The following is a 72,089-nucleotide window of genomic DNA, read 5'->3' as shown; positions in this document are numbered from 1 at the left end:
ACGATGAGTGCTCATGCTCAGAGCTTTGCTTTTGTGTTCCATCTGAAACCAATCAGTGAGCGAAAGCACAGAAAGCTCTCTTGGCATCTATTCCACAATGATAGTGGGGGAAGGGAAGAGGATTTATACATGGAGACCCCCATTAACACTAATGAAAAGTAGGCGGGTAAATCCCATGTGCATGAGGAGCAAACACTGCTCTTTGTGTGGGAGTAATTAAGAGCTAAAGAAAGCTTGCAGTTGCTCAGAACAGCACGCATGCTCATGGTGAAAGCCCCTTCCCAGCTGCCTTGCAATGGCTTTTTTCAGTTTCAATGGCTGGAACCTAATAGTTGTTAACCACCCCTTGCCCTAGTTCCCCCTTAAAGGAATGAAAGGGAATGATGCATTGGAAATAACATTATTTGACACTATTGGCAGAGGGGCTTTCAAGAAGAAAGTACATGCAAACAAGGGGAGAAACTCAAAAGGAATCTCAAATTAAGCAGAATAGAATAGTAAGTGGATCAAGGGGAATAACCCCACACCCATAATGTCCTTGCCAGCACCTAGTCCACTGAAACTATGGCAGAAAGAGAAACCATGTATGGACCAAGAATATTAAATACTAGTGAGTATGGTTCCTGAGGTCCAAAGCCATAAATCCAGGAAGAAATTGTTGTAATGATTGCAGGAATGGAGAAGTAAAAGCAAGCATTACCAAGCCATCCCCTTCTTACTCTCTGCTTGAGGCCTGGCAAGACATTTCTATACATTCATTCTGAGTTCCAGAAATACCTGTGGGCAATAAAAGTATATATATCTTCCCAGGACATGTCTGAGCCTCTAATCCAACCCTTGAGTTTAACTCAACAGGTTGGACCTACTTAAGCAAACAACATAATGAAATTCTACAGACATAAAAAGCATGCAAAGTCTGTTCTTTATTAATTTCACTGACACAGTACGGGACAGTTCTGACTGAGAAACAGGTTATGAAGACATGCTTTTATTGACTGCAAATTCAATAAGAATTCAGAGCATATTCACCTTTGATTACTCCAGCTACCTGCCCAAAGCCTATTTTATAATATAATCTCAACCTAATGATTGACTAACTTCATAAATAAATGAGGTTGTTAAATAAGCTAATTCACAACTGAACTGCCTTCTTGAGAGGAATTAATCTGCTCTATGCTTCTCAGTTCACAACTAGAATAGGCTTTTCCATTCTAAGCAACAAAATCACATTTGATAAAGAATGACTCCCGGAAGGTGAGATGTCTATGAACAGATATGGAATCCAGTTGAAGGAACTGAAGAATAATGTCTAGAGTAGAACACACTTAAGACAAACAGTACAGCAGTTTTTGTGTATTGAAGGGTTGCTAAAGATAACAAAGACTTTCTGTGGATGAGATAGTTACCTTGTTCGCATATAGTTTTAGCTGATCTAACAGAGACTCAAAATAACAAAATGTGAACTCAGTATTTTAGGGCTGATGTGGCACCATTACCTTTTGGGGGAATCCAGGCTCTTTTTAATTTGCTTCCCCATATGCCAGAGAATGTCTCTATTTCTCTTTCTAAAATTACTCTCCAGCTCCCACCTTTGCTACACTACACTCCAGTCAGTAGAAGGCAAGGAAACAGGGAGTGAAAAGCATACTCCTTCTTTCTTAAGAGTAAGACCTAAAAGTTTCAAACATTTCCACTCATTTCCATTTTCTAAGACTTAGATAAATGGCCATGATAAACTGCAAGGAAGGAGAAGGGTAGAATTAGGCCTTTATGACTATGGAAAAAAAGAATAGATAATAGGAGAAAACTGGCTATTTCTTCCAGTCACATGTTCAGTATGAACATGGATCCTTACTTGGAAGTTTATGGGGATGGGTTCAGGTAGGTGGACAGGTTGCTTAACATCTCTATTTTGAGTAATTTTGAGAACGAATTTCTAGCAACTGGACACAGTATGTTATATAAAATAAAATATGTGTGTTCCATATACGATGGAACATAAAATGTTCCATATAATGTATATAGCATATGATAAATATTACACTATATGTAGATGTAATATAGAGAACATGTGACATTTATCTATATATTATACATGTTAAGTACATGATAATCAGAATAATGAAAAAATAACAGAATATCTTAGCTCTTTCTTTCATATTTACACCTATATAATCTGATACCACAAAAGTCCTGCTCAGATATAAGTCTTCTCCTTCCTGATTTTAAAGAAACTGCCCTCTTAGTGTTGCCAGGTAGACCCACCTCCCTCTTCTCACCACATTATACTCAGACTACAAGAGAAAAACTCGCTAGTAAGTGTACTTGAGCAGTTTAGGTCTGAGAGAATGGCTTCAAGATTATTATCATCAATAAAATGGAAATAACAAAGATGCCCCTCTTTCTCTTGTAGGGTTGATGCAAGGAGGAGCAGAACTGTTGTGGTATCAGATTAGTTAAGTATGAACGTGAAAGTAAGAGCCAAGAATTCTCATGTTATATTTAATATATTTGTATATCATATATTTATTATGCTATTGCACATGTCATTATGAAATACACATATTTTATATATAATACAGACATTAATATTATATGTTATAGAACATATGATATCTACATTAAGTAGTTATTAAAATGTAGGTGCAATTTTAAATATACTACTTTCTGAAATATATTCTAAGTAGAACAGATCAATGAGTTCAGCCAATAAGCCCATGAGAACATGTTAAACAACATTACTTATCAGGAAAGTGTATAACAAAATCGTAATAAGATACCACTTTATATTCATTAAGAGCTATAATAAGAGAGGATAACAAGTGTTGATGAAGAGAAGGAGAAAATTGAATTGCTCATACATCGTTAGTAAGAATGTAAAATGGTCCAACCACTTTTGAAAACAGTATAGTGGCTCCTCAAAAAATTTATCAGAATTACCATGTGATTCAAGAAGTAGATAAATATATACTCCTTGGTATTTTCCCAAAAGAAATGTAAATATGCTTCTATACAAGTACTTGAACATTAACGTTCACAGTAATATTATTCAAAAGAGCCAGAACACAACTAAAATGCCCAACTGATTATACAACCAAATCATGAATGGTAATGAAACATGAAGCATTCATAACATGAAATATTATTTAGTGATAAAAAAGTAGACTAGTGTTTTTTTAAAGATTTTTATTTATTCATGAGAGACAGAGAGATAGAGAGAGAGAGAGATTGAGGCGGAGACACAGGCAGAGGGAGAAGCAGGCTCCATGCAGGACTGGACATGGGACTGGATCTCGGGGCTCCAGGATCACAACCTAGGCTGAAGACAGGTGCTAAACCGCTGAGCCACCCAGGGATCCCCTAGACTAGTGTTTACATCAATTATATGGAGGACTCAGAGGGAAATGGAGTGAATGAAACTGTTCTCAAATGGATTATGGTGATGTACAAGTCTTTAAATATACCAAAATCTACTGAATTTTACACTTTAAATGAGTGGATGTGTGGAATATGAATTTATTTAAAAAAAAAACTATTTTTAGCAAAAAATAAAAGAAAATGCTAATGTCCTAGAGTAGGAGCCTGCTACTGTCAGCATATGGTCTGAAACTGTGTGGACTATATCTGAACCTTGCATGCAGATAAATGTTTTTAATTAATTAGCTTACACACACGAACCATCTGTTTATAAGAAATATGAGAGACTTGGCTGAAACATGGAGAATCTGAGTTCATTTGCCACAAATTGACACTTGAAATGAAAGGTGTATATGGATACGGGGGAGGGGGGTAAGAAATACACAGAAAAAGTATACTATGCCAAGTTTCCATTTATTTATCAATTCAATTATCATAAAACCAGCCATTTGAGGGGACAAGCACCAAAAGTATACAAAAAATTTCAAAATATTTTCCTATTTAACCTTTACAGCAATCTCTTGAGATGACAGATTTGAAGATTAAAGATGTTATTTCTTGCACAAAGTCCTTTAGGTAGCAGATTATACACCTGGGCTTAAACCCAGATTCACTGAGGTTTTTTGTTTGTTTTGTTTTCAGATTCTCTGAGTTTAAATTTTGATCAACTTAAAATATCATCTTATCCAACTTCCATTTTGCAGAGTGGCCAGTAGTCAAGAAATTGTCCTTAAGTATATTACCTCCTCCCTCACTCTGCCCCTGACCCAACATCCTGTACCAGAGTATTACATTTGTTAGTATCGATGAATCAACATCATCATTATCAACCAATATCCACAGTTTACATTAGAGTCACTCTTTGTGCCACATATCTTCTGAGTAATGGCAAATATGCAAGGACATGAAACCACCATTATATAAAACAGCTTCAATACCCTACAAATCCTCTGTGATCCACCCTATTTTTCCCTCCCTGTCTCCCACCCCATCCATGTAAACTCCTGATCTTTTTACTGTCTCCATAGTTTTACCATTTCCAAAATCTCATATTTGGAATCATATAATGTCTAGTCTTTTCTGATTGGTTGTTTTTACTTTGCAATATACATTTAAGTTTCTTCCATGGCTTTTCTTGGCTTAATAGTTCTTTTTTTTTTTTTTTTTTTTTTTTTTTTTTTAGTGCTGAATAATATTTCAACATCTGGAAGTAGCACTATTTATCCATACACCTGAGATGGACATCCTGGTTGCTTCCAAATCTTGACAGTTATGCATAAAGCTGTTATACACATCTGTGTACAGGTTTTGGTAGGGACGTACATTCTCACTCATTTGAGTAAATACCAAGGAATGTGATTAGGTAGGTAAGAGTATGTTTAGCTTAGTTTTTTAAAAAAGATTTTATTTATTTATTCATGAGAGACACAGAGAGATAGACAAAGACATAGGCAGAGGGAGAAGCAGGCTCCATGCAGGGAGCCCCATGTGGTACTCGTCCCAGAACACCAGGATCATGCCCTGAGTCGAAGGCAGATGCCTAACCACTGAGCCACCCAGGCATCCCAAGTATGTTTAGTTTTATAAGAAATTGTCAAACTATTTTCCAAAAAGGCTCTACCATTTCGCATCCCCCCAGGTAATGAACGAGCCTTCCTGCTGTCCACATCCTCATTAGCAATTGATATTGTTAGTGCTTTGAATTTTCACCATTCTAATGGTGTTTAGTGGTTTCTCATTTTTGTTCTAATTTGAAATTCTCAATGGCATATGACAGTGTGTATGTTTTCATATGCTTATTTGCCTTTTGTATCTTCTTTGGTGAGATGTCTGTACAGACATTTTGCTCATTTTTAATTGGATTGTTTTTCTCAAACTTTTTGTATTTAAATGAGAAGCACAATTTGTTAGACTCTCTTCTTTGATTCATGAGATCTTGGATTAAACAAGAGACTTAATAATATTCATTCCTATAAAACAACTAGGCCATTTGAGATTTTTTAAATAGAAATTATATTGCTTATGTGGATTGACAAAGTGGCAAAAAGAGACTATAGTGATTTAATTTTCTTTGGCAAATGCCCAGACTTAACAGAGTAGCAGATTTAAAAGTGGGCCAATTATCATAAACTTGCCTTATCAAAATAACTTTGTCATGAGGAATTAATTAAATTTAAGCTGTGGTCACCACAAAAATATAGTGTCCCTTGAATTTCAATAGTAATCAAGGACCTTTTCTATTCTTAGGATGAGCTCTTAAGGGCTCAGAACACACCCCTTTTCTTTGGCCATGGAAACCATTTTAAAAAGCTTATGTAATCATCTGTTCTATTCCAAGGACTTCATGCAGGTCTTGTCTTTCTTCCCTGTCCTGTACATTCATAGTAATTAATTTGAAACAGCCCATTTTGCACTATTTAGATTTTATAAATAATTTTCAGAAAATTTACCTCAGCAATACTGACTTGGAAGCCCTTCATAGAATTTTGTCATTTTTAATTGTTTCTAAGTCATGCCATGAGAAGTTCAACTCTAAATGATGCCCATCTTAAATTATAGGACATGGGTACCATTGTTGGGTCCAGCAGCTTCCAGTTCCTGATTAAAAATAAATCAGTGAAGAATATAAGTCATGGCTAATAGTACTAAGTCATAGTATTATTCATACTATGAATTTTTTTAATACTTTATTTTTAAGTAATTTCTACCTCTAACCCAGGGCTTAAATTTACAATCCCAAGATCAAGAAGACTTGCATGCTCTTCTGACTGAGCCAGCCAGGCGCCCCCATGCTATTAGCTTTTGATAACCAGAGTTCACTTTTGGAGAGTAAGTTACCTTTTTAGGAATTCCTAGAGTTGAGCCACCATTAGTCACACCATCCTGAGAGTCAGAGTTTAGTTATGGTCTAATAGGAAGAATTCACTATTTTTAGAATAGTTCTGATACTCAAATACTGATATTATCATCAACTTGATTAAAACTGACCAAAGATTAATGCTAGGTCTATTATTATTATTGTTATGAATATACATTTTGTGTCTCCCTCCTGAGTCTACTCACAATTTCCTACAGGAAACTCCAGCTTTTTAATAACTAAAAGCTGTACTCTATTATCAACAAAGGTTTATGTTCTTGTACCTCTATTAAAGTGCAGTACTTTAGTGCAATGTAAAGGGTCCCATCACGGAGCCTTTGCTCCATTTGCCCCTGGTGGCAACGCAAGCCTGAATCATTACCATCTGCTAAACACTACTGACTTTCTACTACTCAAAACTCATAAAGTTAGATATAAAAAGCTTGCATGTCCAAAATTTTGGTAGTCTTTGTCCTAATACAAAGCAAAATGTATCAAGTATAAGATGATGATACTTGTTTTCTTACCTGCATCTGATTTAAGGACTCTAGTAGAGGAATGTATAAGGAATCTCCTGAATAATTGTTCTAAATTTCCTGTTACTATTTCCTGAAGTTTTCATCCTTTTTCTTCCTTAGTTTTAATCCCACTTGTCTTTAAAATGGGTTGAAACCTTTAATATTTGTATTTTTTCCACAGCTATAGTTCCCCAAGCAATGCTTTCTCAGATAAAAATGCATATTACAGAAAGTAGTTATTCAAAACACAATACCTTGGAACAAGTGAGAAACTCATTTAATGACTTATCTTCTATGAAGTGTCTGTCTAATGTGTTACCCTTAGGTCTTCCAGATATTTCACAATCAGACATGCCTCTAACACTGAACAATCTCTCTTGACTTTTTCCTACATCTGTTCTGTGCAACCCGTTTCTCTAAATGCTTCTGTTAGCTCTTCTGACAAAAACTTCTGTGGTTAATTATTAGAGCAAATATTAAAAATCATCATAGATCTTGGTGGTTCTGTTATTAGGCAAATCTCTGACCAGCTCCTCTCATCATAATTTCATTCACATTTCAACAGATTAATTTTGTGTCTGCCATACCAGCTCATTTGAGGTCTATTTCTTGAATCAATATCAATCATTTAAATGTAGTGTGGTCCTGTGGGATTCAAATTAGTCCAAATGGTAATTGAGCTGCTTTATTCCCAGAATTTGGTACCCACAAATTTGCCTTTCCTCATCAGAGCAGAGACACAGCAATATCAGTGATAAAGAGCAATGACTATCCATGCAGGCAGTTATAGGCCAATAGTGGTAAAGTGATACTATATTTTCACAAATGTTTTCCAATAATTACTTGCTGGCTTATCAAGTTAGGCAATAATTACTGGTAACAGGAAGCATGCTTGGATTCAAACCTTTATTAAATAAGAATTTGTTTTCCTTTCTCCCCTAGGACAAATTATCCTATTTATATCTACTTAAATATTTCTTTTGTTCTAGACTTCTTTTTAGAGACATATGAACATTTACTAACAGACAAACAATAGCAAATTTTTCCTTTATATTGAAAAGAAAGACCGTAACTCTTGACAAGGAAAAAATGTATTCACGAAAATAATTTTGTGTATGGCACTTATGTATCATGAGCACTTATAAATTTTCTGAGAATTGTCTGGTCCATGTTTTCATACACATGGAAAAATACATTAATAATTGCCTAGGATTGCTGTAGGAAATACCTCTGTCCCCTCATGACCAACAGTAACATTCATTTGATGGTGTTGTGGTGGTGACAGGAGTTATAAGTTGTCCCATAACAAGATAATGTGAGCACCGTCCCAGAGACTAGCATTTTCCTACAATCTTGTGTTTGCTGAAGTTGTGACATTTAATAGGCTACTGTCCCAAGTTTTAAAGCCATATTCTAATTAACTCACATTTCCCCAGTGATTCTATCATGACAGGGAGAAGTCAGATTTCAGGTACTAATTTCCAACTCTGCAGCCAGAGGTTGAGAAATCTAGACTGTGCATCAAAACTTCAGTTCACTATTCATGCAGCTACTAAGATGCTAAGGCAGATGGTGAAAAGATGTGAGATTTCTTGACTGCTCAGCTACCAGCATGTTCCATTGCATGGTGTTTCTTTTCCCATTCCTTGGGGAAATAAATGAACTGATTTGAATCAATTGGACTTTTAGAACTATAAGAGACCTCATAATAATTTAATTTACCCTTCACATTAGGAAGCAGGCTTATGTAATGGATACTGGGAAGATTAAATGAGATAGTATATATAAAATACTAAGAAAAATGCAGATCCAGTATAAACTCTCTGTAAGAAAAGCTCTTTGTGTTTTGTTGTGTTGTTGCCCTTATTGTTTTTATAGATGAGGAAACAAATCCGAATATTTTATTGTTTTCCCAAGGTTACAGAAGTTAGTTATCGAAATCACCAAACCCAGAACTCAGGTTCCTATCATTGTAAATGTTCTTTCCACCACACCATAGAGTAATAATACAGAGATTCTTATACTTAGTTCCATATATAATAAAACAAAAATACTTCCTGAAAAAGCTATTGGTATAGATTCCTTTGAATTATATTAGCTTAATATAGTTAGAATGAATCCAATTAGTCTGACAAGTCATTTGATCTTAGATTAAAAATTAAATCTTATAAACTCTTCAGATTCCATCATTATGATACCCATATTTCAGCTTTCTCATATATTTTTAAAGAAATCATGTATCCTTATTTCTAAAGCAAATAGCATTTTATTGATTATAATTATTTACAACTTTAATTTAGTATATATTTAAATAAAGTAATCAGCCAGTATTTCAGAACTCAAAATGTACACTCATCAATCAATCTCCAGATATTTACTGAGTGGCCTCTCAGGCACCATAAGAGCTTGGAGGTTCTCTCTTGCTAAATTAGGGGGATTTGGTATCTAAGGCAAAATGAGTAGGTGGTCAGTTAATAAAGTGTAGGATTCATAATAGTTTCTGGGCTCAAAAACAGAGTTCAAAAACCACCATTTGTACTTATAACCAAAATCTCTAGTTTTATTTTTCTAAAAGATTTTATTTATTCATGAGAGGCACACAGAGAGAGGCAGAGACATAAGCAGAAGGAGAAGCAGGCTCCTCACAGGGAGCCCAATGTGGAACTCGATCCCAGGACCCCAGGATCATGCTCTGAGCCAAAGGCAGGCATTCAATCGCTGAGCCACCCAGGCACCCAAATCTCTAGTTTTAGCCACCTCCATAGTCATCACTGAATCTTCATCAAAATAATTCACATAGTACCCTATGCTTCGTAAGACACATGATGTGAGTGGATCATTTTCACAATAAAAGCCCCAACTCAATACTCAACACTAAGATCACAACACTCTGTGGTTGTTTCGAAGACAAGGGTGGATTTCTTATAACCCTCCTTTTAACATCTGCATGCTACCTTTAACACAATCTGGAAAATTCTACAGAACAAGCCCTAGACACCACCATATCTCTGGGCCCCTCAGCTGACCTTTCAATGGATTATACTGTCCCACAGTTTACTCTAAATTTTCTTTCTCTTTTTAAAGATTTTATTTATTTATTAATGAGAGACAGAGAGAGAGGCAGAGACACAGGCAGAGGGAGAAGCAGGCTCCCTACGGGGACCTCGATGTGGGACTCGATCCCGGAATCCCAGGATCATGCCCTGAGCCGAAGGCATACACTCAACCACTGAGCCACACAGGAGTCCCTTAACTCTAAATTTTCTCATCCAGTTGTTAGCAAAGTGATGGGCCTACCTGGGGCACTCCCAAAAAGCCATTGCTTAGTATAAAATAAATTACCTCCAACATAAATAGAATATTGTGACAATGACTTGTTAGGTACATTTTACTCCAACATTGACTATGATCTGGCTCTCCAGTTCCCTCTGATCTTGCGGCCCACTAATCTCTCTATTGTTCACACTCCTCCAGCCTCACAGATCTTCTCATGTTTCTTGATCATGCCAGGTACAAGGATGTACACTTCTCTGTCTTTCTTTTTTTTTTTTTTTTTCTTTCCTGCTTGGAACTTCTTGCCCAAAATATCCATGTGGCTACATCTTCAGACCTTTGTTTAAATGTCACCTATTCAATAAAATCTTTCCCGATTACCTGTTTTGAAATGATACCTCCACCATTCCTGCATTACCACCTCCCTCTCTGCTTCATTTCCCTTCAGAGCACTTACCTTCAACTAACATATTCCATATTTTACTTATGTGTTTCATTAATCTATCATCCCACACACATCCTATGTCCAGAGAGTAAACTCCAGGAGGTTCGATTTTTGTTTTGTTTCGTTTTATCACTGCTAAGCTCTAAAAAGTTTATATGGCACACACTAGACATTCAATACATTTTTAAAAGAAATGCCTCTTCTTCTAGGCTTCTTATTTCTGTACTGTTTCCCAAGTTGAGATTCAGATCAGCAGATGAAATTTCCTGTTGACTCCAACTCATAAGTAAACTTCTCTAATCACTAAAGCACTCTCTATCCCAATCCCATTTATCATGCTCAGACCCAAGGTTGCCAATAATGTGAAAATAAGAACTACAACATTTTCATGCTTAGCATAACACAGGCCCGAGAGTTGTTATTTTTCATGTGCTTTAGTTATCTATCTATCATCTATCTATCTATCTATCTATCTATCTATCTATCTATCTATCTATTGTCAGTTCCTGGGCCACTTCCCCACCCATCCTTAAAAATACACATTAGGATTGAAATTTATTGAGAATGGGCATGTAGCTTGTTTTGTTTACCAATGAATGAATTTTCAGTAAAGTGCATAGATGTGCTATCTTTTTAAGGGACCTAGGCTGATCTTTCCAGAATCTAGAGAGAGGTATGGATAGGCTCTAGGAGGTGAGATTCTGGGAGTAGATCTGTCATTTTGTGCCATTATTTCTCTGCAAAAATTCTATGCTCTGAACAAGTTGACCTTTTCTGAACATAATCTATAATTTTCACTCTGGTGATTTTGCTTATGCCATTCGGCTTTCCTGAGGAATTACAACCTGACCTTGTATTAGCTTATGACAGTATTTCATATACTTACTAATCATCTCTCCGATGTGGATCTTTTTTTTTTTTTTTTTTTTTTTTTTTTTTTTTGGATCTTTTTTTTTAATCACCTCCTCATTCAGCATCCCAGTGACCTTTTTACTATGAAAACAAGTAGTGCTTAAGTGACTCAGTGCTTTAAAACGGAATATGGGAGGTGGTGTTGGTACAAAAGTATGAAAAATATGGTCACAGCAAAGAAAACATGTGCCCTGTTCATTAACTGATCTCAAGAAGTTTACAGCCTGTCATTACAGTCTGATGTGTGCATGTTTATAAGAACAACTGGTATGTATTGACAATATATTTGTCAAAATGAAAACTTTTAAATAGCACAGTCATCAAATAAATGGACTCATAGAGGAACAGGAGCCAGCTGGTGGCTCCTTCTCACATGGTAGAGGGAAGATTCCTCCTGGAACACATGCCAGGGTTCCTTGTAACAAACTATACCTTGGTACTTTCATTTTAATTTTTTTCCTGCTTTCAGCACACATTGTAAATATGTCACAAATTATATATATATATATATATATATATATATAAAACGTCCCAACAATCTGCGTGCATTGTCTTTCTCCAGAATGGATTCTATTCCAAAAGCCTACAAGTTGCTGCTTTATAGTCCTACAGAAAGATAGGGACTCCAGGAATCCAGTGAAGATTTCATAATGGCCCATCATGGAGAATATTTAAAATACATGATTCCAGAATAACAGAATTCCTTGATGCATATGACAAAAAAAAAAAAAAGATGAAGAATTCAAAAGGCCGTAAGGATATAGATATCTTTAGTTCTACCCTGAACAAAATAACCAAACCTAAGATGTAGGAAAATGCACAAGACTGCTTTAAAAACAGAATAAATTTACATGTATTTGGGCAGCCTGGATGGCTCAGCGGTTTAGTGCTGCCTTCAGCCCAGGGCGTGATCCTGGAATCCCGGGATCGGGTCCCACGTCAGGTTCCCTGCATGGAGCCTGCTTCTCCCTCTGCCTGTGTCTCTACCTCTCTCTCTCTATGTATGGCTCTCATGGATAAATAAATAAAATCTTAAAAAAAATTTGCATGTATTCTCACTTTGGTAGGGAGACCCAATAGCTTAATCCATGGCTCCATTATTCTTCACAACTGTGTGTATAATATGAAACGTTCATTTAATTGTGTAGATATATGTCTACTCCACTCTGTAGGAGGATGAAAAGATCACACACTAATGTATTTGTTGTACATATATATATACCCACAAAAATACTAATAATACTACGTAGTCAATTCTAATTGTTTATGGCTTCATACTCTGATTAATTCTCTACATACACTAGCTTAAAATTTCTTCGTGAGTATAACAGTGTTTTACACTCCTTCGATTTCCTTGCTGAAATTAGAAGTTTTGGTAGGTAGAATATACTTCCATAAATGGAGGTTGGGTCAGGGGGGCAAGTTGAGCAAAGCAGAAATAAAAGGTGAAAGTAAGGGAGGAAAGAAAGCCTTTGGAATTTGACATTCACAACTATGTTTGCAAATTTTTCTTGTGCCTTGTAGCTTTATTCAGGAGGGGTCAGTGAATTATTTTCAGATTCTGCTTTTCCTTTCCAATTAACTCTCTTATTTTTCATTTAAATTAGAGAAATGTTACTCTCTCAATGAGCACCACGATGAAATTATGAGGATAATGTAAATCTAAAGAGAAGAATTCAGAGAAAATAAAATTTGGATCACATGCATTTGTGGAGTACAACAGCCACTTTGACAAATTAGTATTTTTCAAGTTCAATCCAGGAGTCCTCGGGCTGTTGATCATACAATGAAATCCTCTACCCTAAGAGGAATGTTATATTGTACACATATGTAATACCCTCAAAGGGCTTCAGCTAAGTGACATTTCTAATATAAGCCACAGGCAACATCTAGCACTGTGTATGGAATTGCTTTGTGTCTAGAATTTCAGGAAAATCAAATGAGTTAACATTCTTTGACCATAGAAATCTCATCAGTTTTGCTTTCTGCTATTTCTCTACTCCATTTTTCAATTAAGTACAATTCAAGGCTGAACTAAAGTAGCCAGCAGTTATTCAGGACTTCGAAGTTTCTTAGAAACCCTTAGGAAAGACATGGACCCAAGATAATTTGACACCATACTTGTATATTTAGAGACAGCTCCTACTTTGTACTTTCAATTTATTATCTGCCATAGTAAATGATTTTGCTCTGTAGCAAACAAACCCAAACCAAGGAAAGAGAAGAGTTCTAAGAGAATCAAGCTGAATTAACTTTCAGGCAAGAGTAGTTCTTCAAGATTTCCATTTGCACGTGGATGGCACTATGGTAATGAGTCTGGAAACATGTCTCATTTTAAAATGCATCTATGGGCAATTGGTGCAGCAGGTAGTATCTTCTAAATGACATGATCACACCCCAATTGTATGGACTAGGGGTCAGTTGCTTTTATAGCACTCTTTTAAAATTAAAAAGACACTGCTATTTAGCTTTGATCCATAATTTCAGTTTCACAAGAGTGAAGATTGAAGAGCTATAATACCTAACAAGAATACAATCACTCCATGAGTTTATTTTTGGCATTAAGTGAAAACAGATTTTGGTTTTGTTTAAGCCTTTCAACAACATCCCAGAAACTCAATGGTTTTGTGCTCATGCTAAAACATTAGAAGATTAAAATTTAAAAGTAATAAAGTAAAAGACTAACCTCACTGAAAAAGACCTGAGTATTTTTTTGACCAGACTATAAGAAATGCCAAGAATTGGCATGATGAAGGAAAAAAAAAGTAAAAAAATGAATTATTTGATTCTGTTCAGGATTGAGGAACATAAACAACTGTTGGTAGCAAAGTGAGAAGATAAGACAATGTTCCTATAAGATCCTTTGCCTAGCACCCACCCTCTAAGGAGGTCATGATCATGGACACTGGTTCCCATTTTTAGAACCCTAGAAGAATTGAAAACAGGAAGAAGTAAATAAATTCTTGAAAATATTAGTAAGTTTAAAGTTTATAGTTACAGTTGTTTTTTATATAACTGTAGAATGCAATCAAAAGAATTATTTAGGGAACATTAACTTTTATCCAATAGCTGGGAAATCAAAATATATATTCAATTGGTTTCAACACATGCATGAGATGACTGATCAAAGAATTTTTTCTTTTCAGTGAACTATTTGCATCTACAAGAATAAAATGCAGTATTCAAAATGGAGTGAATTTTCAGTTACATGCATTATACAAGATACTATACTGCTTATAAATAGTTTCATCTTCTTTTTTCACCCACCCAGACTTGTGTTTAGGAAACAAAAACATTATAAGCCTAAACCAAATGCTATTAAGAAGTTAAATTAGCTGAGATAAGCATTTAAAACAAAATATTTTAAAAAAAATTTTCTGCAATGGATATTAACAAATTGATACTATTGCTGCTTCCTCCCCTCATTAACATAAACGTCTGAAATTTGATCCTATTATGTTGTTCTAGATATATAGAAACTTTGCATTATATTTCTTCATATGACATCTTCAACCAGATGTCAGTTGAAGTCATCCTACCCTTGATACTTGTACAAAACTGACTTGAGTACTTTGACCCATATCCCTTGTCACACCCCATGTCCTTCACAAAGTAACATGTGATCCACTGTTTTGCATTTCTCTTTACTCTACTCTACACCAAGCCATTTGAGCAGCTCAGCCTTACTCTTTGATGTTTCTCAAAAGTAAAATATTTGTGTGTTTAACAGTCTTGTTTAAAGTTTACAACCATATCAAGGTATGTAATCACAAAGCTCAAATAAATTAAATAACAGCTATCTTGATTCTGAAATGGCTTTGGCCACCTATCTAAATTGCCTGGACTCTTCTCTTTGAGAATCCTGTACCCCTGCTCCTCCTTCTTTCATTTCTCTAGCTAGTTAGCTTTCTTGCTTAGGCTTCTGAGTCTACCTTTCCCATTCCCCCGTGCTTTGAATAAAACTCTTTTTTTTTTTTTTTTTTTTTTTTTAGTCTGAGTACTTAACAGTACTAAAGAATGAGCCTTTTCTTTCAACTATTCACCAATATCTTTATACAAAATAATATCAAATTCTTTTCCAATGAAAGAAATTTGCTACCTCCTTCTCTCCTAGTAAAAGGCAGAAAATGTCACAGGGAGTTTTAAGTGAAAATGAATTGCATTCTGTTACACATATATTCAGAGACAATTGAAGGACATTTAAAATTTGTAGGATTAGTTGCAGTCAACGAAGATGGCTGACAGGATTCAGAACATAAGGAAATATGTTGGATCATAGTCTTTTATCCCACTGATACACTACTCATTTTACCATAAAGTGCCCTATTTGTGATTAGAAATCCCCCCATGTTCACTCCAACTAGTCCTAAAATCCTTCATATATTAAAATTTATTACAGCCGTCTCTTCTTGCAGGGGACATTCTTTATTTCCAAGTCTGGATTAACTGTTCCCCTTTGAGACTTCTTTATTCTGTGCATATTTCTCTGTTGACCTTTGTCACAACTTATTTTAATTACTCTGTTTACTTATTGTTTGTCACCTCTCTTTAAAATTAGATATTGCCTGGCACATAAAGGATATTCAAAATAGTGTTGCATGAATAAGTGAATAATAAAGATACAGAATAAGGATGTCAGAATGATACAGTAAGTCTTGTAATATATAAGATAAGAAGAAGAAAATGTACATTAATCATTATTAATTATCTATCTTAAGAATTCAAGTAATCATTGACCATTTCCCTAAATAGCTTGCCTCATTCTTCTGTCTTTCAAAAAATATATCACTCCACTGTTCACACTCTTTTTTAAGTAGTTGAATTAGAAGTAGACAGAGAGAATGGAAACCTTGTTTGTTTTAACTAGAATATCCATATCAAGTAACTTCAACCAGCTTCATCTCTCCATAACATCTTTATATACTAAATAACTGAAAATCTTGTCTATCTTCTGATAGATTCTATCATGAGGCTATTAAATTGTTCTACAAGGATATTTTTAAGTAACTTTCTGAAAAATATTCATTTACAGAAACTTAATGGTCAAGACCATCTGAAATATGTCCAAAGAATACAAAGAAAAAAGTATATAATTGAGAAAAACATTGCAGTGATATATTAAGGTCTGCCAAGTTTCCCATTATAGGACCAGGTGAAATGCTCCCTTGGGCATCACTTGGAATGAAAGAAATCAAACAAGAAGGGAAGCTAAACATTAAAATGGGTTCATGGTTTTATGAGTTAGAGAAAGAAATTAAAAGAAAAAAGATATGGAAATTTGTCATTTTTTCTTGTTTAAATCAAACTCCTATTATTTCAAAGAGTTTATTTTGACACAAGACATAAATCCAATCTATTGTCTGACATCATAAGATTGTGTACAATTCAACATGTTGAGTGAAAATAAAACCAGAGACTTGAATAGTTTGGTTTTTGAGACCACCATGACTTAAGTACTACGAAGCCACGTGGGAAAATCAACCAAAGCTTTTCAAAATATTTGTGCGACAGAATTAAGTTTAGGGAAAGCAATAAAATAAAAGACATGTTTCACAAACACACACCTGACAATATGTGATTTATAGATTACTTTGAACCAAATGCAGAATTGAACATGAACTAGTGAATTATTTGAAGACTTGCTCTCATTTTGGAACTAAAATCACAATTCTAGTTGTCAAAAGTAAATGCAGCAGAAGTACTTTGACAAAATTGCCATCTATCCAATTCATTGAAAGCAGCAACAGTCATGTCTATTCTCTTGAGATTACTGACACTGTTTTCTGTGCTTTAGGGTTTCAACATTTAAATGAAACATTTTCTTTTATTTTACTTTTAAGTTTTCACAATCTCTTTTGCATATTTTGTTAGCATTGTTGGTATAATTTTGAATTCATCTAACTTCCTTGGTTTGGTTCTATGGATTTCTCTGCTTATTTCTCACTTCTAGTAGTTTGACTTCATTCTCCCTCTTCTGGTTTCTGAAGCAAATATTATCAGAAAAATAAAAGTGCCATAAACTAAAATATATGCAGTATTACTTTTTAATCATATTGGTCAAATTCTTCAAATCATACAGGGAATATATTGGCAAGCTAAACATTTACATATAAATAATGTATTGGCTAAATACTAAGTGGAAAGATAACAAAATCTAAAAACTGTTTCACATCCTAGTTCCATCACTGAATTTATCATTGAGGGGCATGGAATATAGTTATATCATCTGTCTCAGTTTTCTACCTACAATTCAGTTTATTTTGTAAGGCCTACTTCTTCATTACTGGCTGTTTAGAAGGAGAAAATACACCCTCCCTTTGAACTGTATGTGCTTCAGGACACACAGATGATAGCCCAAATTAAATATTAAGTCTTCTTTCTATCTGACTTATTTTTGCAGACAACCAATGGCAGCATGACACTAACACCTGCTAGCTGAGAATCTGGAGAATTCTGAATTCTGAAACATAACAAACTTTCAACTCATCGAAATAAAAACAACACCCATTTTGTTTGGGGTTGTGAAGAATGGATGAATTATCTTTATTCCTTTTCTCACTGGGCCTTGTCTATCAGCACATGTTTGTTTTTGTGTTTTGTTTTGTTTTGTTTTGTTTTGTTTTGTTTTTCAGGCTCTGACTATCAGATCGGACAAGAGGAGGAAGGCAATCTCCAGATGCGGAAATGTAAAGAAATATTTTTTTTTTCAGATGGCTTTCCACAATTGTGTGAACTCTGAGAGTCAGGAAGAAGGTCATCACAGTAAGAATTCTGATTTAAGAATTGCAATTAGCACCAGATGCAAAGTAATGAGGAAGAACACGTCTTGACAGAGAAATAAAGAAAGAAACTACCTATAGCCTGTTATGCTAATATGTACCTAGCACTCTGGGTTGGTCAAATCTCACAAAATCCAGACTCACAAGGTGGGCATCTTTTATTCTCATTTTGAAGGTTGGAGAGTTTCAACATTTATGCCATGTCACATGGTCAGTATCAAAGCAGGTTAGAGAGTTAGAGGTCTTTCTGATCAGAAAACCTTCCTTTATTCAAGTCTACCATTTCTATATTCCTGTAAGGCTTTCATATTTGTGTTGAGCTTTCATTAATAATTCGTTTAAATCAACTGTGTCTAATGCATGTATTGAGCAATGTTCCACCTAGGTGCTTGGGGAAGCAATACAAATAAAGCCCCATCCTCAATGAGCTTATATTCCAATGGGTAAAGAAAGATACTACACACATTACAAAATAAATAAGACTATATTTCATTTTCTCCCCATGTTTTAACAATGAAATTGGGATGGCTTCTTTCAATTATGGCAGCCCAGGTGGCAGTGGTAATGCATTGTCATTGTCTATGCCTGGGCAAAACTGGCTGTTATTCCTAATGGCATTGAAGGACAATCTTGGCTATGGATTGCAATCCATGGATCATCAAAGATCATATAAAGAAAGAATAGGAATCCTATTGGTGCTTTAAAGGCTTTTATTGACACCTTTTGAGAAGATTTTAGAAACACCATTATCAATACAGTACTAAGGCTTTGAAAAAAATCCCAGAGACAAGGGTAAAACATTTCTTGTTTCTTTTAAGAAATAAATGATGTGATCTAATAGCATGGAGAGAATGATATTGTTTGGAAAAGGAGAGACCTATATTTATTTTTACCTATAAAATATCACATTGGAAAGGTTTTTAAAATAAATACTAAAAAAATTCAATACAACAATATACTTGGTAATTTTTAGTGTACACACAATAATGAACTGTCTCATAATTGACAATGTCACAGATTCAATGAAATATTTCAAACAATTTCAGTTGGTGATAAGTGCACTGATGATGAAATAACAGGTCAGGGGAAGAGTAGAGATGAGGCTGTGCCAGGGAGGGGAATTATTCCTGCTTGAATAGGCTATAGTTGTAGGAGTCTCCTTGTTACATCTAGAGAAACCTCCCTAAAATGTCACTAATTGGCCCTGAACAGAAATCAGGTGAGCTACAGCATGCCAATGACACTATTTGTGTTATGTTTGAGACTCCGGTTGCTATGACTTATGTCCTCATATCTCATATTCTTTGGTGGGGTTGCAAGTGTTAAAACCCAGTATTTGGTCACAAGGCAATGGAAGGAGTGTTTTTACTGGGCAGTGGAGGTGGAAACAAAACAAAACTGTTACACAGGAACAACTACTTGATAATATATAATTCCAGATTTGTCTCCTTATAGAAATTATATGACCAAAAACAGAAATACCAAGTCAAAATAGCTCTCTCACCGACACTCTCTGGTGCATTACCATTGTGCCTTGTTTTCCTCCATGTGAAGTGCTAGAAGAGATGTCTGCATATTTGATCACCAATAACTTCTTAAGGAATAGCATTTTTATATTCTTGTATGGAGAATATACACACAGTGGATACACTACACAGTGGTCTGAGCATAAGAGTGTTATGATAGCTATTATACATGCAATTTAAAGGGTTTTTCTCTCATTTTAGGGACAGAAATTCTTTAAGCTCTCTAGTCAAGCCACTTCCTACACAACTTCTTCCTTTCTACATCAGTCTCAACATTTAGGAGAAGTACTGTGACATACAGGGAAAATTATGGACATCTAGGTCAAATCCCAGCACTGACTGCCATAAGCTAAGAATTTTGGTAAACACTAGAGGCACAGCAAATATGGAAGTGGTTACTAGTGTGCGTAGACTATAATAGATACTCAATATAGATTTCTTAGTAGTAACAACAAGAAACCAATAACTATTTTAAGAAAACAAAGACAAACATGGAGGTCATTACATTTTCAAAACTCTTTTAGAATGATGATTTCATCAGATCCTTAGAGTAAATGTGCTGTTATCAGAACGAATGCTATTGCTTCTACTTAACAGAAGAAAACTGAAGTACAAGCAGAAGGAGTACAACTCAGAGAGATGTTTCTACCAAGTGGCAGAGTAAAGACCACTTATTGCATTATTTCCTTAAAGGAAGTTCCCAATGTGTGGTTTCTGGATTCCCGAAACCCATTTATGGGGTTCACAATGTCAAAAACAATTTTGTAAAAGTATGAAAATGTCATCTGCCTTTTTCACTATGTTATTTGTGCTTGTGTCATAGAAACAATGGTGGATGCAAATGTCAACATCTTGACAATAATTAAAGCTATGGCCTCACACTGTATTTGCAGTCATTGTATTCTTCTCCACTACACAGATGGGGCAAAAAATAAAAATGAATATAAACTTTACTTTAAAATACCTTCCATGGGGCAGCCCTAATGGCCCAGCTATTTAGCGCTGCCTTCAGCCCAGGGCGTGATCCTGGAGACCCAGGATCGAGTCCCATGTTGGGCTCCCGGTGCATGGAGCCTGCTTCTCCCTCTGCCTGTGTCTCTGCCTCTCTCTTTCTCTGTGCCTCTCATGAATAAATAAATAAAATCTTAAAAAAAAAATACCTTCCATGAATCAGTAAAACTTGTTACTTGAACTTTCCTCTCACGTCTTTTTTATATTCTGTGTGACGAAATGGGACGTGTGATTACAGCACTTTATTCACATACACAGGTGTGATGGTTATCTGAAGAAGGAATATTTATGTAATTCTTTGAATTTCCAGCTGAACTAGCCTCTTCTTCAATGGTATGTAATTTTCATTTAAAAATTGATTGACAAAGTATGCTTATTCAGAGTTAGGTATTAGGCAGATATTTTCTCAAAAATGCATGAAGCTTCATGCTGTCATGAAGGATAATAATTCACAGTATATGTTGTCAATGATAAAATTTGAGTTTTAACTGAAAATTATTACAAGTTCTGAAAATGTGTATCAGTCACCAGGAGCTTGACATCTTATGATAAGACTGAAGGTGATAGTAAATAGTATCTGAGCATTATTGTACAATGAGATGTATCAAAATTTGTAATATCTGCATAATTCAGTGAATCAGTACCTTCCAATGAATAACGCATGACATTGAAGCAAAAAATCACACATAAGTGAAAAACTATTCAAAATGCAAGATAGGTCAATGGATTAAAATCCAAAAGAGTAAAAATATTTATTAATATGCTATAAGATTGCATATTGTAATTAATTTATAAGAAACAACCAGCTAAAGGCACCTGGGTTAAGCATCCGACTCTTGGTTTCAGCTCAGGTCATGTTCTCAGGGACGTGAGGTCAAGCCCTGCATTAGGCTCCAAGCTCAATGCAGAGTCTGCTTGAGATTCTCTCTCTTTCCCTCTGCCCCTTCTCCCCCTTGTATGCTCTCTCTTTCTCTCTCTAAAATAAATCAACAGAATCTTTCAAAGAGAGAGAGAGAGAGAGAGAGAGAGAAATAACCAGGTATTGAATTTTAGTATAATTTCAAATAAGTATATCCACAATTTCTGAAAGGGTTATTAAAGTACTTAAAAAAAATAAAGTACTTCTAACTTTGTCCGACTACATATTTGTGAGAGGGCAGATGTTTTTCAAATATCTCAACCAAAACAACATATTATAAGACATTCAATACAAAAGCAGATATGAGAATACAGCTGTCTTCTATTAAGCTGGATGTTAAAGATTAAAATCTTCAATATCACTTTCAAAAGTAAAAAAAATAGTCACTTTTCTTACACTTTTTGAAAATCTAGTTATTTTTCATGAAAATATTTATATGAACCTGGCATGGGTTTGTCATTGCTATTTTCAGGGCTGGCTTCATAGGTGTGTGGCCTGAGCAGTGGCACAGAGTCATGCAATTCAGAAGGGTTCCAGGCTTTATTTAATGCTCTGCTGTTCCCATCTTAAAATCATTAATTGGGTCACAAATCGGGTCTGAACCGATACCAAAAGATTGGGATTGTCCCCTGCATATTCTCGGACCATAATTTTATATTTGAAGTCCCACGGGACAACAGAGGATGTGCTTGAGCAGAAGAGATACCTGTCATATCTATGGCCACCATTCCTCACCACCCCATGAGTATAGAGTAATCACCATACCACCTAGGCACAGAAGTCTCGTGGGTGCACAGTGCCTGGGAGTTCAACAAGATTCAAAGCAAGCACGAGGTAAACACGTTACATCTAAGACTGAGGTACAGGGAGTTTATCATCTGACAGCTGACAGCCCTGAGAAGATACGCTTCCTCTTTGAACTCGAATTTGTTTTAAATGCAGGCAAAAGGCAATGGCATTTTAAGAAACACTAACAACCAAAGAATTCCATCATATCTTGACACAGAAGGAAAGGGAAAGCTGAAGAGACACACAGTTTTGTTTTGTTTCCTTTTGATCCTCCCTTACAAATCAGTAAGGCAAAGGTAGAATGAGTGTTGGTTGAATGTGTGCACATCAAAAGGTGAAATAAAAACAGTTGAGTTAATTTTGTGCTGTTTCCACTATTCTGACAAGAACGAAATACATATGCACATTTGAGCTATGAGATACAAACTGCATAATTTTAGTTACTCCACATAGGAACTAAATGCTCTTCTATTTACATTTAAACCCAACATTGCACATTATAAAGATGAACAGTCAATTCATACTAGTAATTAAAATTTTAAATTCTCCTTTACTTTTAATGATATTAAATGACAAATAAGAAAGGGCAAGAGGATTACTAGATAAAGTAAGTGACATATATATGTGACATATATAACATACATATGTAAGTGATATATATATGACATATATATGTATGTGACATATATGACATATATATACATATATATGTCAGTGATAAAAAAGAAAGAGGGAACCCTGGGTGGCGCAGCGGTTTAGCGCCTGCCTTTGGCCCAGGGCGCGATCCTGGAGACCTGGGATCGAATCCCACGTCGGGCTCCCGGTGCATGGAGCCTGCTTCTCCCTCTGCCTGTGTCTCTGCCTCTCTCTCTCTCTCTCTGTGTGTGTGTGACTATCATAAATAAATAAAAATTTAAAAAATTAAAAAGAAAGAAATCTGGGATGCCTGTGTGGCTCAGATAGTTAAGCAGCTGCTGTTGGCTCAGGTCATGATCCCAGGTCTTGGGATCAAGCCCCACATTGGTCTCCCAGCTGGATGGGCAGCCTGCTTCCCCTTCTCCAACACTTGTGCTCTCCCACTCTCTCCCAATCTCTCTCTTTCTCTCTCTCTCTCAAAAGTATAAATAGAATCTTAAGAAAAAATCCTCTCATGTTCAACAACACGGATAAACCCTGAAGGCATTATGCTCCATTTATGACAACATAATGATTCTGGAAGACATTATGCTAAGTGAAATAAGCCATATATATAGAGATGAATTCTGTATGATGTCACTTATATATGGAATCCAAAAAAGTCGAATTCATAGAAACAGAGTAGAAGACTGGTTACCAGGGGTTGGGATAGGAGAAATGAAGAGATATTGATCAAAGGATACTTCTAGTTATAGGAAAAATAAGTTCTGGAGACCAAATGTACAGAATAGTACTACAGTTACCAATACTGTTTGTATATTTAAAAGTTTCTAAGAGAGCAGATCTAAAATGTTCACAATACATACACACAAGGTAACTATGTTAAATGATGGAAAAGTGTTAATTAAACTTACTGTGGTAATTATTTTGCAATATGTACATATGCCAAATCATCACACTGTACACCTCAAACTCACAAAATGTTGTATGTCAGCTGTATCCCCATAAAGCTGGCAGGTGGGGGGGGGTGAAAATGACAAGCCTACAAAAGAAAAGATAAACATTTTATTTCAATAACTTCACCACAAATATTTTTCCTCCTTTTTGTTTTTATCTTTTTTTAAAAAAGATTGTATTTATTTATTCATGAGAGACACACAGAGAGAGGCAGAGACATAGGCAGAGGGAGAATCAGGGAGCCTGATGTGGGACTCGATCCCAGGATCCCAGGATCATGACCTGAGCTGAAGGCAGATGCTCAACAGCAATTATGTCAGATTTATCAGTCACTTATTTATTCCTTCAGATTCTCAGACATGGAGCATTTCGGGGTGAAATAGGAAAACTGTTACTTTCTTTTTATTTCAGTATGTAATTCCCAATGTATGCCCTCTGCTACTCCCTAACACATGTGCACCACACACCCACACACACACACACACACACACACGTACATGCATATTTTCCTTCCTAAAAATGCCCTTACCAGCAGGTAAGACAGCATATCTTTACTGCATGATAGAGGAGAGCAAGATGAGGAAAATGGGCAAAAAGTTTCCTTATAAAGTGACACATAAATACTGAGTGATCCCTACCTTTTCAGCCTCTAACACCTGCGTCATTCACATACAATACCTCCAGACTGAATAGCAGGTCATAAACTGTAATGTGAACTCAATGCAAGAGCCATTTTGTCAAAGCTTCACAATGAATGTCTAAACATAATGACTTCTTTTGCTGCTCACTGTAATAATATTAATCACACAGATCCTTTTCATTTTTACAGCTTTGCTTTGAAATTAATGACCAAATTTGGTACCATTCCTGGTCAAAAATGGAGGCCCTGCATGTTTTTATTAATGCACTTACGCCATAGAGATGATGTCAGAGCCCCACAGAATCCTCTCTCCATGCACATCTGTAAAATGTAAAAATCCGTGTAATCTATACACTTTAAAAAAAATAGATGAAAATTGGGGGAAATGTACCATGGTTTTCAATTGCTTTCAATTACCATTAAACCTTTCGGAGAACGATTTGCATAATGTTTCATAAACATGTAGGCAGATTAACCTTTTTTAGTTAATTTATTCATTAGCAGTAAAAATTCAAAGCACCTCTTATGAGAAAATAATGTCTTGCTGTTAAATTACATGGAAACAAAGCAATTGGGACATACTTGCCTAAGTTCGCACTGTGTCAGAGCACAAAAAAAAGTGGAGAGAGAAAAAAAAAAAAAAAAACTTTGCCTGTTAGCAGAGTGTTGATTAAATTGCTGGTTTGTGAACAATTAGTGGTATTACTGGAAGATTAGGTGAAGTATTAATTAGAGTTAGGCCAAATGGCTTCTAAGGAGTCAAGATACCTTCTACATCTGCACTGAAGGTAATGCAAGGTGGCAGTGGAGCACAGAGCCTATTCTAGAGCCCTCTCATGTGTAGGCATTGGGACTGCTGGACCCCAGCTCAAGGCTTGCGTCAGGGTATATATATTTATGCTTTTTGAAAAGCTGGGTTTTTTGGTCATTATTCCTCAAAAATCACAAAAGCATTTTATGCAGTTTGATCAATTAGAAGTCAGGACTCAGCCCTGGAACTGATTAAACTTGGAATTAAAACTGTACCAAGCATACCTGTGTTTCAAGAAAGGTGTAGGGGGCCAATGGGAGTCCTAAGGGTTGTTTGCCAAAACAATGTTAAAAGGAAAGAAAAAAAAAAAAGAAAAAATAAATTGCCCTTATGGCATGGGATGCCACTATGAACAATCCATTGACCACAGAAAGGTAAAAGCAGGACAAAGCAAGGGGAATGTGCTTCCTACCAAGGGAATGGAGACTAAGGTCTCTCTCAGAGGAGAGCTGGGTATAGGATTCTGGACTTGGAGGTTTCATGTTCTAGATCCACAGGGACCTGCTGTTTCTAGAATGAATTCTTACTTGAAATAAAAAAAGTCAGGGGTGCCTGAGTGGCTTATTTGGTTAAGCATCTGAATCTCAGTTTCAGCTCAGCTCTTGTTTTTGGGGTCCTCGGATTCAGCCCCTTATACGGCTCTGAGCTTGGCATGGAGTCTGCTTCAGATTCTGTCTCCTTCTCCCTCCTGCTCTCCCTCTCTCTCTCTTTCTCAAATTAAGTAAATTGTTATGCAACTTGATGTTTGTATTTTGTTCAAAGAACATCTTAATAACTTGGATTGCATGCCAGCAAACTCCCTGAGGAAAGTATAAGTTCCTGGAAGACTGAGTTGTTTTATTCAACTTGGTGTCTTTATATGTCAGTTGAGGTTATTTCATACAGTTCTGTTTAATATATGCTGCTTTTTTAAAAAATATATTTTATTTATTTATTCATGAGAGACACAGAGAGGGAGAGGCAGAGACACACAGGCAGAGGGAGAAGCAGGCTCCATGCAGGGAGCCGGACGTAGGCCTCGATCCTGGGTCTCCAGGATGACACCCTGGGCTGAAGGCGGCGCTAAACCGCTGAGCCACCCAGGTTGTCCTATATGCTGCTTTTAAAAAAATATATTTTATTTATTTATTCATGAAAGACACACAGAGAGAGGCAGAGACACAGGCAGAGGGAGAAGCAGGCTCCCTGCAGGGGGAGCTCGATGAAGGACTTGATCTCAAGACCCCAGGATCACGACCTGAACCCAAGGCAGATGCTCAACCTCTGAGCCACCCGAGTGCCCCAATATATGCTTCTTAAAGTAAAATTTAGAAAAAAACCTAAAGCTCAAAAATTATCTATCCTGTATCTGTTGAGAGAGGAAAATTAACTTCAGCAAAAAAGCATTGTTTTTAAATAAATCTGTCACTCAATCCAGCTAAAGTAAAATAGCTACAGTACTGGGCCAGCCCAGACGTTTCTTTAGAAACCTTCTTTATTTTAGTTAGGGCAGCCAGTAATTTGGTGTGCGTATATACACATACATATAAGGTGTATATATGGTATATGTATAAATATATATATACACACATATATATATTTCCTTGTTACAAAGACACAGACATTCACTGAAGGTGAAACTGAAATAGGATATGAATAAAATAAAGATATTCCATAAATCAAAGTGATTCAAGAAACAGTTGACTATAAAGTTATTCCGAAATGTAAAGGTAAATATGGGTAAATTACAGAGTTGAGCCATGAGTTAAAGGTGTGTTTGGTGAGGTAATAACAAACCCATAGAGAGACACAACACACTCTAGGCTATAATAGAAAGATATTTCCATGTATCTTAGATATGCATTTTTAAGTTAGTTATAAGCTAACTTATAGAAGCTTTAAAATTAATTCTGAGTAGGGTTTTGGCAGTTTCTGGAGAAGGGGGTGTCTATGACCCTAAATCATGGATAGCTCAAGAATGTATATATTGGATGTACTTTAAAGACCAGACAGCTGGTGTTGCCTGCATCATAGCCAACTCTCTGCTTTTACTCAGAAAATGTATATATAGAGATATAGATAGAGATAGATATTGCTACATCTATAGCTATCTCTATGTCCATATATTTCTATATTATATATGTATATATGAAGGTATTTCTATATATACATATATATGCAAATGGTTGTCTGTGTGTATATATATATGTATATATATATGCAAATGGATGGATATGGGAATCTGATGAAAATCATAAATCATGAGATGTGAGATGGCTAGCCAACAGCCTTGAAGGAGACCCAGTAACCTTTGGAATGGAACCATCAAACCCAGAATACAAAAATGATGAACTCCAATTAGGATATGGTTAGACTCTATGAACACTCAAAGTTTAGCCTTCCACAGATATTGACATCACCTCTTAGGTGGCTTTCTGGATATTCTAAATTCAGCACTTGTCCTAAAAAAAAAGGAAGAGACTTTAAAATTGGACACTGTAAGGATATTAGGAAAGGTCGCTTATCTGGGCACCCTTCTTTTAAAAAAATATGAAAGAAATATGTATCATTCCCCACAGCTGGATTTTAAACCCCCGAGGCAATTTTCTCTTAGACATATCTACATGAATTCATTACACATGCCCGAAAATTCACCCATTTACTCAGTCATGTCTTATTTTGTCAACTTAGAACCAAATATTAGATACAAAAAAACCTTTGTAACTCCTGATTAATACATTTGACTGTATGCTAATTAATATCTTGGCTTACATATATTAATATCTTTATTTTATAGATGAAGGGACAAAAGCAAACAGAGATTAGGTAAATTTCACATGACCACAATGCTAATAACAGCACAGACAGTATTTGAACCCAGGCCATCTGGCTCAAAAAGCCCACATCATAAAGCATTATAAAACACACCACCTTTAGTCATCTTAGAGAGGCAGCCTTGCTGGAACATCTCCAGGAGTCTGAATCTCAATTGTACCACTATGTGACATTGGACAAATTAATTATTCACTTGCTCTCTGCCTTAGTTTCCTCATCTCTGAACTGGCAATTATAATATTAAAAAAAATTCATAGAATTGTTTTGAGAAGTAAATAATTAAAGCTTTGTAAAGTGCTTAGAAGAGCTCCTGGCACATGATAAATCTATATAATAATCTTATTAAATAAATATAGAGTCTGACCACATGAAAAGCACTTAGCAGTTAAAGTGACTGCTTCAATACAATGGCTGAGTTCTTTATTTTATTTTTTATTTTTTATTTTTTTGGATGAGTTCTTAAAAAAAAAAAAAAAACAACAACAAAAAAAAAAGACGACTGACTGAACATCGTATTCTTACATAGTTACAGCCTAACAGATCATGTTATGCCTGTTTGGTAAGTGAATCCCATTGAATGTGCTCTCCAAATGACAGGTCGGTGTGTTAAAAAACTTGAGTGTGTCACTAGTGTTTCTCAGATTTTCCCTAAGACATTTCAAGTTGTACCAGTTCAAGTGGTACTGTTTTGGTTACAAGCTTTACTGTCTTGGGAGAAATATATTTCATCAACAATGGGTTAAATGAAAGTGACTTCAGTTTATATGAACAGAACGATTGAAGTCATTTGTAAGTGAGAGACAGCAAACCACATAAAACTCAGCATCCACTTTTCTAAGGAATGCTGCAATATCTTTACACACCTACTGCATCTTATATTAGCTCACAAACTTTAGGCTACATTTTAACAAATTAGGCATGTGTTAAGGACAGAAGAGTAATTTACCTTCCAGAACAAGTGTCACTCAGTGTGGAGACATGTAAGGGCATAAATGCTGATGGTTCGGAGGTAATTTCATGTCTTAAAGACAATTCAGTGAAAGCAATCATGCATTTTAAGATAGTTTTAAGTGTGGCATTAGAACTATTTGTTCAAAAAACTTTCTTAAGTAAGAGATAGTCTGATAATGACAAGGGAGGGGGGCCAGAAAAAGTCAAAACTTGCTGTAAGTGGTGTACAGGGGGTTTCACAGATGGTAGATATAGATGGATAGATGATAGATGATAGATTAGATAGATAGATAGATAGATAGATAGATAGATAGATAGATAGATAGATAGATGATAGATATAGATAGATGATAGATCTGACTCTACATTAATACACACACATATAAAACAAAATTTAAAGCAGAAATAAAGAATACACAAGACTCCTACTCAAGTAGCTTCAGTTTATTTTTGCCTTAATGAAGGAAAGCACTTAAACATTCGTTCTTCTAGCCCGAAATTTAAAACTATGACATTGAAAAATGTCACCTGATTACTTGACTAGAGAAAAAAAAAATGGCTAGATTTTCATTTGAGTGCAGGTTCTGAGGTTCTGGGAGGATTGTGAGCAGCAGATTTAAAATTAGCTTGCCTCATTTTTGCATTTTTGAAGATTAGATATATTTAAAGCAGCTCCCAACCTTAAACTATGGTGTCTCAAATCAAAATACAAAAATATGTACAACTTCTTTTTTTTTGTACAACTTCTTATGATTGAAAATAAATTGCAAATTGTGCTCATTGAAAAAGACTTAATGAGGTAAAGTCCTATTTGGACACTTCAAGTAGGTTGCATCTCCCACCAACTCCCCATTCCCAGGAGGAGGTAATTTTTTATTCTATTCATTACAATCAATCAGCTATCCCCACTGTGTCCCTCCACCTCCACTTCATAGCAACACATTTCAAAATATTTTTTCATCATCTCCAATGCATCACCTCCTGCACTCTCAATAATATTCAATTAGGTTTTCATCCCCCCCCCCTTTTTTTTTTTTTTGGTTTAATTTCAGTCAGTCACTGGTGCTATCCAAATTGTTCATTTTTGGAGTTTCCAGCTCTCACATCATCCTGTCCATCAGCCGTGTAATAGTCTGTCATCTACTTCTTTTTAAAATGCTTTCTCCACCCAAATTCTTGAACACCATTCATTCCTAGTTCTCTGAATTCTCTCATCTTCTATCTCCTTTGCTAGAGTCAATAATTTCTTGATGTCTAAATGTTAACATGACTCAGAACTGTGTCCTGAGAATATAACTCTTTTGTACTGACTTCCGGGGTAATCTCACACAGTCTTGTGGCTCTAAAGGCCATCAATATCATTGCTTTTAAAATTTTATTTATTTATCTGAGAGCAAGACCGAGAGAGCAGAAGTAGGGGAAAGAGGCAGAGGGTGAAGGAGAAGTAGGCTCCTCACTGAGCAGGGATCATGACCTGAGCCAAAGTCAGACACTAAACTGACTGAGCCTCCCAAGGCGCCTCAATGCCATCAATGCCTTGATGACTTCTGAATATTTACCTTCCTCCCAGGCCTCTCCTCTGAACATTGGCTTATACTCTTCTGTCTCCATGATATCTTTATTTGAACGTCCAGATGCCATCTCAAACTGATTCTGAGATTCTGGGAGGTCTGAACAAGTCCTGCATGCTTTTTTTTTTTTTTTTTTTTTTTAGTTTTTATTTAAATTCTAGTTAGTTAATATATATAGTAAAACTGGTTTCAGGTTTAAAATTCAGTGTTATCAGTATAACACAGTATAATTCAGTGCATATGCATAACACCCAGCCTTCACACAACTCTTGATTCCCCTTCCAGTTGTGTACTCCTATCTGTTGCCTCTTTAAACAAAGGGTACTTCTGTTCACTCATCTATCTGTTTGGGCCCTAACACGTGGGACCCTCCATGCCTCATCCCTTCCTTTCTTTCACATCTATATTCAATACATAGCAAATATTGTTGGTCAAAACCCCAAAATATATATTGCAGTTGTATCTACCTGCAGAGGATACGTTCCAAGACCCCAGTGGATACCTGAAACTGCAGATAATACAGAACCTGGCATATACTATGTTTTCTCCTATACGTACATAGTGATGATCAAGTTTAATTTATAAATTAGGCACAGAAAAAGATTAACCATAGCTAATAATAAAATAGAATAATTATAACAAAATACTGTAATAAAAGTTACCATTGATCTTAGCTATCTCGGCCTATGATATTTTTCTTTCTTTTCTTAATAATTTGAGAAGTTTCACTTTTTCACTTTAAGGAAGAACTTTAGGGCTTTTTTGTGGCATATCCTAATTGCCAGCATCATTACTCTTCCATTTTGGGGCCTTTATGAAGTAAAATAAGGGTTACTTGAACACAAGCACTGAGATTCTGTGACAGTTGATCCAATAATCAAGAAAGACAACTAAGTTACTAGCTGGTCAGCTGGATGATTCATGCTTTGGGCAGGACAGAAATTCATCATGCTACTCAAAGTAATGCACGAATTAAAATGTATTGTTTGTTTCTGGAATTTTCCACTTAAATTTTCAAATCACAGTTGACGCACTGGCAGCTGAAACCATGAAAAGTGGAATCTCAGATAAATGGGGAATTCTTTATTATCTAGACACCAATTACCACCTCCTTTGCAACACCCTGATCCCAACGATGATAGTCTCTCACATGTGAGCTGCGACGGCCTCCTAATTTCTCTCCCTGAATCTACCTCTCCCCTTTTCTGTCTAATCTCAATCCTGTGGTAGAGTGACCCACTTGTTTGTTTGTTTGTTTATTTATTTATTTATTTATTTATTTTAATATTTTAATATTTTATTTATTTGAGAGAGAGAGCGTTCACATGCATGAGCGGTAGGGGAAGGGAGGAGTAAGGGAGGGAAGGGCAAGCAGACCCCCGCTGAGTAAGGAGCCCAAAGCCAGGCTGGAGCCTAGGACCCTGGGATCATAACAGGAGCCAAAGGCAGATGCTTAACTGACCGAGCCACCCAGGAGACCCCAGAGTGACCCTTTTAAAAGGTAGGTCAAATCATGCCACTTCTCTGCTTCCAACCATCCAGTTGTTCCCCATTCTACTTAGTATGGCTTATCAGCCCAGGAAAAAGTTTGGCTTAAGGAATATGCTTGTTACAAGTGTATCCCTGGTCCCAATATGTGGATGCCTCAGGACTAATTTCTATTCCATTAATTTCTTTTCCTTACTCTAGTTAGGAGCTGATAACTTTTTACTATCCTTTCATTTAGTCTGCCTGCAAGACTTCCTAACAGATTTTCCTTTGGTTTACATGAAGATTAATTCCACAGATCCTGCAGATTATTTGTTATATCAGCAGCATCTATATATTCCCAGGACAGCAAAGCAGGGAAGAGAGTACAGTGGATACCATGTCAATCATTTGACAGTTCAAGTGTCAAAATAACATGGCCAAATTCCTCAAAATAAAGGTCAATACTATGATTTCCCACATTAGTAAGAAATAGAAGAAAGTTACATATTTCTGTGGCTGGAAGAGTTCTTTGAGAATCTTAGAATTATTAGTGAAAAAATAAGGTAAGTTTGAATATTAAGGTTAAAGCCTCTACAACTTGGAAGCTATACATCCTGGATGAGAATTTAGCTTCCATATAGAAAAGGCTGTGGAGGAAGAGAACAATATATCATAGAAAAAGATTAAATACTGGCCACAATTTATGAATCGGTGTTCGATATAAATTATATTAATATTCTGGGTCACTAAAACCAAATATAATTTTCAGGGACTCCTGGGTGGATCAGCAGTTGTGCATCTGCCTTCAGCTCAGGTCGTGATCCCAGAGTTCTGGGATCAAGTCCCACATTGGGCTCTTTGCGTGGAGCCTGCTTCTCCCTCTGCCTGTGTCTCTGCCTCTCTCTCTCTGTCTGTCATGAACAAATAAACTCTTTTAAAAAAGCACATAATCATAGAGGCATAAAAAAATTCTCTCTTGGGATCCCTGGGTGGCGCAGCGGTTTAGCGCGTGCCTTGTGCCAGGGCGCGATCCTGGAGACCCGGAATCGAATCCCACGTCGGGCTCCCGGTGCATGGAGCCTGCTTCTCCCTCTGCCTATGTCTCTGCCTCTCTCTCTCTCTCTGTGTGACTATCATAAATAAATTTAAAAAAAAATAAAAAAAATTCTCTCTTACATAATACTTTGTTTCAAACATTTATGTCAGTACAATAATCTCATACTGAGGCACTGGGTTACATGTGTCTCTACACCTCTTTCTTTGATCTTATGTTTACGGCTTTACATGAGGTCAGATAATCATAAAGATTCTGTATGTCAGAGTCCTCTGTAGCCCTTCATTTTATTTATTTATTTATTTATGTATTTATTTATGTATGTATTTATTTATTTATTTACTTATTATTTATTTATTTTATTTATTTTATTTTTTATTTATAGATTTTATTTGTTTATTCATGAGAGACACAGAGAGAGGCAGAGACACAGGCAAAGGGAGAATCAGGCTCCCTACAGGGGCCTGTGCGGGACAGGATCCCAGGACCCTGGGGATCACGACCTGAGACAAAGCCAGAGGCTGAACCACTGAGCATCCAGGTGACCCTGTATCCCTTCATTTTAAATGAGAAAGTAGGACAGTGAACTAACATTTGCAACTCAATTCTTCTGTGTTCACTGATTTGCTAAGAAAACTATGTGTCCTATTTTATTTAATCCTCACAACGTAGAAGAGAGAATTATGACCCCAATTTTCCAGCGAAAAAAGTCCAAAAGAGAGTATTCGACCTACCAATGTCTGCTAGCATTGCTGACACATGGTGCAGGCCAGTGAGCTGTAGTAGTCCAACGTTTGCTCCATCACAGGAAGCCACTCTTCGTACACAAGAAAAGAAAGATCATCTTATGATTTCAAAGATTTTGGGCTTTGGTGAATATCATCTTACAGTTGGGATTCAAAGATATTTAGTTCAATTTTATGTTAACCTACACAACTGAGGTGATAAAATATGGAACATAATTGCTTCTTTCACACCAAATCATTAACCATTTCTTTTGGATTCCATAATAAGTATCTAAGAAGTAAAAATGGAAATGTTTTTGGTTTGGGTTTTTTACCTAAAATAGAATATTAATAGAATTATTTCATCTTAAAAAAAATCTACAGGTGTGTCTTATTTAAAGAGAATGCAATATATAAAAATATAGAATTGCCTCACTTTATAGAGTGATTCACTACATTGGAATTTGTGAAGAGTGTGTGTGTATGTGTGTAGTATGTTCCTTTAAAGCTATTTCCATTGAGCTTTTAACTTTTCTATTGAGAAATTTCAATTAGTACAAAATTTCATGAACATGCCATTCCTTAAAAAGAAACCTAACACAAAATGACAATTTCCTAAAGCTTTATGCTGAAATTAAATTCTGATATTAAAATATTTAAGAGCCAATAGATACATCTCTGCATTAATTTGGTGCATAATACATATAAAATACATTATATTCATTGGCCAATAAGAAACTCCTCTTCCTACTACACCTTGCCTTATTTCAACTTACACTCATTAGAAGGTTTTTAATCTGTTCCTGGGGGAAAAAAGTGTTCGTTCATTATCTTTTTAGGTTTGCTCAAGGCTCTGGAAACAGGGGGATGTCCTAGTTGACCTTTAAAGATCCCTTCTAGTCCTATGACTCTGAAATAAATTAAAGTTTTATGACCACATTATGCATAAGCATCAGTGGATCTGGAAGACAATGAGGATGAAGTCTGTGCTCAGACTCTCCCTCCTAGTATTTATGCTTCCTATTCATTTCATGCATAACTAATTTCATATAGCAATTGGTAATCGCATCTTCGTAATGACACCACAGGCATCACAAAACAATTGCAATCATGGCTGCAATTCATTGTAACTACAGCTAAATGCCAGCACTGCAGTTGAAATACCTCCCTGACCCACCCAAAAGTAAAGGATGAGAAGAGCAAAATATAGCTTTGAAATGGTCACCTTCACCTACCAGCTTTCAGTTCAAAACAGTCTAGGTTCCAACTTTTTTTTTTTCTTCATTTTCAAGGACATAATGATTTATTGAGGTAATGAAGCCTGGGAGTTAGTCCTCCTTTCCAAAAACAAGAAGATACACATTCCTTACTTATACCACTCCACCAATGCCACCATATTTTTTCAAAACTCATTGTTTTAAAGACTTGCTAATGTGTATGCATAATGTGATCATAAATAAAAGGGTATGCATTTTTCTGCCATGTGTTCCATTGAATCAATAAAAACAAATTTGAGGATAAGAATTGATTATTATAAAAAAAAAGAATTGATTATTATAGACATATCAAAATAACAAAATCAGTGTCCTTTCTTCCTGGAATTTAAAGGCAGCACATATTAGGGATGGCTTACAAGTCTATTTGGAATGTACTAATTATACCAAGATAATAATATGCCTTTTATGGCCCTTTTAAATCTCACAAAATACATTCAATTCTATTATTTGATTTCATAGTCATTAAAAATCCTGTTAAGTAGATGAAGCTAAAATTTATTATTTCAAAATCACAAATGTGGAATCATAAACCCAAAAATGTACATCACGTTCCTATTGTAATCCAAGTTAATTCCTCATTATCATGAAATTTAGTAATATCTTTTACACTGTGTATAACAATCCAGAAACCCACTTCTGTCAGCCAGGGACCCAAGCTGGACCTGGACTACTGGGGACTAAGACCCTGTGTCTGGCCTTTGTGTCCTCCTGGCTGACTGGAACTGTTGCTACCACAGACTGTTGTCTGGGATTGTACAAAGAAGTGTATTAAAAGAATAAAGAATAATAATAGTCATTATCCATGATTGCATCTCCATTTTATTAATTAATATTGAAGACACTAGCTTCTGTTAAACCAGAATCTCAGTGTCTCAAATGGCTTCATGAGCATGGAGTCATTGCTTCAGTTTTTCTTGAAACATTTGAGGGCTGTTAGGGGAAACAGGGTTAGTTTACCTTGTTCCATCCTTTACCAGGAACCACAAAAGAACAGATCTGTAGACTTCATCCTCTATTGCTAACACTGTCAGTTTTTAAATGGTACTTATTCACATTTCATTGCATTTGGGTACATTTCAGGTAATTCATTCATGAGTCTGTGAGCAAATTTGGTCAAGGTTAAATTTCTCCAATCGTTAAATGATATTTTACTCTTAAAATAACGATCATTTTTATTTATGGCCTCTAATTATTCTACTCATCTGAATAATTGTTTCAAATTTCTCTCTCCAGATATATACCAAATCAATATTTTTTAAAAATCAGAAATATAGGGCAGCCCAGGTGGCTTGTGGTTTAGTGCCGCCTTCGGCCCAGGGCCTGATCCTGGAGACCCGGGATCGAGTCCCACGTCAGGCTCCCTGCATGGAGACCGCTTCTCTCTCTGCCTGTGTCTCTGCCTCTCTGTGCGTGTGTGTGTGTGTCTTTCTTGAATAAATAAATAAAATCTTTTTTTAAAAAATCAGAAATATATCATCTTTATTGACTTCAATTATTCAAGAGTGTCTGTTTCATGCTAAATAATAGTGCCGTTATAGATTAGTGAGTAAAGGCACCTGTTAGCATGTTCATAGAACCAATGCTAGTGCCCCTGAGAAACTCAAAGGACTTAGGTCACATGAGTAACTGTTCAACAACAACTTACTATGGATCGTCTTTTAAGAGGGTTGTCTGCAGAAACCATTTCTCACAGATCCAATAGAATAAGGTTCAAAAAGGAAAAAGGAAAAGAAGGAATTATTATCTCACAAGTAAGCTGGAGATATCTCAACCACTTTATTTTTTCAAAGCAAAGGAAGGGAGAGACAGGATCTAAATAAAAAGAAAGGACATTTTGGCTTTTGAACTGTCAAAAGTTCACACACACCAAATGCATTATAAAATTACATAGTACAGAAATAATGGGTTTGAAGGAAAAGTGAAGCTGGGAACTCTGGTCCATATTAAAAATACTACGGCATGTTCCATTCACTGCTTTTAAAAAAGGGGAGCAAAATTAACAGTAAATAAAAAGTTGGAAAAAGAGTGAATATAAGCCCATTAAAAAAGAATCATCATATCAATGTGAATTTACACATCTTAAATTATTAAGACTAGTACTCTCTATTTTAATATCATTATTATGCTTGATATACAGTTTGTTGGCTTTTGTGTCTATGTAGTTTCCATGAAATTACTTTACATACATATCGAGGTTTTACTGCTACATCTACAAAACAATTATACTTTCAGAGAAGGAAACTTGCTTAGTTTCCATTCCAAATAATAGTGCCTTTTTAAGATTCTACAATCTAGAGTTCACTGGTTATTCATCCTAAGTCAAGCTTTGAATTTAATAACAACTCTTCAATATTCAACCTGAAAATCTTATGATTGTGGAAAATGTATAGAAAAACACATGTATGTGTGTCTGGAATTTGGTATAAAGCACATTTTAGCTGGAGAAGAATTTCTTTAATTCTTAAATCCCCTTCACTTTATATGAACCATGAAGTTTCAGCAATAAGCCTTTGGAAACAAGTCTGCTGTAGAGTTCTTAAAAGAAATAAAGTTTCAGCAAGAACATTTCAAACTTTTTCCTGACATTTTAATTTCAATAAAGCATAAAATAAAACTGCCAATCCATTCTCTCTTGGGAAAATGAATCCAAGCATTTTCACAGGATTTATAACTAAATACCCAACATGTATTTCCATAAGAGCCATCTGAGGCTCTTTTTCTTCCATTTTCAGGCTTGGCCTCAAAAATAAGTTTAGGGGACATTGTCTTTTTAGAGGTAAATGCAGTGTTCTGTGTAAAAATTTAAGAAAATATCCTAAAAGTGTATTAAAATGAACTCACGGATTTTGGATTATTGATAATCCAAATAACCACGTTTTCTTTCTGGTACTCCTTAGAATGATTGTGGTATAAAGCCTCCTTTCATTATAGTGATTGTGGTACAAAGCTTCTTTGCACAAATACACAAGCACCGATTCTAGGTGGGGAGATGCTGTACTAGATGAATTTCTGAGAGTTTGTTTAATCTGCATAAGGATAAACATTTGTTATTACTCTTTCCTTCCTTTAATTTGAAAACCAGAGGGTGCATGGAGCATTTAGAGCTGATTCGAGTCGTCATTTTATTTTAAGTAGACTTTATTAATGTTTGAGGGGCCCAGTGCTCTCTCCGGGAAGATCAGTGACTAATGAAGTCTTCTGTGTAATCCAAACCTTGTCGCTAATATGACTTTTCCTATCATACTACATTTATTTTTAAGATTGTAGAAAAATAGTCTCCTTCACCTGGATACAGATGCCCTCTCTGCCTTCTGCAGAAATGCCAATATCCTTTATTCCATTTGTTCCACAATAGAGCCTTCAATCTGCTGTGCTCAAATGACATTATGGCATAGTTCCATTTTTCATATCAGAAAGTAATCAACACAGAATCAATAGGAAGCCATGTTTACTCAATAATTAATTAAGTTTCCTAGAGAAAATGGATGGGCAATAATTTAACAACCTGTGCTACAAAATGATCTCTTTTTTTTTTTTTTCCTTATTTTGGGCAAGGCTGCCATCACCAATTTCAAAAGGATCAGGTTAAAAATATGAGAAACCACTGAAAAAGCACAGGAGATGAGCAATGGAGAAGTCAGGGCCAGCATTTGCTCTGCTTAGACCTCTAGAATGCATCCTAAAGTGCTTTAACAAGGGTGACAGACATAGTCTTCAAAAGAGGATAACATCATACAAAATCTGGGGTGATATCCATTGAGACCCTTCCTGGTGAATGTCTATCTGGGTTCAGGTTAATGTTGCCTGGGTAGCAGGTGTCTCTTTACAGTTATAGATTCTTTAAACCATAGAACATTAATGACAAAAAAATTTCATCAAAACTAGAGATTATAATGTGTTAAAATACAGATAAAAGGCAAAATAGAGCATTGACAAGAGTGTAGCCTCTGGAGATTGGATCTACTGTGGATGAATTCCTGATTCTGCCCTTTTTCCTGTCTTCCCCTGAATGCTACCTTCCCTATGCCTCAGATTTCTTATCTGAACAGTAGGATTAATCATAGTAGCTCTATCGAGGCACCTGGGTGGCTCAGTCAATTAAGTGTCTGCCTTCGGTTCAAGTCAGAGTCCTGGTATCGAGTCTCGTGTCAGGCTCCCTCTCCCTCCACCACTGCCTTCCACTCATGTTCATTCTCTGTCTTTCATAAATAAATAAATAAATAAATAAATAAATAAATAAATAAATAAATAAATAAAATATTTAAAAAATAATAACAGTGTCTCCATCATAAGGTTGTTGTGAACATTAATGCATAGAAAGTTCATAGCACAGAGTTAAGTGCTCAGATGTTGTTTTACCATGAAATATGAGGAAAAATATCTGTCCCCTAAGGGTGTGTGGGAACTCTTTGTAGTTTCCACTCAATTTTGCTGTGAAACTAAAACTGCTCTAAAAAATAAAATATATTTTAAAAATCAAGGGAACACTGTCAATTTTTTTGTAAGTAGAGGAATTCATTCCCCTTGGCCTTCCTACTTCCACACGGAGAAACTTCCATTGGAAAAATTCTCCTACCCTCTCTCTGCCAGCTTAGTCTCCTGGGAAAGAATTACTTTTCTGATTAATGTTTTTTGGAAAAGGAGCTGATGATGCCCAAATTAACCACTCTGTCTCTCTTATTTTCATACGTGCATCTTTTCAGGAAGGGTCCATTTGGGTCTTGGTCTCTATATAAGCCAGGTGCTGTAGGTGTGGCCTACTTGCCATCCAACCTTGCCAGGGACTGAGTGGATTAAGCTAATTCTGACATGAAGTTTAACAAGGGCAGCAGGGGGACACATCTAAAGCCAAGTCCTCCAATTTAGCTTTTTAGTTAGCAAAGCCGGTATTTTGTTTGCCATCTGTCTGACCCTTATGTTTATCTTTTAATTCATTTTGCACTGGAATTGGAAAGTGAGGTGCTATTTATCGACCCTCTAAGGTCTCAGTACCCTTCTTGGACAATCACAGTGCCCACTGTCTGTACTATAAGCTGGGGTAGCATTCCTTACCTTAAAATTTCCAAATGTATTTAACCAAGAAATCTGAGATGTTTTTGTGTATGCATGTGTGTGTATGACCTTGTCTTGTGTGTGCATGTGTGTGTGTGTGTGTCTTGTGTGTGTCTTGTGTGTGCATGTGTGTGCATGTGTGTGTGTCTTGTGTGTGTCTTGTGTGTGTGTGTCTTGTGTGTGTGTGTGTGCATGTGTGTGTGTCTTGTGTGTGTCTTGTGTGTGCATGTGTGTGTGTGTGTCTTGTGTGTGCATGTGTGTGTGTGTATCTATGCATAATAGTACTCTCTTGGAGTTAAGTCTTACCAGAATACACTTTGAACCATTTTGCCAACCAATTTGTTGGCATTCCCAAACAATCACTTTCTAAAGACATTGCCTTAAATAATCTATTTATTCAGCCTGAACCTCAGTTTTTGTTTGTTTGTTTTGCATTCAAAATGAGGATAATAACATCAGTATTAGTGGCCTATAGTGAGTAGTAAACAGGACAGTATGTGGAAAGTCTCTGGCACATAATCATATCTTCAAATAACGCTGATGGTCTTACATCAACCTCCTTCAACCATAGACTAAAATAACTCAAAACACACAGCTTCATTTCAATAAACTGTGACCCACCTGAGTTTTATGTTCAATGGCATGACCCAGAAAATTCTCATGGTTACTCTTGAGCTCATTACCTCCTACTTCTAGTTTCCTTCTACTAAACACCAACTTCCCCAAGGACGCCTTTACAAATAAAAATTACATCTTCCCCCACTACACCTTCTCCTGGCCCTTTGTGCCTCCGCACACTGTTTATAATTTTGATATCATATATTTTTTATAATTCTTTTCTTCAAGCTTATTCCCAACAATAATGCTGAATTCACAAAATAAGGATTTCAATGTATTCAATTCAAAACTGCATATTAAGGCCTAGCAAAGAATAGGCACTAAATACTTTTTAAAGGTTTTATTTATTTATTCATGAGACACAGAGAGAGAGAGAGAGAGAGAGAGAGAGAGAAGGCAGAGGGAGAAGCAGGCTCCATGCAGGGAGCAGGACGTGGGACTCGATCCCTGGTCTCCAGGACCACGTCCTGGGCTGAAGGTAGCGCTAAACCTCTGAGCCACCCAGGGATCGCTGGCACCAAATATTTTTTAAATGAGTCAATTAAGAGAAAATTAAAATAATTATAATAATAATGCAATTCAAAGCAATTGTATTAGTACAATTCAGTCAACAACTATACAAAATATTTATACAATTCAATCTGACAACTCAAATGTCAGTTAAGGATAGGAGCAAGCAAATGTTCTTAATGCATTCCTTCACCTGAAAATATCAAGGTGTGATGTAGGGCTATGCTTTTTTTTAAGAAAACATCATAGGCACAGGTGAACAAATTTTACTCAGCAAGCTTCATTCTTTTAAAATCAATAAGTACGCTCTAAAAGTGAATTAGAAAGGTTGAAACTGGATTAGATTCCATCAAGCTGTTGTTAGAGTCATGAAGGCCACCTATGTCCACCCACATACCCGGTCATGCCTTATGTTATGAGGGTTTCTGTGTCTGCTACTCAAGAAGAATAATCAATAATTAAAGCTTGGATCTCCCAAACATTACTTCCTTTCCCAAAGAGAGTGCATTTGGCCCATGAATTTTCACAGGAGCATCTTTGGTAAAATATGGCTGTACCCCCAAGGGAGGGCCATTCATTGCAGTATGTACAATTTGCCTGTGTCCAAGACCAACCTCTCCAAAGACATGATTCACACTTAGAGAGTCCTCCTTTTGCTCTTCCAAATGTCTCTATAAAGAAGCGGCAGTGAAATTTAAAAGGTACTTACTTAAAATACAGATTGTTTGCAAAGTATATTAGCTAAAATCCAGCCAAGCCAAACTCAAATAAACTAAGGCCATAAAAGTAATACAATACTTTATTATATCTTAAGGCTGGTAGCGTCCTTTGTTTAGAAAGCCACCCCAAATAGCCAATCTTAATGCCTTTCTCTTTAATAACTAGTAATAAGGAAGGCTCGGAAAAGTCATGCATCAAATAGTTTGCTATGGATGGTTGGAAGGGACAGAGGAACTATCCTTTGATTTTTTTAAAGTTGTATCTGCTTTAGTGAAATAAGGGACAATTAGCATTACAGATAACTCACTCTTTACCCTCAGGATGTAAAAGCAGATGCATTGGGTACAGCAAGCTTTACCTCCTTCAACAGCTCAGGAAGGGGCTGGTCACTGCCAGATCCTTATCAAGATGACCCGTAAATTTATATACAAATATTATAGGAGTCAAGTCAGCCTAATTCAGCAGGAAGTGCATAGACTTTGGATCTAGACAGAGCTGGGTTTAAATCCTGTAGCTGTTCATCCAATATTGCCCTAGGCAATTTATTTATAGCACTCTCAGACTCAGTTTCCCCTCTCTACGTTGAGTTAATACTTTTGACTTGAACGGTTGTTTCTCAATCATAGATGATGTATAAAACATGTAACAGTGCCTAGACCATAAGGCATACTCATTTTGTTTTTTTTTATGGCTAAAATTGTTACCATTATGTAGCATAATGTGGGCCAGGACAGGTAATATATATACATACACACACACAAGTGAAGTTGGCCTCATATGAAAATGAGGTTGGTGGAGACCGTAGTAAAAGGAAAAAGCTAAATACCGACAGTGTGGAGGCCAGTGCAGGGCTTGAACTCAAAATCCTGAGATCAACACCTGAGCTGAGATCAAAAGTCAGACACTTAATTGACTGAGGCACTCAGGCAACCCTGGATTTTTGAGGACTATTTCTCCAAACCTTCCCACTATTTTCCCTGTATTTTTAGTTTCTTATATGATACTGGTTCACTCCTTCTGTTCATATTTTAAAATATGTCCCTCATGTCCTTCACCCTAAGACTAAAAGAAAAAAATAATGTATAACAAAACAATTATTTCTAGATCCCATTTCTCCTACTTGCATCCCTCCACCGCCCTGGCCATCCTTTCTTATAAAGGACAGACTTTATTCAATTCTACTTTCCAACTTAACCACTTCCACGCTTTCGATCTTGAAGCTGGCTTCTGCCCCCACAACACAAGCAAAATTGCTGTCACTAAAGGCAGCAATAACTCCCTAGCTGTCAAAACCAATGGCTATTTCGCAGTCCCTATCTTTCACGGATCCATTCTCTGCTTCATTTGTCAACAGGTTCATTCCTTTTAAACTTTGGGCTTCTCCCCTTGCCTCCTCCCTACAGCTGTCTCTCTGCCTTTGTGGATGCCTGACTGCCAACCACCATTGACTCCAGTAAATGCTTTGGTATCTTAGATTTCTACCCTCACCCTGTTGCTCTTCGGATTCTGTAGGCTCTTTCAAGTCACTTCTGTACCGTCATGGTTTCTGAAACAAACCTATACTAATGATTCTAAAATATCTACCCCCAGCCAGACCAGGGATTCAACTTCAACCTTTGATATCGAAATACCTGCCAGACTTCTGTGATGTTCATCTAACATCTTGAACTCAACATGTCTAATACTACACTCATTAATTTCTCCCTGAAATTATACTTCCATTCTAGTCTCCTGTTTTATTTTTTTAATTTTTTATTTTTTTTTAAGATTTTACTTATTTATTAATGAGAGACACAGAGGGAGAGGCAGAGACACACAGGCAGAGTGAGAAACAGGCTCCATGCAGGGAGCCCAATGTAGGACTCAATCCTGGGTCTCCAGGATCATGCCCTGAGCCAAAGGCAGACACTCAACCGCTGAGCCACCCAGGCATCCCTAGTCTCCTATTTTAAACCTCTGAAGCTACATAGTTGCTCCAGCTGCTGTGCAGGGGGTCTTTGGCCACTCTCTCCTTACTCACCCTTTTGCATCATCCATCAATTGCCAAGACCCCTAAGTTTTTTCATGAAGCTCTTCTCTCTTCCCTGTCTCTACTACCTTTCTTCTCTAGACAGCTAGAGTTGTGTCCTAACTGCTTCTTCCTTTTAAATTCCCTTCACGTAACTGCCAGATTTATCTATTTAAACGTAATCTGTTTATGTCATTCACTTTGTAAAACCTTTCTTAGTTCATCCATTATGTAGGAAATCAGACTACCTTGTTCCTAATGTCATAGTCACTGTCTCCATCTCTGTACACTGTCAACCTGCCCAGGCTCATCTCAAAGTTTGGACTTCCCAAGTATTGCTTTGGCACCACTGAACTGCATGTGCTATGAATGCTAACTATGCACAGAACACCTGAAGCGGAAAGTCAACTCTTGCTATCTATAAAGTACACAAAAAAAGTGTTCTCCAAAATAATGTTCATAATAGCACATATTCACAATATTCCCAAAGTGCAACCTCCTCAAACATCCATATAATGGATACAAAACTGATATCAATTTAGTGTAATACTATAGGGTAATGCAAATGCATGAACTACAACTGCATACAGTATTATGGAGAGATGTAACAAATATAATAATGAGCAAAAGAAGCAAGAAACAAAAATAAAAAAAAAAACAAAAAAAGCAAAAAACAAAAACAAAAACAAAAAAAAAAAAAAAGAAGCAAGAAACAAAAGAGCACACCCTACATAATTCCAGTTATATGGAGTATAAATACAAGCAAGACTTAACTATGGTGCTAATAATTATAATAATGATTTTCCAAGGAGGAAAGATAAAGACAAACCAAAAGTTCCCAAGGTTTATCACTTCCACAGCGTAGAAACCACAATTCTTTACAATGGTTTGTAGAGTTTACATGATGAGGCAACTTCTCACTTCTAGTTCTCTGACACAACTCCTACTATTCTTTTCCTTACTCAATGCCCTGGCAACACTGACTTTGTTCCCCCCTGGTCTTTAAAAACTCTAGCACACCCCTGCCTTAGGACGTTTGCACTTGTTATTATCTCTGTCAGGAATTCTCATTCCTCAAATATCTATATTCCTTATTCCCTAGTTTTATTCATGTTTTTACTACCATATCATTTTTCCCCAGTGAAGTCTTCTTTAGCTTCTTTTGCGATGACCACTCACATTTCCCCTCAAATACTCTACCCTAGCTTTACTGAGATATAATTGACAAACAATATTTTATAATTTTAAGCTGTAAAACACTTTAATAATATGCTTATATATCACAAAATGACTATCATCACAACATTAGCTAATATCTCCAACATGTCACATTTCCTTTTCATGATAACATTTTCTTTTTTGTAGCTAGAACTTTTAAGATTTCTTCTCTCAGCTTTCAAGTATATAATACAGTTTTATTAACTATTATTGCAATGCTATACATCAGATCCCCAGAACTCATTCATTTTAAAATTGGATGTTTGTATCCTTTCAACACATCCCTATTTCTCCCACTCCCCATTCTCTAGTAACCATCATTCTACTCTCTATTTCTATGAGTTTGGCTCTTTTTAGACTCCACAAATAAGCAATTTCATACAGTATTTGTCTCTGTCTGATTGACTTATCTTACTTAACATAATGCTCTCAATGTCTATCCATGTTGATGAAAAGTCAGAATCTCCTTCTTTATTGAGGCTCAATAATATTCTTTTTTCAAATATTTCATTGTTAGTGCATACAAATGTAATTGTTTCTGTATGTTGATTTTATATGCTGAAAATTTACAGAATTCATCAATTAGTTCTAACAGCTTATTGGTGGAATCTTTCGGATTTTCTACGTAAAAGAACCTATCATCTACAACAAAGAAAACTTTTCTACTTCCTTTCTGATTTTGATGCCTTTTCATTTTCTTGCCTGATTGCTCTGGCTAGGATTGCCAGCACTATGTTGAATAGGACTGGTGAGAGTTGACACCCTTATCTTGCTGGTAATCTCTTAGGAGAAGCTTTCAACATTTCATCATTTAGTATATTGTTAGCTGTGAGCTTGTCATTTATGGCCTCTATTATGTCGAGGTGCATTCCTTCTTTACCCAATTTGCTAAGCGTTTTCATCATGAAATAATGTATTTCATCATTTTTTGTGTCTATTGAAATGATCATATTTTTTTATCTTTCATTATATTAATCGAGTATATCACATTTATTAATTTCTGTATGTTCAAACATCCTTACATTGCAGGGGGCAAAACACTCGATCATGTTGTATGACCCTTTAACATACTGTGGAATTTGTTTTTTTTTTTTTTTTTGTAGTGTCCATATTTGGCTTGCATATCAGGGTAATACTGACTTCATAAAATGAGTTTGTGAATGTTCTTTCCTCCTTAATTTTTTAGAAGCATTTGAGAAATATTGGTGGTAATTATTTAAATATTTGGTAGAATTCAACCAGTGAAACTATCTGGTCCTGGCTTTTCTTTATGGGGAGGCTTTTGATTACTGATATAATCTCTTTACCAGTAATTGCTTTGTTCAGATATTCTGTTTCTTCCTGAATCAGTTTTGGTAGGTTATATTGCTTATAGGAATTTAGAACATTTAAGTATCTAGGTTATCCAATTTGTTAGTATATACTTTCTCATGTAGGCTTTTAAGATCTTTTGTATTTCTATGGTATCAGTTATAATGTCTCCTCTTTAATTTCCAAATTTATTTATTTGAGTCCTCTTTCTTTTTTATTTATTAGTCTAGTTAAAAGTTTATCAATTTTGTTTATATTAAAAAAAAAAAAACAGCCCTCAGTTTCATTGATATTTTCTGTTATTTTCCTGGTCTGCAGGGAGCCTTATGTGGGACTCAATCCTGGGTCTCCAGGATCAGGCCCTGGGCTGAAGGTGGCACTAAACCACTGAACCACCCAGGCTGCCTTGTTCTTTTTCTAGTTCTATGAGATATAAAGTTAGGTTGTTTACTTGAAGTCTTTAAGCTTTACTCTTAGGACTGATTTTGCAGCATCCCATAGGTTTTGATATGATGTGTTTCCTTTTTCCTTTATTTCAAGATTTTTTTTTTTAATTTCACTTTAAGTTTATTCTTTGACCTATTGGTTCTCCAGGAATGTGTTAATTTCCACATATTTGTAAATCTTCCAGCTTTCCTCATTATTGGTTTCTAATTTCATGCCACTATGGTAAAAAATATTTATTGTGATTTTAAGTTGTTTTTTTTTTTTTAATTTCCTAAGATTTGTTCTGTGAACTATCATATGATCTATACTGGAGAAGTATCCATTTGTGCTTGAGAAGAATGTGTATGGTGTTATTGTTGGATGGAATGCTCTGTATATGTCTGTTAGGTCCAGTTGGTCTAAAAAATGGATCCATTCCAACATTTCCTTGTGAATTTTCTTTTTTTAAAAGATTTCTTTTATTTGGGTACCTGGGCAGCTCAGTGGTTGAGCATTGGCCTTCAACTCAGGTTGTGATGCTGGGATCCTGGGAACAAGTCCCGCATCAAGCTCCCTGCACAGAGCCTGCTTCTCCCTCTGCCTCTGTCTCACTCTCTCTCTCTCTCTCTCATGACTAAATAAATAAAATATATTTTTTAAAGATTTTATTTATTTATTTGAGAAAGAGCATGAGCAGGGGTGGGGCAGAGGGACAAGCAGATTCCCTGCTGAGCAGGGAGCCCAATGGGGCACTTGATCTCAAGACCCTGGGATTACGACTTGAACCTAAAGCAGCTGTTGAACCCGACTTAGCCACCCAGGTGCCCTTCCTTGCCAATTTTATGTTTAGATCTATCCATTCTTAGAAGTAGGGTACTCAAGACCTCTACTGTTATTGGATTTTTGCTTATTTCTTTAGCTTTTTTAGTATTTACTTACTACATTTAGAGCTCCAATGCTGAGTGCATATATATTTATGATAATTGTGTCTTCTTATCATCCTATAACAATGTTCTTTGTCTTACCATTTTGGCTTCAAGTCTATTTCTGCTGATATAAGTATAGCTGCCCTTGCTATCTTGGTTTTCACTTACATGGAATACCTTTTTCTATTCCCTCACTTTGAGCCACTATGTGCCTGTAAAGCTATAGTCTCTTGTACATAGCATATACTTGGGTCATTTGCTTTGTTTTGTTTTAAGCTATCCTGTCACTCTGCCTTTTTTCTTATTGAAATATAGTTATACAATAGTATATTTGTTTAAGGTGTATAACATAGTGATTTGACAATTAGATACACTTTAAAAGAATCAGCAAGATAAGTATAGTTACCTTATGGCATGTTAGAAAGTTATTACAATATTATAGACTATATTCCCTATTGTGTAATTTTCATCGCTAGAACTCATTCATTTTATAAGTGGGAATCTCTACCTCCTAATTTCCTTCACCTATTCTTCCCAGCCTCCACTCCCCTCCCCTTTGGCAACTACCAGTTTGTTCTCTGTATTTTATGACTCTATTTCTAGTTTTTGTTTGTTTTATTTTTTAGAATCCACACATTATAAAATCATATGGTATTTGTCTTTTTCTGTCTGATTTATTTCACTTAGCATGATTCCTTCTAAGTCCATCCATGTTGTCATAAATGGCAAGATTTCATTCTTTTTTTATGGCTATGTTATATATATATATATATATATATAAAACTCATTATATATATATATATATATATATATATATATAACATTTTCTTTATTCATTCATCTATTGATGGATACTTTTGTTGCTTCCATAACTTGGCTATCATAAGTAATGCTACAATAAACGTAGGGTGTGTATATCTTTTTAAATTAGTGTATCTTATTTTCTTTGGGTGAATACTCAGAAGTGGAATTCATATAGTTTTTCTGGTTTTAGCCTTTTGTTTTGTTTGTTTTAATTTTAATTTTAATTCCAGTATAGTTAACATATAGTGTTATATTAGTTTCAAATGTACAATATTGTGATTCAACAATTCTGTGCATTTCTCAGTGATTATCGTAAGTGTATTCATTCTCCCACCACCTGCCCTCTGGGAACCATCAGTTTGTTCTCTATAATTAAGAGTCTGTTTTTTTTATGTTGTTTCTTTTTCTTTGTTCATTTGTTAAGTGAACAAAGAAATTCCATATACGAGTGAATTCATATTGTATTTGGCTCTCTGGCTGTCTAATCCCCTATACTCTCTATACCAATCCACAGTGCTGCAAATGGCAAGATTCCATTTTTTTCTATAGCTGAGTAGTATTCCATTTTATTTTTTCTATAGCTGAGCCATATATATATATATATATATATATATATATATATATATGCCACATCTTCTTTATCCATTCATGGACACTTGGGCTGCTTCCTTAATTGGGTTACTGGAAATAATACTGCAATAATACTGCAATAAGCACAAGAGTACATATATCTTTTCACTTTAGTGTTTTCATATTCTTTGGTAAATACTTGGTAGTGGAGTGACTGGAAATTCTATTTTTAATTTTTTTAGGAACCTCCATACTGCTTTCCACAGTGGCTCCACTGGTTTGCATTCCCACCAATAGGGTACAAGGGTTCATCTTTCACCATATCCTTTTTGACACTTTTTTCTTGTATTTTAGATTTTAGTCATTCTCATAGGTTTTCTTTGGATGTCTTCTTTGGAAAAACATCTATTCAGATCCTCTTCACATTTTTAATTGAATTATTTGTTTTTTTGTTGTTGTTGTTGTTATTGAGTTGTATAAGTTCTTTATATATTTTGGATATTAGCCCCTTACTGGATATATAATTTGCAAGTATCTTCACCCAATCAGTAAGTTGCCTTCTTGTTTTATTGATGGTTTCTTTGACTGTTCAAAAGCTTTTTAGTTTGATGCCACTCAATGTCTTTTGATTATTGGAAAACTCAATTCATTCATATTTAGAATAATTGTTGATAGGTAAGAACTTAATAATGACACACTATTGTCTTCTGGATGCTTTATTGTTCTTTTGTTCCTTTATTTTTTCCTCTTTTGCTCCCCACCTTTGTGAATTGAAAACGTTTTACAGTGGTATGCTTTGATTCTCTTCTCTATTTTTTGTGACTGTAGTAGCTTTGTGTTCTGTAGTTACCCTGAAGCATACATAAAACATCTTGTAAATATAATAGTCCATTTTATGCTGATGACACTTAACTCTAATCACATATGAAAACATTACCCTTTACTCCTTCACTGTTATGTTTTTGATGTCATAATTTATCTTTTTATTTTTATTTTATTTTTTAAAGATTTTATTTATTTGACACACACACAGAGAGAAAGAGCACAAGCAGAGAGAGCATCAGAGGGAGAGGGAGAAGCAGGCTGTCCACTGAGCAGGGAGTCCAATGGAGGGCTTGATCCCAGGACTCTGGGATTATGACCCAAGCAAAGGCAGATGTTTAACTGACTGAACCACTCAGATGGCCTTATTTCTTTTTATATTGTGTATTTATTAACAAATTATAGTAGCTATAGTTTTTTATATGCTTGACCTTTAACCTTTATACTAGAATTAAGTGGTTAGCACTCCACTATATTGCATTATTAAACTATTCTGAGTCTGACTATATACTTACTTTTACCAATGTGTTGAATACTTTTCATATGCTTTCATGTTACAGATCAGCATCTTTTATTTCAGCTTGAAAAATTCCTTTCAGTATTTCTTATAAGGCAAGTCTACTGATGATAAATTCCTTTAGCTTTTATTTGTGTGGGAAAGTCTTTATCTCTCCTTCATTTCTGAAGGACAGCTTTGCTGTGTAAAGTATTCTTGGTTGGCAGTTTTCTTTTGTTTTTGTTTTCTACACTTTCAATATATCATCCCATTTGCTCCTTCCTGTAAGGTTTCTTCTGATAAATCTGTTCATAGCCTTACAGAGGTTCCCTTAGGACTTACAAGCTGTATTCTATTATTGTTTTTAGGATTCTCTCTTCATCTTTGATTTTTGATAGTTTTACTATAATATATCTTGGAGGAAATCTGTTTAAGTTGATTTTGCTTAGTGACCTATAAGTTTTATAAATTTGGATATCCAAATCTTATCCTGCTTTGGGAAATTCTATATCAGTATTTCTTTTTTTTATTTTTTAAGATTTTATTTTTATTTATTCATGAGACACACACACACACATACACACAGAGAAAGAGAGAGAGAGACAGAGACACAGACATAGGGGGAAGCAGGCTCCATGCAGGGAGCCAAATGTAAGGCTTGATTCCTGGACCCTGGATCATGCCCTGGGCTGAAGACAGGCGCTAAACTACTGAGCCAACCAGAGATCCCCTCGGTATTTCTTTAAATAAGCCTTTTGCCCCTTCCCCATTTCTTTGGGGACTCCTATAATTTGCAAATTGGTTCTTTTGATGGTATCCCAAAGATCAGGTTGAGTTTTTTCCCCCCACTGTTTTCCAATCTTTTCTTTTTCTTTTTGTTTCTCCAATTGGAATTCATTTGATCTCTCTTTCAATTGACTTATTCTTTTTTCTGCTTGTTTAAGTCTACTGTTAAGTCTCTATTGAATTCTTCAGTCATTGTTTTCTTTTTTTTAAGATTTTATTTATTTATTTGAGAGAGAGAACACAAGCAGGGAGAACAGCAGATAGAGAGGGAGAATCAGGCTCCCTGTGGAGCAAGGAGCCCAATGTGGAGTTCACCCCAGGACCTTGGAATCAAACCTGAGCCAAAGGCAGACATCTACCTAACTGAGCCACCCAGGTGCCCCTAGCCACTGTTTTTGTTTTTAGCTCCAGAATTTGTTTGTTTGTTTTCTATGATTTATGTTTCCTTGTTTATTGAACTTCTTTTGTTTTTATAGTATTCTCCTGAAATCTTTAAATCATTTATTTGTGTCCTCTTGTAGCTCTATGACATTCTTTAGAACAATTATTTTAAATTATCTCTTAGGTAATTCCTAATTCTACTTTTCTTTGGGGCCACTTATCTAAGGTTTACTGACCTCTTCAGTAGAGTCAGATTTTCCTGATTCTTTGTTACCCTTATAGGTTTTCATAGGAGTCAACACATTGGATGAAGGATTCACTTCTTCCAGAATTGATGGACTAGTTTTGGTAAGGGAAGACTTTCACCTGTAGGTAGGGACACAATAAAGTGTGTCATGATCTCTGGTCTAACAATGCAGGACACCAATGTGAAGGTATGGGGTGGTCCCTTGAGGTGCGATGCCTCTTTGGTTTTTGCCATTTGTGTCCACAGCATCAACAACTCTACAATCCTTATTGAATGCTTGTAGGGGATTTACAAAGGAGTCTGCAAGGGCTGGTGGTATCCTTAACAGTACCTCCAGGTCCAGTAGCTAAAAACCAGGGCAGAAAGCAGTGGTAAGTAGAGTTTTGTATTTTTACGCTCAACTGGGAGCCAACTACAGGAGCCTGTGTAATGTGGGGGCCAGCTGTAAACAAGGATCAGGGCAGAAAACAAGAGCCATAGCCAACTGCAGGCATACTGGTAGCTGCAGGGGCTCTGGCTATCAACACATACTACCATGGTGGTTAAGTCTCATCTTTGGCACATGACAGTGGAAATATGTGACAGGGTTTGGGCTGTAGACATGCAGGTGTTCAACTAGAGGGACTAACTGCAGGTTAGCACAGTGATGCAGGACAGTGCTAGTAGATAGGGCCTCATTCATGCCCGCAAAGACCTATGGGGCCCTGACTGTCAGGTATGCTCTCTTGTGGCTGTGTGGTCTCCCCTCAGGTGTGCTTACATGATGGAAGCTGGTAACAGGTGTCAGGCCAGCAGCATGCAAATTCACATCTGGAAGGGCTAGCCACAAGCAGGTGTATAGCAGTGGGGGGTCAGCTCCAGGAGTCTATACTGACATCTTGCTCTCATGCAGCCACAGAGGCCTGGGCTGGCTGCTGCTACAGGGCTCATGGGCTCAGATCAGGGTGTTGAGGAGAAGGGGCTCAGGCACCTGGTATCAAATAGAAAGCTGATGAATTCTGGAGGGGGTACCCAGCAATGTACTGGCCATGGGTTCCTTCAGTAAAGAAAGCAGTTGGGTTTGTTTGCCATGCAGGTCTCTGGAAATTGCAATCACTCCTGCTGTGTGGCTGCTCCTGGTAGTCCTTGCTTTCCTTCCTTTTTCCTATCTCTAGGAAGGACAGAGAAAGGACAGTCCTTTTTTCTGTCTCTGTATGTCTCAGATTTGATGGTCTGAGTGGAATGAAATTAAAGTGGGACCTTGATACAATCTCCCCCCAAAACTGAGTAAGCTGGTTACTCTCCCTAAACTTTCTTTCCCAGCAAGGGGAACTCTTTCTAGCCTTGGTGGATCCCTTTTGGCATTGAACAATGCCAGCTCGGAGGATGGAATAATGCAGGTAAAATGAAGCTGTCTTACTTCTCTTTTTGTACATTTAGTCTCTGTTGTTTTTTTTTTTTTGTTTTGTTTCTTTGTTTTTTTCCCACTGTGTTGCTGAAGTTTCCTAAGTAGACTCCAGAGCTCTCCAAGAGCTGTTTTTGTTATGAATAGTTGTCTAATCATTGATCTTTGTGGAGGGACAGAGGCTGGGTTTTCTTATGCCGCTGTCTTGGTAACATCAACCCCACTAATACTTTTTATCTCCTGTCTTATTTTTCTTTTTAGCACATTTAACATCACAAATATTTCATATTGTAATAATTCACTTTGTTTATTGTCTTTATCTCTCACTATAGTATACAATACATTGAGTAGATATTTTTTTTTCTTTCTGTTTTATATCCTATTCTATTTTCAGTGTCTGAGAAGCTGTGTAGAATAATACGGCTCAGTAACTATTTCTTGAGTGAATGAAAGAAGCAGGAATGTGACCTAAGTCCTGAAGCCTTATTGAGCCAAAATAGTAATATCCTGTGTTTCTTTTCTTAAAGTAGAAATTAGAAGGTATGGCTAAGACAAGGGCATTAAGGGTGAGAGGTATGTGAATGTACTTGTGTGGAAAGGGTAAGTGGGTGAAAATAGATTAACCTCTATTCAAAACTTATACATGTGTGTTTGACTTATTATTATTGCTAAATCTGTTAGAATAGAAAATGCCAGAGAAAGCAAAGCAGGGTGCATTATTCTAATAGACATTGAAGGTCATAAGTTAGGCTGCTCCTAAATACACAGATAGCACAAAGCAGGTCCTATTGCATTGGTGCTAACAGCAAACTAACTTCAGTACTGTAAGTTTGATAATTTGAACTACTGGAGTGAGTTAGGTTTCAATATATGGCTTTTTAAGCAATCGCTATCCTTCCTAAAAAATGGAGGTTAAGAATTTAGACATTCAAGTACTTGGTGAAGTAACTTGAAACCAAATCCATCTTCAACTATTTCTGAATAGTCTTACTTCTAATGCTGTTACTATTTTTATATCTTTACGTGAAAATCTCATTGGATAATGATATATCTAAAATGGCATCCATACTGCACTACTTTATAACAGTTATTGATATTTAAACAAAAATTTTTAAAAAGAATAAACACATTTCCTGTATGTTCTATTTGTACTCATAAGTTATTCAGTTGCCCCTTTTTTGGGAAACCTTTTTCAGGATCTCTAATTGAAAGTAATGTCCTTGTCCTAATAACTTCCAATGTACTTCATCTGTGACTCTTTATAAGACTTTGTGCCCTGGAATATGAGTGTCTATTTTGTAAGACTGTAAGCTACTTGAGCATAGAATATCTATCTTATAAATCTTTATATACCATAGCTATCACTGCATGTTTGTTAAATAAATGTAAAAATTGTATTAATCCATGAGGCATTTTTTTTTCCTTTTTATCAGTAATTCTTTTGCATCACATTTATTGTGTTCCATTGTTTTGGGTCTAGGTCAGTGCTTATCAACATAAGCTCCCTGGTAGAAGCACCTGGAAAGATTATTAAAAAAAAATAGTGTTGATGCCTGGATCCCACTATTAGAGATTCTGATTTAATTTGTCTAGAGTGTAGCTTGAGTACTAAGATTTTATTTTTTAAAGATTTTATTTTTTTATTCGTGAGAGGCACAAAGAGAGAGGCAGAGACATAGGCAGAAGGAGAAGCAAGCTCCCTGGGGAAGCCGAATGCGGGACTCCATCCCAGGACCCCAGGATCATGACCTGAGCCAAAGGCAGACGCCCAAGCACTGAGCTACCCAGGTGTCCCGAGCACCAGGATTGTTTAAGTTCCCAGGTAAGTTAGTTAAGTTTTGGAATCTACATATTTATCTACATATTTACCATTTTTAATTTATGAAATGTGTAAATATTTAGAATTATATGACATTTGGTCCTTTTTTATACTCATGCTTTTACCTTTTCATTCCACAAGTATTGAGTACCAGCTCAATACATGGGCCAGGCACCATGCTAGTGTCTGGATATACACTGGTAAATAGGACTGGTGTGGGCCTGCCATATTCACCATTATACTTACCTACAAGTAGATTCTGTTACACAAAATGACACTGCCATCTACCTGTGTGACAATTCAAACAGAATCATCTCTTTGAATGACTGGAAATTGCCTTTAGCCATGAAGACCAGCTGCTTCTACAGTGAAATCACAAAGAGTCAAGATGTTATTAACAACGACAAGAAATCCCTGTCCCAGAATTTTTCATGCGCCTTCCCCATAAAAAGCCACAGGAACTTTCCTTATTTCACTCTGTCAATTCTTTCTCCTGTCAGGAATCTTCAGTTAAGTCCTGGTTATTCTCTCACTTTTACATTCTTAGTATTTGAAACGCTTTTCCAGAGTGGAACTTAAATCTGAACCAGTTCTGTCTATGAATTAAGTTAAATTAGTTGACCCTATTAAAAACAACTGCATATGATTTCAGTTCTTACTATTCATTTACCTTTTAAAAAGGGGGCAGAAAAAAATAAAACAGGGAAAGAAAAATAGGCAAATCCCAATAATTATAGCTAAAACAATTAATAGTTTTGTGTCCATGACTAATCTTCAATGCTAGCTAGTAGAGTATATCAATACAAACTGCTACTATGACTAATAGTAGTTAACATTTATTGATATTATTATTATTATTATTGTTATTATTATAGTTAGGCACTTTTCTAAGCACTTTACATAAATTGACTTATTTCATCTTCATGGGAAAATTATTATTTTTTCTACTTTTTTTTAAAGGAAACTGAAGGTCCAAGAATTTATATACCAATTTGGCCCTTTCTTGAATTAAACAAATAAGTGTCGATATGATCCCCTTTACAATTTAGATGCATATTCAAAATGCCTTTGCATTTGAGCTGTAAACTTGCATAACACTATTCTTTTATGTTTTATAAAAAATGGCCTTGTTTTCCAGTTAATGTGGTCATGAGTCAGGTAGTTCATGAGTTTCAATTCCGCAGAATTTTAGAAGAGAATGCTTTTATAATGTTATATATAAAAGTAAGGATGTCAAAATCTAATCCATGGTATCAGAGTTTTGCCAGAACGTTCTTCAGACTGAAATGAAAAACAGGATCTCCCACGGGGCTCTCTTCCATAATGAAATCATTGAGATACGAAAGGCCCCAGGAGGAGGACTTTCAAAGGTCTAGCCATTGGCAAATAAGAAACCTATTGAGATTTGTTTTTAAAAGAAGATGGCGTAATATTCCTATAGGTTGATATTAGGAGGGAAGCCAAAAACCTAAATTGTGGACCATCTGGAGAAGAAATATAATGAGGAAGGCCAACAAAAATATAATTACAACAACCGGCTTAGAAATAACAACTGCATTTATTAAGAACAGCCTACATAGGGATGTCAAGAACAAAATCTGAGTTAAATTTCCATTTCATGGAAATAGAAGAAAAGGGGAATAGAAGAAAATGCTCATGTGGAGACTCAAACCCATGAGTGAGAGATATAAGAAGAATTTGGTTAAATATTGAATGTAAAAACCCCACTCTTAAATCTCTGTCCTTGTGTGTGTGTGTGTGTGTGTGTGTGTGTTTCAAAACAAATAAATAATTTGCAGAATAAAAACTATATGTGATAATATATGGTTGGTGCTACCTGGGAGTTCAGAGAGGAGGCAAATATGTTTTTTTTTTCCTTCAAAAGTTTAAATCTGACCATGTGAATCAAACACAGTGCCCATACAAATAGTTTAAGAATAAAGTGATTAAGATAGGCTTACATGTAGTCAGTCATTCAAAAATGATCCATAGTAGTTTGATCAGAACTTCTCTATTTCCTATAGTACAAAAACCGGAGTCAGTTGAATTGGTAATAGTGAAAACAATTTTTTAAGTAAATGCACAGATGATTCATTCATTCAAAATATGTGGCAGCCATCATGCTACGCACAGATACAGAAATAAATATAAACTACATGCTTCCTATGCTATTGCAGACTTGGAGAGAGAATTTCTTTAACGATTAATATGCAATGTCTAAAGAAAGAAAATAAGACCATAGCTTTGCTGTCAAGGTGAAAGGGGATTATTGAAAAGTTTCTGAGAGTAGATTTACTTAAGCTGAAGAGTAGCTAAGTATTTCTTAGGAGGACAAGGCAGAGGGAGATGAAAGACATGCACAAAAGCTCAGTGCTCTATCTAAAAGGAAGGCTGGCACACTCAGAAAACATTCAGTTCTTAGGATTCAAGAGCAGTAAACAGGGATCAGATTATTAGGGCCACACATGGCAAGCCGAGAGAGAGAGAGAGAGAGAGAGAGAGAGAAGAGAGAGAGAGAGAGAGAGATTGTTTTACTCTAAGATTGCTAGAGAATCAATAATTGATTCTCTTCAAGGAAATGACAAAAACTGATCTGTCTTTGTATAACAAGTTACATCTCAAACTTGATTATACAGTAAATTAACCAAATCTATCATTCAGACTTGGGATCCAGAGCAACCAGAGTCTGAAACATATTATGGATGATGCACATGGATCTGACTGCTTTATTCTTTAATAGTCTTTGGACTAGAGGCAATCGTCATTCAAAATAGATGCTAATTTCTTACCTGCTGGAAAATATTAGGGTTTTTATTATCTACCCTCTCTAAATATGTATAATTGCTCCCCCTTCAGCTACATGATTCGGCCACTACCTACATCCCAAGGACTAACTTGTACTTGCTGAAATTCACTGACCCTCCTTTTCTGTGCTCCAGAATATTCACTGGTCCTCCACTGGCCTCCTCCATGATCCCTGCCATCATTGGGCCATTGCACATGTTCTCCTGTTGCCTGGCGTATCTTACGGCCTTTCATCCTGGCAGGTCTCTAGAATTCCTTTAGCGAAGTGGCCCTTGACCTGCCTGTCTTGGAAATATCCACCAGAAACTTGAAGAAACTCCCCTCCATAGCATCTTTGTCATGTTTAGATTGTGTTTTGGACAATAATTGACTTGTAGCCTCTGAAATGTAAAGTCTAGGAGAAACAGGGTCACCCAGAGTGTGTGTGGGTGGGGCTAAGTCCTGGAGGGCAACTTCCTTTCAGAGACTGAGTGCACAGCCTGTGCAACAAGCCTGGTGAGTGCAGTGTCACTTTCCCCTGTGAGTCCTGCCAGGCAAAGCCTTTAGGATTGCTGATAGTTGAGACTGAAGTACCACACGTAGGTTTTGAGCTGCTTAATTGTTTGTATTTTAACAGGGAACATTTCAAAAACATATGTATCATAATTTATTTTTTCCTTCATGGTGTTTGTTTTTTGTGTAACATTCACAATGTCATTCAAAAGGCTATAACTATATATATTTTTTTCTCCTGGTTGTTTTGTGATACTGTTGCTTATTTTAATATCATAAACACTTCAGCATTATGAGCAACCTGGTATATAGTGCAAAGCCTGGATAATTTTTTTTTCCTTTCAAAAGGGGATTCCCAATAGTTTTACAACCTATAGAGAGGTTGGATGAAGGGTTTACAGTACCTTGTGTATATTTCTTTACCACTTCCTATGAATCTCTAACTATCTCAAAATAAAGGATTTTTAAAGGAAGTATTAGCCAATTGCCACAACTGTGAGCTACACTAGTGTTTCAGATACCTAACTAAATGAGTATGTTTTCTTTCAGATAAGTTTGTAGAGGATGGGAATTTATTGAGAATCTCATTACCTTTTGCCTGGGTTTTGGAAGGCTAATTATTGGCCTTCTGGTTTCCAGCACTTCCTCTAAATCACAGATCAGATCACGTTATTGATTTCCTTTACACTCAAAATGTAAAATGCCTCCATTTGAAATAGGACATACCCTTGGCCAGCCTCACTCATGACAACATCTTCCTTTCCTTAGGCCATTTATCTGCACCTTCTCCGATAACTCTAGACCTACCAAGGCTGTTTTATAGCATGCACAATCATTCAGGCCTTCTTCTCATCATGATATTTATTATCACACACTGATCAGAATCTAAATCATAGTAATCCCTATATTATATCATTAAATATAGAATTATTATGACAAATCTTTAAAAGTTTATTTTTAAATTTGTAGCATGGAAAGAATATAAATGCAGTTGCAAAGCCTTAGGACTACTTATTAGCTTTTAAGAACCCTATAAAACTCAGTTTTGCTTTCCATAACTGGATATAAGCTTACCTACATCATTGGGTTGCCATGAGAATATAAATGGCCAATAGGTATGTACTGTGTTTGGTATGGCACATAATAAATATGATTTCCCCAACCCTCCCCTCCCACGTAGCTTCCTATTAAAAATTCTGGTAAAGAAACTCATTCAGACTGTGAAGCAAGGGAACTACCAGGGATTCATAATAGTGAAAATTTTGAAAACAAAAATCAATTTTCAGCTAATTTTATAGGCAATCCAAGAAAGGCACAACAGGACTAGAACTCGGGACTCTTCACACCCAGCTGAAGGCTGCATCACTATGTATAGTAAGAGCATGTGTGAATTCCCTATATTAAATGGAATTTTGAAAAGTAGGTCATGGAAATTAGAGCCATGAGGTATCTTGACCCCCTGAGTTCTGATATTGGCCTCACTAGTGTTTTTGATGGAACGGATAGTGACTGTGTTTGATTTCCATCAGCGTGAAAATAAAAACTCTGACATTCTTGGCAAATGAACCTGTGTGGGTCTCCCAGGTGACTAGGAGTGATGAAAAGTTAGAGGGAATTGGATTCCCATTAATGATAAGGATAATTGGATTGGGGGCACAGGTCCATGCTCTGTCTGGGGCACACACCACAGACATGAGAGCTCTCAGCTCAGTGCAGGCATTTTATAATGTACACAGTTGTTGCTCAGACTTTCACCCTCTTCAGTGACATGCACACAGGCTGCAGAATCCAGTATATAGTCCCTAAACCACATGAGGTCCCTGACAGCTAGAGGTGTCTGTAATCAAATCCTATTATAACTCAGAAGGGACACTTCTATTTCAACACAGCGAGGACCACTACAAGAATGTTTACTTTCACTGACACAGTAATGGTTTTGCTAAAAATTAGCAACTTTACTTAATATATTTGGTCTACTTGAACCAAACAAGGTAACTGGCAAGAAAGGAAACATTTCTTTATGAACTAACATAGATAAAATGTTACAGTTATTGCTGCTATCTCCTTTTACATAATCTACAAAATATATTCACGGAATAATTACTAGAGATAATTAACATTTCTCTAAGGACTAAAACTGAATAGAGAATAAAGTTTGCACATATGGTATTGGCATTCTTGATCTATCCAATTGAAATTAGTAAATTTTCTTTTTCTTTTATTTTTTTCATTTGCATAAAGTGACCTTAGTATTATGTGATAATTAAGATTCTTTTAAATTTAAAATTACAAATGTTTAAGCCATTGCAGTGATATAGAGGAGATTTTAATAAAATTGAGAAAAGCAAATAATCCATCTCCTAGGAAACCTACATGGGGTTTTGTAATTCCTTAACTTGGTCAATTTATCTCAGACCAGTATTTGGCCCTCAAACTTGTAGGCTATGAATTCTCTTTGCTCAGCACACCAAGAATGCATTCATCAACCAAGGTTAATCTATAACTCTGAAAAAAATCTATTATTTTATAATGAGAAATACAACTATCTCCAAGTCTAGAATATGCACATCAGCAGATCAGTGTATTGCATCCTCATAAATTACTCAGAAAGCAAAATCTAACTTAGATACTTCTTGTTTGAGGGTCAAGTCATATCTAGAGTCTTCAGTTGGCCTGCCTAGAAGGGTTTGATTAAAGTGTGTCAGCTGGAGGCAAAATATTGCCCATCAGAACCACGAAATACCTCCCTTCTTGTAAAGCTTTGTTGGGACCTGCATACATTGCCTGTATTATTACCTTTTCTATGCTTCCGTGGCTGTCCAATTTCATTTTTGGTGAGTGTATGTTTCCTTAGACATCTTAATATATTTGTTTGCATTATCGGTAAACTTCAAGGGGCCAGAAAGGATACCATTTCTTTCTTTTTTTTTTTTTTTTTTTTAAGGATACCATTTCTTTAAAATGTTTTTTTACATCAACATTATTCATGATTTAAAAGTTTAACATTTAAAAGTAATCTTACTGTCCTCCTTTAGAGTTTGAGAGATGCCCCCACAGTATCCCCAACAGCAACCACAGTTAAGGAAACAAACAAATAGAAATGGTTTTCGATTGTTATAACTGATGGCCATCACTAAGATTAGCAGGTTCTAGTTCTTAATTGCTGGATAAACAGACCTTAAAGTCTTTTCCATTGATGGTACAAACCTTCCATCCTCTTTGTTTTGCTGAGGCCCATCCTAGGGGCTGCTTTAATGTCTGGTTGTAGTGGCACAAGAAATACATCTACATTGGTCCTGATACATAAAATTTTAAATATGTTTATTTTTTTAGTGCACCCTTTCTTCAAGTGATTTCTTAACTCTTCTAACATTCAAATGAAAAGCTATAGGGTTTATATATTTAATTTTAAAAAGAGCTGTCAAAGAATATAAATAGTCAAACCTAAGTTACCCTACAAATTGGTGACAAAGTTTAAGAGATAATTCCCTGGTTTATTTCTCTCTTCTGCAATAGAAAATTGTGAATATTAATCCTTGATCCCTTCCCTTTGTTTCTTAAAAGAAGATTTTAATATGTATTCATGTCATTTAAAATGGAGTTAGGTATAATTTTCCTTGAACTTTAATTTTATTTCTAGGCCAATGAAAATCAATTTTGGTATTTTATATTCCCAAATCGTAATTCATATGTGGCATAGAAAGAAACTGTCCAAAGATTTTCATTCCCTTTGTATGGTATAGAATTGTTGACAGAAAGCAGTTGTCTTAGCAGGGACCATGTTCTCCAGTAATGGTGGAATCTCCATGTGCCATGTGTCTAGTTATTGATAATAAGTTTTGAGCAGAAAGGGTGTGTACTATCTATCTATCTATCTATCTATCTATCTATCTCTATGCCACTCCCCTATCTTCTACCTAAATGCAGAGTAGTAGGACACCCTAAAGAATAAGAGAGTCATAAGATAGAAGGAGTCTGGTACCTTCCACCACCACACAGAAGGCTGATTGCTGAACGCCCATACAGAGTTTTTGTATAAGTGAAAGATTAATGTATTTTGTCTACCTATACATGTGGTGTTACCTATGATAATCACTGAATAACATAGAATCTAAACTTCTATAAAGTTAATTTTAAAAGAATCATTATAAGTCATTTAATATACTCCCACCCAAACATGATCCAAGATTAATCCCTCCAGGGTTATATTTAGGATTGAGGAAAGAGAGAACTTAACTAAGAAATGTATCTTCCAAAGCTGACATATCAACTCTGGTAAGTTCTTTTACCTTTTCTCCACTTACCCAGCTGATTTCATAGACCCTTAAAATTTATACTAGGCTCTAAACTAAAGAAATATGGAATAAAGTTAGGGGAAAGAAAAGCCACTTTTCTCCTGATTGACCAGGAGCAAAGACTAATGAATGAAGAAGAATTTTATTTCTAGGCTCCTCAATCACCCACATGGCCTTGAATGATTCAGGGTACTATGCTTAATTGAGGAAAAACTAAGTAAACAGTATAGGACCAATGGTGAATAACTGATACTAAGAGTACAAAAACATCCTAAAATGGAAAAATAAAAGTTGAGGAATGGTGAGGAGAAGACCAAGGAAATGGGCCAAATCATGTAAATATAAATGAGAGCAGAGATCACATTCTAGACCCAAATGTCTCAGTTTTATTCAATTTGTATTGGTCTTCTGTCCAATCAAGCTAATGTACTTGAATATTCATTGTTTTAAATGCTTTCTTGGATTGTGTACAACATCCATTGTGAAAATCTGAGAGTGTATCTAAGTAGTAAAACAACAACAAAAATTTTGTCAGATCCTTTACATGTCCTTAATTGTCTAAAAAAATGCACTACAAACTACATGCAAATGTACTTACAGCTTTTACTTCAATGGAATTGTTTTCATATACAAAAAAATAAGCATAAATGGGATCCCTTGTGGCCAAACAGGGACGCAGTAGCCTTTGGCTCGTGCCCAAGGTAATGATGTTTTCTCATTGGGAGGTAACCTTTTTGTGGCTATGGGGCAAGTTGATAAGGATGTTTCCTCACTTTTTAAGACCAGGTAAGTCTTCGGGGAGCTCTTGCAAGGAAATGCCAACCAAATAAGTAGATAAAAATCCCCAAGTTTCCACTAAGCCAGTTCTATTTAACATGGAAATAGAGGCACTGAGGAGGGTTTTATTCCACAGTATTACTATGAAGATTAAATACAAGAATTCATGAAGTGTATTCAGTACAGTACCTGCCACAGATAATAAATAGAGTAATAACTAGTCTTTGTTATTGTTACTATAACTTGAGTTTCCCTTAGTTTTCCTATCTGTCCCCTGGGAGTCCAGGACCCTCCCCTAAACATATCTGAGGACCCTTATCACTGCATACCTTGTTTCCACTTGACACTTTTCTTTGGGTGTTATCTAATTTTCTAATTTTCTACACATCTCACTCCAGTCTGACCTGCCACCACTCTTCATGCAGCTACTTCTCTTGCTCATCTAATGTGGTCCAAAACATGAAACCATGGTATCTCCTCTCATTTCCTGTCCAAAACAGACCAGTAGGAGTCAAGAAACATTGCAGTGAACAATGGTTTATTATATAGAATCACATGGAAAACCACATTTATTTATGGCGTATCCATGCACTGGGTTCCTAATCTCCTACCTTAGCTCCCTGTTGCTTACATCCACTCTTATGAAGGGGTATTAGCATTAACCAACTTAAGTGGAGAAGATAAATATATAAGGATTCATAGAAATAAGAATGTGCAAAATCAGAATGCAAGAAAACATTGATGAGTGCCCAGAACTGAAAGAATATGAAAAAGCAGACTGCAGTCTTGCTAAGCTAGAGTGAGATGAGCCAAGGGCACACACAGCTCAAGCCACACCCAAGCTGAACTGAATATGTGTGGCTCTCCACTGATCCTGTACTCCGGCTAATACATGGACTTAAGGTATAGATACACATGACCATCCAGCTTTACCTTGGGGAAAGCCTACAAGGAATTTTGCCAAGGTTTAACATAGGAAGCAATATGATGCCTCAGAGGAAATACACTTGTGTGAGTAGGGAGATTTTAAATTTAAGAGAATCTTGGCTACCAGAGAGCCACTAAAATCAGCTGACCCTAGAGGCAGTCACTGTAAGAGATGAACCAAATATTTACTGGAAGCGTAGTTCCTTACCTGTCTTAGGGAAGTCAGCACTACCAGAAAGGAAACCTTTCTTACTCCCTCCATTCCCAAAGACAATTGAACCCAAGCTTCTAGGCTGCTCCCAGAGAGGAAACTGGTCAGTTACATTCAAATCACTTCCAGAGACCTTGTTCATCCCAGACACTGCACAACACATGGTGTGAAGTTTCCTGTGAATCACCTGATTTTTTTCCAAAGCAGTTAACAGACTCTCTGTTCAACTTTTGCTATCTTGAACTTTGCCTTTCATTTAGCTCTTCATTTGACAAATATTTAGTTAATATCAAAATGTTTTCTGGTAACTGAGCATACAGCAATACAGAAACCAGAGAAAATCCCTATCATCATAGCACTGATATTGTAGGAAAGGAGACAGTTAAAATCAAATAACAAGTAATAATAACATTATTTATAGCCATTACGAGAATAATAATGTCGGGGACATGGGACAGAAGGGATTAGGGAAAGCAACATTGGACATTATTTTGTACAAGGCAATCAAGAAAGCCTCTCCAAGGAGGTGTCACTTGAATAGTGATCAGTAGAAATACCTATAACTGGGGGATTAGTGCTCTAAGTAAATAGAAAAAAAACAAAAAAAACAATTGTTAAGGACCTGGGCCTGGAGCATGATTCGGGTGCTTATCCTCCCATATCCAAAATGTACTTTTGATATGTTTTCCCCTAAGTAAAAGGACCTTTCCTGCAAAATTCAGAATTTGCAGGCACCTCTAGGATACAGATACTGTAATCGTGCTAACACTCCCTTTGGTCCCACTATGGTGCATTATAATAATGATCAGATCATGACCACTATCATTGTTATTACTAATTATAGACCAGCACTAACCCCCAATTAGATCACAAAAGGGAAACATAAAAGGAAGTTTCATAGCTTAAAATACTCATCAACCAACATTATCCTGAACCAGAGACCCTTCAGTTTATATTAGAAGGATGCACAGCCATATTGTGCTTCTATAACTTTAAGACAGGCGACCCTTTCCAGACATAAACAAGCTTAAGTCAAAGAGGCATAGCATGTGTATGCCAAGCCTAGGTGGTCAGAAATATTCCACATATAATTAGAGATAGAGTTATAGGTCTTGAATTCATATTTTGAGATATTCCCAATGTAGCTTAGGAAACAAAATATGTGCTCATTAGTAAGTAGAAATTTACGACTTGACATAGCTTTGTAAATCCAACAGCCATTTGTTGGGTGAAGGGATATACCAGTTGTTAAATTTTGTTATAAAGGTCATAAAAAAAAGTCACTCAGAAATGAGGGCTTCAGAGTGATTAGAAGCAAAAGACTTCACATGGAGCAAAAGTGCCATTGAAACTTCACACCATGGTAGTTGGCAGTGCCCACAGAACATGACTTTAAAATTCCAACTCCTAGAGATACACAGTAGACATGTCCCCAAACTCTCTACCTGCCTCCTGCCCCAGCTCAGTAAGTGACAACTCCATTCTTCCAGATGCTAAAAAAAACCTTGGAATTGTCATCCTGTTATTAAATCACACATCTAACTCATTAGCTTATTTTATTTGTTCTGCTTTCAAAATATACCCAGAATCTGTTTCCCCAAACTTCCACCATAACCATTTCTGTCCAAGTGTTAAGGTTTCTCACTCAAATTAGCGCAAAAGCCAAATCACTCATTTCTCTCCTTCTACACATGCTCCTCAGGAATCAATTCTCAACAAAGCAGCCGGAAATATCTCTTCAAAGGCTTAAGTTGACACAATGCAATGGCAACAAAAGCAAAACTAAACAAGTGGGTCACATCAAATTAAAAAGTTTCCGCACAAAAAAAAAAAAAAAAAAAAAAGTTTCCGCATGGCAAGGGAAACCAACAAAACATAAAGGCCACATACTGAAGATAAGAGAAGATAAATATCTTCAAACGTAAATCTCATATAGGGTTAGTATCCAAAATATATAAGAACTCATGCAACTCGACACCAAAAATTAATAAATAAATAAACAAACAAACAACTGGGTTTTAAAAAAAGAGGATCAGAACAGACATTTTCCAATCAACATACAGATTGAACTTATTTGTGGAATCTAAACAAACAAACAAAACTCATAGACACAGAGAACAAATTGGTGATTGCCAGAGGGCAGGGGTATTAGGGGTTGGATGAAATGGGAGAAGGAGGGTGAGAGGTATAAATTTCCAGCCATAAAATAAATAAGACATGGGGGATATAATGTGCGTATGGTGAATTTATGCAATAATACTGTATTGCATATTATGCATTTGTATATGGTGAGAGGGGAAACTAGACTTATTATCTAGCTATTAGACTTATTATCTACACTTATGGGTCATTTTGCAAAGTATACAACTATCAAATAATTATGTTGTACACCTGAAACTAATGTTATATGTCAATTTTATCTCAGAAAGTCGTTGGATCATGTCATTTCTTTGCTCAAAATCCTATGGTAGCTTCCCGGGTCACTCAGATTAAAACCCCAGATGCATACAATCAACTGGAACATTTGGTTATCTCACCTCTTGCTACCTCTTCGAACTCTGGCCCCAACACTCTCCACCGTTGTTCACTCAGCTCCAGCCATCTGGTCTCCCTGATACTCTTCAGACACAGCAAGTATCATCTCATGTTTTACTTGCTATTCTCTCTGTGTGGAATGATCTTCCCCAGGTACCTTCAGGGCTCGTTCACTGCTGCATGTCTCTGATCAAATCTTACCTTCCTAGGGATCCCTGGGTGGCGCAGCGGTTTAGCGCCTGCCTTTGGCCCAGGGCGCGATCCTGGAGACCCAGGATCGAATCCCACATCGGGCTCCCGGTGCATGGAGCCTGCTTCTCCCTCTGCCTGTGTCTCTGCCTCTCTCTCTCTCTCTGTGTGTGTGACTATCATAAATAAATAAAAATTAAAAAAAAAAAATCTTACCTTCCTAGAGCAGATCCACCATAGCCTGTCCCCCACTCCTCCCTTAGCTCTCTCTTATCTATATCCTGAACTCCCTAGACATTACATTAGTTTCAGGTGCTCAACATATTGATTCAATATTTGTATACTTTGTAAAATAATCATCACAATAAGTCTAATTGCTATCTGTCACATAAAAAGTTACAATGTTTTGGCGAGTAATGAGGACTTTTAAGATTAACCGTCTTCGCAGCTTCCAAATATGCAATACAATATTGACTATAGTAATGCTATATACTATACCCGCAGACATATTTATTTTATAACTGGAAGTTTTTTATTAAATGTTTATTTTCAGGGATCCCTGGGTGGCGCAGCGGTTTGGCGCCTGCCTTTGGCCCGGGGCGCGATCCTAGAGACCCGGGATCGAATCCCACATCGGGCTCCCGGTGCATGGAGCCTGCTTCTCCCTCTGCCCATGTCTCTGCCTCTCTCTCTCTCTGTGGCTATCATAAATAAATAAAAAAAGATTAAAAAAAATGTTTATTTTCAGCTTCCCCACGCCCATCTCCAGCCTCACAACAGAGTAAGCTCCATGGCAGTAGGGGATTTGATGTGGCTTCCCCAACGTCTATAATAGTGACCTGCACTGAAAACTGGATTTATACTGATTCGAGAGGTAAACTCAGTTTGAAATATCCCCCTCAAAATACACATTATATTGATCCCGACAATAGGAAATAAAATCGGCCGAACATCATATTCTTTTTTTTTTCTTTTTTTCCTTTTTTTCCTTTCCTTTATTTATTTTTTTTCCTGTAAGTGAGCACTAGGTCCAACTTCTGATATTTGGGACCTTTAAACAGTACTTTATTGGGAAGATATTTGTCCAAATGTCATAGTAGCTGCAGGGGATGCAAGTTAGATATGATTTCATTGGTAGGAATGGAGCTATTTCTATAATATATATATTTTAGCACTATGAAAGTATTTAATTTTCTGTATATTTTAATTCTTGTCTCACCCCAAAATTACATTTCTCTATATATTTCTTTATAAGCATGGATACACATTCCTTCTCTTTCTCTTTTTAAAATTTACCTGCTCTCTACCCTCAATTTTTAAATGTTTTACCTTTCTTGCCACCTTGCTCTTAAGAATATTTTAACATCGAAAATATCACTGATATAAAATTAAAGTCATGAGATTCTATTCCTGAAACTAATATTATACAGTAGGCTAACCAACTAGAATTTAAATAAAAACTTAAAACATTAAATAAAAATTAAAGTCCTTACATGTTAAAAAAAAAAAAAAAAAGAAAGAAAAGAAAAGGAAAGAAAAAGAAAAACATGATGGACTACCTAACCCTATGAGACATTAAAACATGAAATAAAACCTCTACTAAAACAAACAAACAAAAACACTGATATGATGCTAAGGGGTTAACAAATGCTTTTACATAGTTATAGCCCTTGCTGCCAAAAGCAGGGCAAGGCAGAGATTTTACTGAGGCTCAGAGAAATTAAGTGATTTACCTAATTTCACAGAGCTTATACTTGTCAGAGTCACACCCTTAACACAATTCTAACTTTAAACACTAGGCAAACAAAATATTGTTCAGGCCATAAATCCTAAACTATCAAAATGTGGTATAATTTGAAGTTTTCTTGAGGTTCTTATACTGTGGTTGAGGATATAAAATGCATGTGCAAGAAATAAAGTACAGAGTAAGTAGACATTTCACATTGACTTAAAAGCCTCCCATCAAACACACACACACACACACACACACACAGAGAGAGAGAGAGAGAGAGAGAGAAAGGAAAAACATCCCCCTTACATGTCTGTACTTGATTTTCACTACAACCCTATAAGGGTAATATAAGGGTAATAGAGCATCCCTGAACATATTTATCAAGCAGAATAGACAGTTATGCTTTGGTGACAACCCTCAAATCCTAGTGACTTTCCACACCAACACTGATTTCTCACTCATGCCACATGTCCTTGAAGAGCAGTCGTGGCTATGCAGGCTCCATTTGGGATACTGCAGTTTCTAAGAACAGAGAAAGGTGAGATATGGCGAACCACTACATCTCAGACATGGCACAACTCAACTCTGTCCTGATATTGGATTGGTCAAACTCCTGAGTTCTGACGAAATGTTTTTACATTCCACAAGAAGGGGTGCCACAAAGTCCCAAGGCCAAGCCTAACGTCAGTGACCCTGGAAATTGCAATAATTCCTTAGGGATTATATTTAAGCTATAACACAATCTACTGCACAACCTAGATTACTCAGACAAGGAAACTGGAATTCAGAGAGAGAGTCGGCAGGAATTGGCCAGGGGGTGGAATTTAGCTCAAAGCCATGATCCAAGCCCTGGAGTTCCTGCTACTATACACAGCTACACTGCGTAAAAAGTGAGCAAGATCCCTGAATATGCCCGAACTGAGGTCAGCCTGGCTGATGGAGAAGCAAAAGGCAGATTCTGCATGTGTTCTATATGCTGCCCACAGTCCCATCTCCACCTTTGATTCTACGAAGGAGAGCATTGGAGGAACCTAACCATCTCTAAGGACGTCTAGGCCTCCAGAAAAGCAAAGTCTGAAAATAAGCATTGCTGTTTGAGTTCCATGAGCCTCAGTTTTTAACAACAGTCAAATGCAACCGAACAGATGGCTCCCAAAGCTCCTTCCCAACTGCAACAGTGTGAACAAGATTCCCTTGGCCTCATACATATGATAAAGCATCGCTCCTTTTCCATAATGTTCTTTTGTTGTAAGACATCAATGTAAAGGAAAATGATGAAAACGGTGGAGAAAAATAAGACATATACCTGGTTTGAGGGCATTAATCTCCTTACTTTTTGACATGTAAAATAATGTATCTTATAAAAGGAAGCAACTTTTACCCTTTAGTTTTTTTTTTTTTTGCAATAAAACAAAGGAAGTCAAAAGTAGTATTCTGGTCATTCTTGGCAAAATCCAGATTGTGGAAATTCTATATCACAAGTGACCTGATTTCTTCAGCTAAGTCCAGAGAAACAATTTATACACTAAAAAACTGAAAAGACATATGAGATAAGTCGCATTCTTCCTGATTTGAGAAGACTAGCTGCAAAAACGCTATGAGATAAATAAGGGATATTTGAAAATTGCATATTTAAAATTACAGAATGGCTGTTATTGCTTCTAATTTTATAATATTGTATCTTTTAGAGACACATACTGCAATATTTACCAATGAAATGAGATGATGTCTGGGAAACACATCTCAAGGTAATGCTGTGGGGCTGAGGGAGGTGGTAGGATTATAGATGAAATGAGCATATCCCCGCATTATTGATGGTTAAAGATGGTGTTGGTGAGAATATTAGCATTCGTTATACTCTTTTCCTTTGGTAGGTTTGAAATTCCTATTAAAATATTTATGGCAATATGTGATAGCGATCCTTGTCCACTCTTTAAGACCATCAACACCAGCTTTGTTGTGCCATTTTTAACATATGAAGCTTCATCCCTCTGCTCATTCTGATCACCCTAATTTTGTATTTATAAGGTAAAATCAGAAGACTGAAAAGTGAGACCAGGCCTCAAGCTTCTGTGTTGTGACATTTAGATCATCAGACACATAGACGCACACCAAAGCCACTCTATCTGACTGCAGCCAGATTGAATAAAAATTAACATTTTTCTATTGAAAGAATATGTTTTAGGACAGAGGGTTAACTACAATTCAATTTGTTCCCATTGACATTGAACAGGATTTGCCTGGTATTTGGAAGGAAACAATGTTTCTCTAGGCTTCCCAAGCATTGACTTCCTATTTGCAATAAGGTAACCTGGAGATTTGGATATGAAGAGGAGTATCTTCATGCTTAAATCCTCCATCAATCACAGTGTGAGGAGACTCAACAAAGCACAGTAACTTCATTTTTTTTTCTTCTTAACTCTAAGGAACTCACTCATGGAACATATCTTGGTGACTTAGGCTTGACTTTGGTTTGGGATCTCAACATGAGGTTCTTCCTTTCAGCAGTACATTCTGCAAATTCCACACAACAATATGCAAATTTTATTTTTAATGCAGCACTCACATATCTGGGATGTCAACTTGCCAGCAAAAATCCAATATGAAATCTTTGAATATGTTTCATTTGAATCACTTGTGGCTGACACAAGAAAGATTCAGCGCTGGAGTGTTTCA

The sequence above is a fragment of the Canis lupus genome, chromosome 8 (assembly GCF_011100685.1).
Source record: "Canis lupus familiaris isolate Mischka breed German Shepherd chromosome 8, alternate assembly UU_Cfam_GSD_1.0, whole genome shotgun sequence".
Lineage (NCBI taxonomy): Eukaryota > Metazoa > Chordata > Mammalia > Carnivora > Canidae > Canis > Canis lupus.
This window is presented reverse-complemented; position numbering follows the sequence as displayed.